The sequence below is a fragment of the Triticum urartu genome, chromosome 1, assembly GCF_003073215.2.
Source record: "Triticum urartu cultivar G1812 chromosome 1, Tu2.1, whole genome shotgun sequence".
In the NCBI taxonomy this organism is placed as follows: Eukaryota; Viridiplantae; Streptophyta; class Magnoliopsida; order Poales; family Poaceae; genus Triticum; species Triticum urartu.
Window position 1 is genome coordinate 240,657,180 of NC_053022.1, and position 72,089 is coordinate 240,729,268.

Below are 72,089 nucleotides of genomic sequence, written 5' to 3' on the forward strand. Positions count from 1 at the left end.
ATGATGTAATGCTTTATTCGTGTAATTGTGTGAAGTGGCGATTGTAAGCCAACTATGTATCTCTTTCCCCTTATGGTATTACATGGGTTGTGTGAAGATTACCTCACTTGCGACATTGCTTTCAATGCGGTTATGCCTCTAAGTCGTGCTTCGACACGTGGGAGATATAGCCGCATCGAGGGCGTTATACATGGGGCCTAGGGGTGGGGACGATTTGCCCCTCTTCGGGAAGCCGGTGCGCAATGTCGTTAGACAAGTATCCGGCCTTCCTCAGTTTTTTTGATGTGTCCCTCCGTAACGGAGGAGACCATCCACTTGCCTCCCACTCCGGACATGGCTGGAGAAGGTTGAGGTGGGGTGTGCGGACTTGGGCGCTGGAGCTCGAGTGCACGGAAATGGATAGGCAAAGGAGGAAGAAGGCGTGGATGAAAAGGTGGATCCTTATCCCCTTATATGGGTGGACGCGACTATGCGTCCCCACCAGCCTGGTAAAACTCGCTTATCTCCCAAGCGCCGTAATCAATGGCGCGGTTGGGTTACCCACGCCCGTGTTGATGAGAATCCCGGAATAAGGGAACACGATCTCTGCTTTGACAAGACATGCCAAGGAAACTGCCTCGCTAAACGCGCTGAGGTGGGACAGTAAAACGATTCGAATAAAGACTTGGCCGTGGTGTGATGTCACGCTACGGAATACGTCAGCAGATTAGATTTGTGTAAATATTATTCTTTCTATGGCAATATGTGGAAACTTATTTTGCAGAGCCGGACACTACCTTTGTGTTCAAAATCTTCTATGAAGTACTTGGAGGAGGAACCCGCCTTGCAATGCCGAAGACAATCTGCGCGCCGGACTCGTCGTCATTGAAGCCTGGTTCAGGGGCTACTGAGGGAGTGCTGGATTAGGGGGTGTCCGAATAGCCGGACTATACCTTCGGCTGGACTCCTGGACCATGAAGATACAAGATTGAAGACTTCATCCCGTGTCCGAAAGGGACTTTCCTTGGCGTGGAAGGCAAGCTTGGCGATACGGATATGTAGATCTCCTACCATTGTAACCGACTCTGTGTAACCCTAGCCCTCTCCGGTGTCTATATAAACCGGAGGGTTTTAGTTCGTAGGACGAAGAACAATCATACCATAGGCTAGCTTCTAGGGTTTAGCCTCTCTGATCTTGTGGTAGATCTACTCTTGTACTACCCATATCATCAATATTAATCAAGCAGGACGTAGGGTTTTACCTCCATCAAGAGGGCCCGAACCTGGGTAAAACATTGTGTCCCTCGTCTCATGTTACCATCCGCCTAAACGCACAGTTCGGGACCCCCTACCCGAGATCCGCCGGTTTTGACACCGACAACTAAGCTTCCGAAGATTCCTTCCATCTGCTGAGCAATCAGGAAAGCAAACCCTCTTTATCATTCTGATATAGCCCATTTCTTTCCCTCTCATGCTTGCATTAGAACTACTACTGCTTTTGTATGACCCTATTCTGATGCATAGCTTGATTTTGTAACTTGCAATTGTTACCTTACCTATTTATCCTAAACTGCTTAGTATAGGTTGGTTAGTGATCCACCAGTGACCCCTCACCCTGTCCCAGTTGCCCCTGCTCGATGACCGATGACTCAATCAACATGATCCACGTCCAGAGCCCGACACATCACATCATACCCCCTTAGTTGTACAACTCGGCAGAGCTACTATCGAGTGCTGAGGGTTCTGCCTCGTATAGCACTACTGATGAGATCTTTGTAGTGTAGCTAATCAGTCGTGGTCTTCGAGGATGATTCCTCCTTCACCACTCCCGATATGACTCTGTCGTGTAGCCCCTCAAGTGTGAACCATCGAGGGTGATTCCTCCAAGTCCATCTCGACGGTTACATCGAGCGGGAATTCATCGAGGGTGATTCCTCGGGTCCCCCCTTGCTGTTTTGGACACACGGTTACTATGACTTTACCACAGAACCATGATGGAGTCAGGTCAGCCTCGCGGGGTACCTGCGAGAGAAATGTGACGAGTGGTGTGAAGTCGGGTTGACCTAGAGGGTATCCACAAGTTTTCTACGCGGCATGGCCGGGCATTCTCAGCCCTTGTTGTAAGTCCGTGAGACGGGGCGACGGGACCACATATCATGGATCATTGATCATTACCGTGCGCTCCCAAGACATTAACGATTTGTATATGTGATCCGAGTAGGCCTCTGGCCTTTTCGCACTGACCACCACACATGAATAAGTATGGGCACTCCGCATCGTATGTACCAGCCGAAAGCTCTTCGGACGTCAGCGACTGAACGATACGCGCCCGGGTGGCCCGCGTAAGCACCTGCCTTGTATAAGGACATTGCCAGGACTGATCCCGCCCATCCACCCAATGTGTAGGAGTGCAAAGGGCGATGGGCCCAAGCCCCCTGCGCTTAGGATGTAGACTGGCGTGCTGGTCTCTCTGTTGAGCCTAGGTAGGGCTGCGGTGTGTTGATCGGCCGAGGCCAGTCATGACCTGATGGTGTGTCCGGCCGGAGTTGATCGAGTGTGTTGGGTAAGTTTGTGCACTCCTACAGGGAAGTATTATCTGTTCGAATAGCCATGTCCACGGTAACAGACGCTCAGAGTTGTATCCTGATCAATACAACTAGAACTGGATCCTGAGGCATGAAATAGAATTGATGGCTCCGGTATTGCTTTCTCGCAGGGAGTCAAAGAAGTGATCTCTGGGCGATGTTAGAACACACTTACAACTATCTCTTCTGATGTTGCAAGATGCTTGAAGATGTTAGTCTTCGATAGGCTAGGCTTTTCCCTTTCTCTTCTGGCATTCTACAGTTGAGTCCACAGATACAATCCATTCATTTGATACAAATGCATACTTAGTTTAGATCTGATGTAAGTTTTGTGAGTACTTTGGATAAGTACTTACGGTTGCTTTGCTACCTCTTTTCCCCTATACCCGATTGTTGCGATCAGATGACGGACCCCAGGAGCCAGATGCTACCGCCGCCGCCGACTACTACTACCCTGAGAGTGCCTACTACTACGCGGAGACCGTTGACGACCATGAGTAGTTAGGGGGCTCCCAGGCAGGAGGCCTTGCCTTTTCGGTCGATGCTACTTTTGTGCTAGCCTTTTTAAGGCAAATTTGTTTAACTTATGTCTGTACTCATATATTGTTGCTTTCGCTGACTCGTTTGTTTCGAGCTTATATATTTGAGCCCTTTGGCTTGTAATATGAGTTTGTATGACTCTAATTTATGTCTAGAGTTGTGTTGTGATATCTTCCCGTGAGTCCCTGATCTTGATCGTACACGTTTACGTGTATGTTTAGTGTACGATTGAATCGAGGGCGTCACACTGATGCACCAGCACAACAGCCTATTGTGCGCCGCGATGTTCTGATCGACTTGGGGCGGCGGGTCATTCGACCAGGGGCGGCAGTGTGACCGACCTTGACCGGGGTGACCTATGGGGTGATCTACAGCAGCGGAAGATGCGGAGTACCGGCGGCAGGAACGGCTAGGCAGAGGGTGCGCCGGCGACTGCCATGGTCGCACACACACAAGAAGGGTAAGGGAGTGGCGGCTAGCTAGGTTGGGGGATAATCGGGAGTGGGTTGGTCGTTCAGGCCGCAGTGGGTCTTGTCGCATAGAGGCGAGCGCCACACACGTGTGATGATACGGGTGACATCCAACAGTCAGGAGCGAGCCGCTCATTCTTCTCAAATACTCCCTATGTTCCTAAATACTTGTCTTTCTAGGCATTTCAATAAGTGACTACATACGAAGCAAAATAAGTGAATCTACACTCTAAATATGTTTACATACATCCGTATGTAGTAGTCATTTGAAATGTCTAGAAAGACAAATATTTAGGAACGGAGGGAGGGAGTAGTATGTACACACTTTTTAGATTTTAGGAAATAAAAATTCATGGCTCCTCAAAGAGAGGGGACAGTCTGATGTGGTCTCCGCACGTGCGTAGGCCCGTGCCCACTGGAATACTCGTAAAGCCAGCCCACTGGATGCGATTTGCTCTTCCCCTCTGCCTCTCCGATTTGCCGTCCCCGGTATCGCTGCCGCTCTGGTCGGAGGCTGTGAGAGAGGGAGATGACGGGACTAGGCGGCGGCGCGGCGGCCCCCGGGGACTACGTCTACTTCAAGTCCGTCGTCCCGCTCCACAAGATCTCTGTAAGCTCCGGCCTTTCCGAACCCCTCCCCGGCCTCGCCGTCAACCAACGCGGGCACTGACTTTAGCGTGGTGCCGTGGTCTCGAGCACGGGCCGTGTAGTGGGTTCCGTTTTGTTCTGAGGTCGTGGATAGTTCTCAGGATCGAAGTGGATAGGTAGGGGAATTTTGGGAAAATCCTGACGGAAGAAGAGAGGAAAATCGATCAAGAGAGATAGCTGCGCTAGAGTTCTAGTTGCGGAAATGTGAAGGCAAGTAATTTAGGGTTTTTCTGTTTATCCCTCTCATATCCAGCTCCGAGTGTATATACTACTCGTGCGGTGAATCAATAGTAGCTCACTTAGAGTTTAAACTGGAGTGTAATTATTACAAAGCCGAGATGAAACTGAACAGGAAAGGTAATTTGTCGGAATTGTTCTCTGCTGTTGCATTTGAGGGATCTGGACCGTCCGAGGAACATAATGTTTGCCCGTTCCTTTGTTACTCTTCTGGAGAATAGACTGACTGTTGAAATGTTCAGACTAGGATATTTGGGTCCTGACACTGCACCTCCTGAGATTAGATTTCAAGGCTAAAATGTAGGAATTACCTTTTGAATGAATGCGCATCCTCCCAGGTATGCACAAGCCATTACATCATTGCAGCATTTTTGTGAAGGATAGCCGGAAGAGCTAATCATAGGCAGTTGAGGGTTTGGGAGTGCATTGGGGCCCAAGTGCTACTTGAGATGACTGACATGAAACAGTTGGTGGATTTGAGTGCTCTCCAGATGTTGCAATTTATAAGACATCTCACCCACTTTCTGAAGGATGTGAAAGGGGCCGTAGTATTTGGACTGCACCGTCAAGGTGGAACGGAGACCAAATGCAGTAATTCTGTATGCTTGAAGTTTAAGGTATACCATCTCTCCCATGTTGAACGTTCTGTCTGCTTCAGGTATGCGAATTTGTTGATTCTGGCCTAAGCATGATCCCGATTTTCCTGCAGTTTTGCCATTGTAGCTCCTGTGTCAATTAGTGCAGCTCTGGCTTTGTCACTGACAGTGCAAGGAATTGCCATTTCAGCAATCTGAGGTGTCTGATACCCATACAGAGCCTTCAAGGGAGAAGTTTTCAAAGATATGTGGTATGATGTGTTGTGCCACCATTCTGCTGCTGGCAGCAGATTACACCAACACTTGGGTTCGTGAAATGTCATGCTACCGAGGTAGCTTTCGAGACATTGATTTACACGTTCAGGTTCAGGCTGTCCGTCAGTTTCTAGGCGATGAGTGGTGGTCAATTTCAGTTCTACATTTAGAGATGTGAAGAAATCCATCCTATCTTGATCAGATACGATCACCTGAGGCAGACCATGTAGCTTATGGATATTATCCATTAAAAGTTTTTGCCACAGTTTGCACAGTGAATGCATGAACCAAAGGCAGGAAGTGTGCATACATTGTCAGTTGACCAACCACCACTAGAATGAAATCTTTGCCCTTGGATTAGGCAATCCCTCTATAAAATCCATGGATATTTGGGATCATGCCTCTAGGAATTCTGAGTGGGTTGAGCGAACCAGGGTAATTAATTGTTTCTCCTCTAGTAACCTGACAATTTGGACACTAAGCAAGGAACTGCTCAATTTCTCCTTCTAACCCATGCCAATACAAGAGCTTCTTAATTCTGTGGCATGTCACTCTTCTGCGAGAATAGAATACCCTCCAATGATGGAAGAATGGGAAGAAGTGAGGATTTGTTTCCCGAGGTTGTTGGAGTTGCCCACATAAATTATTTATCTGAGGATACCAACTTCAGATGAATATTTTGGTTTGCTTGAGGGAGCTACAACCAGTTCCTGTAGTAATTTCAAGCACTTGTCGTCAGTTTTGTATGATTGTTCCACTTCTTTCACTCAAGCCGAGATTACCATTGAGATTTCATTACAACAATCACTTCATTTTCTTGGTCTTTCTTGGATAGCTACCTTGTTTTCTACTCGTTTTTTGTACTTAATAGCATAATCATACCCTAAGAGCTTGAGCATGAGTTTGTGTTGTATTGCCTTTAGTTATCTCTGACTGAACATGAACTTGAGACTTCTATGGTCTGATTTGATGATCAGTTTGTTGCCAGTGAAGTAATGTCTCCACTTTTTCAACCCTTCCAAAATTGCAATGGCCTATTTTCATATGTTGACTGTGCAGTTGCATTTAGACCTAAACTCTTACCGACATAGGCAGGATGTCCCTTTTGCATGAGAACAACTCCTATAGAAGTACCACTTGCATCAACTTGTAGTGTGAAAGGCAGAGAAAAATCAGGTAATGCCAAGACAGGTGCAGTAGTCGTTGTTGTCTTCACTAATCCAAATGCAGCAGTTTGCTCTGCTCCTACTGAAAAGCCTCTTTTTTTGGCATGTCATGGAGAGGCTTGCGGATGTAACTGTAATTTCTGATGAACCTTTTGCAGTAGCTAGTCATCCCCAAGAAACTTGAGTTTACTGAGGGTTGTTGGTTGTTTCCAAGCAATGATTGCAGCTATCTTTGAAGGATCAATAGCTACCGCCTTAGAGGAAATGACGTGTCCCAAATATTCAACAACAGGTTGTGCAAAAACACGCTTTATTTTCTTCACAACCAGTTTGTTCTTTCTCAAAATATTTCCAAAACTTAGTGTGGATGAGTTGCACGCTGTTTTATGCTTTTGCTGTAGACCCGTATGTCATCAAAGAACACCAGTACATGTTCCTTGAGTATCTTTGAGAAAATGTTGTTCATAATGGCTTGGAATGTTGCTGGTGCATTTGTAAGCCCAAAAGGCATTACAAGATACTCATAATGCCCTAGATATGTTCTGAATGCAGTTTTGTGGACATCATCTGGATGCATTCTTATTGGATGGTACCAGGATCTGAGGTCCAATTTGGTTAATATAATGGCCTGCCCCTTGTAGTTCATCTAATAACTCTTCTATCACTGGCACAGGATATTTGTTGTTGCTCTTGCTCTTGTGCTGGAAGTTGTTCTTGTTCCAGTTCCTCTTGCTCATCACCAGAAGGACCTTGCATTTTGAGTGCATTCATGTTCTTTGCAGCCCCTTGCATTTGTGCTCATAGAACCAGTTCTTAGGACAACATCAACATTTCTTTGGTTCTCTACCTTTGTCATTTGGAGCCCTGGGTCAGTTATCTCTTGCAGGTGCTTGCCTTGATCCTTGCTGAAATTGATTTGGTCTGGCCCCCTTTTGAGTGGCAGCAAGAACATGTCTTTTTACTGCTGCCAAATGAGTTTGTTCTAGCTGCCTGGAGGACTCGTATGCACCGAGCAGCGTTAGGTTTATGACATTTGACCATACGTTTCACATTATCCTTGTGGCCACTGATAAATCTCAGCACAAAGAAATATTCAGGTAAATAGGGATTGTCCCTCGTCATTAGTTGCATCCAACTCTCAAACTGATCAATGTAATTATCCGTACTGTTGATTTGCTTTAGATGTTGGAAGTGGTCCATTGAATCATACCAGTTTGCTTCAGGAAATCTGTCACATAGCAAGCTGCAGAATTGATGCCAGCTGAAGTAGTGCAGCTGTATATTGTCCTCTGCCGACCATATTTGAGCTCTTTCTCTAATGTGTGCACTGACCATTTTACTCACTGATCTTGTTGGATGCCTGATAGCCCAATTTTTTTTTCACATTGCTGGATCCTAGTGATTATGTCATCTCCATTGTAAATGGGAATTTCTAGAGGGTGATCAAATAAGGGGCTCAATTGGAGGTTATGGTGTTGAGGGGGTGGGGGTGGAGGATTGGCTGGTGGTATGCTGCTATTGATGTTGTAGCTGAGGAATTTGTGGATAGTAACAATAGAGATGGGGTGGGTCTTGTGGGTGATATACCGGTGTGTTTTGAGGAATATGTGCTACTGGATAGTAGTTTTGAGGTACGTAAGGTTGCTGGTAATTGAGATTGCTGTTGTTTGGCTGTAGATGTGGTGGTAGGCATGCGATGGGAGTGTTGGTTTTGTTGCGGAGTAGTCTGAAATTGTGGGTTTTGAGTTGGAGAATGGACAAAGAAGTTGATGTAGGGTAGAGACCCTAATCGCCCGATCTTTCACGAAAGGAGCGGATCCCGCGGAAATCACGAAGAACACGGGGAAGAACGGAGAGAAAACACAATAAGAAACACGAGAGGAATCACTAAACCGACACGAATAAGTCACACATGGGCTAGATCCTCGAGTACATAAGGAAAGATACACGATCCACGGACAACTAGGGACGATACAAGGGTAGCCGGTCTTCTCCGTGAGGTCTTGGGTTCTTCCCTAAAAGGGGTCTTGAATCCGCTTGGGGGATCTTCTCCGGTGGAGGCTCGAATCTCCGTAGAGAAGACTACCAAGTGGATGAGCAAAGCTCTCTCACAAACATGAGCTAAACATTTGCTAACCCTAAAAATGAGGAGTAGAAGATCTATTTATGGCCCAAGGGGCGAAAGGGTAAGTGGGGGGGGGGGGCGAAACGGGTACACGGGCCTCGGCCCAAGTCACGCACACAGGTGGTGGCCGGATGATCCGGGAGTTGGTCCGGATGATCCGGGCTTTGGGGGTCCGGATGATTCGGGTCGGCGTCCGGATGATCCGGCTGTGTTGGAGCAGCTGGGGGAGGGCCGGATGTCCGGGACCTGGTCTGGACGTCCGGGCGTGTCCGGATGATCCGGGCCTGGGTCCGGATGACCCATCTCCAAGATGACGTCTCGGGTGTCGCTGGGCACATTATCCGGATTGTCCGAATGGCGGTCCGGATCGTCCGGGCTTCTGCTGACTTAGCCCTTTTTCTTCTCCGCCTTCACGTCCATCTTCCTCTTCGGATTCTCCTCGCTCCTTGGCGTCTACATGGCTAACTCCTTGATACCTGAGTATGCACAATGTCTCCGTTTGAGGTAGTAGCCATGTCTTATGGTCATCGAAGTGGAATTGTGAGAGGAGAGATGTCACCTCGGTCTTGAGAGCTCTTGCACGTGATCGAGTCATGGGTCCACTAGGCACTTGATGAGATGATGGTATGTCCATGGGGATGACCTTGGGATGCTCAGTATCATCTCCCCTCCTTTGGGAAAGATCCGACCTCGGATCGAAATCCTCATCACCATGGTACGGGGAGAGATCTTTGACGTTGAAGATGTCGCTCACGGAGTATTTGTCACGTGGGATGTCGATCTTGTATGCGTTGTTGTTGTAGCGTGTAAGCACCTTGAATGGTCCATCCGCTCGTGGTAGAAGCTTGGACTTGCGTTCGTTGGGGAAGCGTTCCTTGCGAAGGTGTAGCCACACAAGATCTTCAATGTTAAATATCATGTGATGCTTGTTGACATTGAGCTTGGTCGCGAGTCGTTGTACTTGGAGCTCAGTGGTGTGCCTTGTATCTTCATGCATCTTCTTGAGGTGGTTGACTCGGGCACTCGTGTCCATGTTTGTGCGCTCGTGTAGTGGTAGAGGTAGAATGTCCAATGAGGACAACGGGTTGAAGCCGTAGACAACCTCGAAGGGGGACTTGCCGGTAGTCGAATGTCTTGCGCGGTTGTAGGCGTACTCGGCGATGGGTAAGCACTCTTCCCACTCCTTGATATTCTTCTTGATTAGCACGCGAAGAAGGGTGGAGAGCGTACGGTTTGTCACCTCGTTTGGCTGTTGGTTTGTGGATGATATGCCGTGGAGAATAGTAGCTTGATGCCGAGCTTGGCGCATAAGGTCTTTCAAAAGTAACTCAAGAACTTGACGTCGCGGTCCGAGACGATAGTCTTTGGCACACCATGTAGACGCAATATTTCCCTACAAAAGAGATTAGCAACCTGTGAAGCATCGTCTATCTTGTTACAAGGAATAAAATGTGCCATTTTTGAGAAACGGTCCACATCGACAAATATGGAATCTTTCCTATTACGAGTCCTAGGCAAACCAAGTACAAAGTCCATGCTAATGTCTTTCCATGGTTGGTATGGAATTGGTAGAGGCATATAGAGGCCATGAGATTGAGCTTTGGACTTAACTGGTGAAACGATTGATGTCCCGAAACATCTTGGGTCAAAAGTAGTTCTTCGAAAGCGTGGCGAACGTCTTGTCGTGTCCGAAATGTCCCATCAAGCCTCTTTCATGAGATTCCTGCAAAAGCAACAAACGAAGAAAGAACTTGGGGATGCAAAGTTTGTTAGCTCTCATAAGATAGCCATCTTTGATGTAATAGCGTTCCCAAGATGTATTCGACAAACACTTGGCATAAGGAGTAGCAAAAGTTGCATCATGCTCATACAAGTCTTTGATATGCTCGAAGCCAATGACATCTAACTCAAGTTGTGTAATAAGCATGCATATGCAGGAAAGAGCATCCGCTACGATGTTTTCTTTACCCTTGATGTACTTAATGATATAAGGAAAAGACTCAATAAATTCACTCTTTACCCTTGATGTACTTAATGACATAAGGAAAAGACTCAATAAATTCACTCCATTTAGCATGACGCTTGTTCAACTTGGTTTGACCCTTAAGATACTTGAGCGTCTCATGATCGGTATGAATGATAAACTCATGGGGACGAAGGTAATGTTCCCATTCACGCAAAACACGGACTAAAGCATATAGCTCTTTGTCATAGATGGGGTAATTGAGTTGCGCTCCGGAAAGTTTCTCACTAAAGTAAGCTATGGGGCGCTTCTCTTGCGTTAACACACCCCCTATGCCATTACCACTAGCATCGCAATGAATCTCAAAAGGTTTATCAAAGTTGGGTAAGGCAAGCACGGGAGCATGAGTAAGCAAGTTCTTCAGCTCATTGAAAGCGGTATCTTGGGATGGTTCCCAAACAAAAGGCGCATTCTTCTTGCTCAAAGCATGCAAAGGCGAAGCAATGGTGCTAAAATCCTTCACAAAGCGACGATAAAAACCCGCAAGGCCAAGGAAACTACGCACTTGATGCAAGTTTGTTGGTTGCGGCCAAGTCTTAATAGCATTGATCTTGGACTCATCAACATGAACACCCTTAGAAGAAACAACAAAACCCAAGAAAACGAGCTTATCAACACCAAAAAGGCATTTCTCCATATTAGCATAGAGGCGCTCTTTTCTAAGAGTTTGCAAAATGGTGCGGACATGGATGACATGCTCTTTGATAGATGTGCTAAACACAAGAATGTCATCAAAGTAAACCACGACAAATATACCAATGTAAGGGCAAAAGACATGATTCATAAGGCGCATAAAAGTGCCCGGTGCTTCCCAAGAGACCCATAGGCATGACTAACCACTCATACAAACCAAACTTGGTTTTGAATGCGGTTTTCCATTCATCACTTTCTTGTATGTGGATTTGATAGTAACCACTCTTAAGATCAATTTTGAAAAATATAGTGGCACCACTAAGTTCATCTAGCATATCATCTAGGCGTGGAATAGGATATCTATAGCGAACGGTGATAGCATTGATAGGTCTACAATCGGAGCACATGCGAAAGCTACCGTCACGTTTTGGCAGAAGAATGACCGGTACGGCACAAGGGCTCAAACTTTCACGCACATGTCCATGGTCTATGAGATGCTTTACTTGCCTTTGTATTTCTTTGGTTTCTTCGGGGTTGACGCGGTACGGAGCTTTGTTCGGAAGCGGTGCTCCGGGGATGAGGTCAATGCAGTGCTCAATGCCTCAGAGTGGAGGTAGTCCCGGAGGTAGCTCATCGGGGAAAACATCTTGGAATTCCTGCAATAAAGAAAATAACACCAAGGGTAGATTGTGAGAGGTGTTAGTTTGTGGTGCCTTGTCCTTGCACAATAGGACATAGTGTAGGACACTCGATGGGTTCTTACACGCTTCCCTCATCTCACGTTTGGTGGCAAAGAGAACTAAGTTTTTCTTGTCGCTCATCGTGGAGGCGTTCAATTTGGGCTTGTGGCGCTCTCCTCTCTCTTTTGGGTTGTTCGCTCTCTCGCTATTCTCTTCACGATGGGTGTTTTGCTTGTCGGCGAGCACTTGGCTTGGAGACATAGGATGTAGCACAAACTCCTTTCCTTTCATCTTGAAGCTATAGTGGTTTGTACGCCCATTGTGGACGACTCCTCTATTGAATTGCCATGGCTGTCCAAGGAGAAAATGACAAACGGACATTGGAACGACGTCGCACTTCAAGGTGTCTTCGTAGGCGCCGATTTTGAAGGAGACTTGTACTCGGTGCTTGACTTGGATAGTGCCGGAGTCACTAAGCCATTGCACTTTGTATGGATGTGGATGCTTCGTCTTGGGCAATTGGAGCTTGGAGCAAAGTTCTTCACTTGCGAGATTATGACAACTTCCTCCATCGATGATGAGCTTGATGGATCGTCCATTAATGCCGGCCTTTGTGTGGAATATGTTGCATCTTTGGTCTTCTTCTTGGTGATGTTGGAGGGTCAAGACTTTGGAGACAACAAGTGCGGGACTTGAGTCTTCATCGCAAAAGACTTGTCCTTCTTCATTGTTCACTTGGCGGTGCATGGCGACTTGCTCAAGGGCTTCCATTTCGCCTTCACTCATGGAGTCTTAAGTGCCATCGTCGTTGAAAATCATGGTTCGCTTGTTGGTGCACTCATAGGACTTGTGGCCTCGGCCTCCGCAAGTGAAACACTTGAAGGAACTCGTCTTGACGGGCTCATCGGTTGGGGTTGATGATGATGAAGCTCTCGGCTTGAAGTTGCTCGTAGTAGGATGGCTTGTATTTGACGAAGCTTTCTTGGAAGTTGATTTGTCGATGTTGGTAGAAGAAGGCTTTGTAGTCGGTGTTGGAGTCGTTGAAGCTTGGTTGTTGGTGAAGCTATAGGACTTGGATGAGAACTTGGCATACTTGAAATCATCTTGCACTTGGCGTTCCGCTTTGGTAGCTTGGTGCACTAGCTCGATGAGATTTGTGTATGGTTGGAAGTCGGCGATCTTCTTGATGGGATGATTGAGTCCATTCAAGAAGCGTGCCATTGTTTGCTCATCATCTTCCGTGACATTGACTCTTATCATTACAATCTCCATCTCCTTGTAGTATTCTTAAACGCTCTTGGTTCCTTACTTCAGTTGTTGGTGTTTCTTAAAAAGGTCGCGGTTGTAGTAGGTAGGTACGAAGCGTGCTCTCATGACATCCTTCATTTGCGTCTAAGTAGTGATGGGTGGTTCACCCCTTGCCGCGCGGCGCTCAATGACTTGTTCCCATCAAATGAGTACATAGTCTTGGAACTCAAGGGATGCCATTGCGATCTTCTTCTCTTCTTCATAATTGTGCAAACGGAAAATCTTGTCAACTTTCAATGCCCATGAAAGGTACTCTTCGGGATCGTTGCTTCCGTTGAACTTGGGCATGGTGAACTTAAGCTTGCCGTAGCGTTGCTCTTCATTGTGTTGGGGTCGGGGATGATGACGCCCATGTTGTAGATGATTGTTCAACTCGTGGTGCTCTTGGCGCGGAGGGTTGTCAACCTCGTGTTGCTCTTGTCGTGGAGGATTCCCATTGTCTTCATGCTCTCGATGAACTTGATGGTCTTGGCAAGCTTGTGGATGAGCTTCTCGAGCTCGAGGAGGAACTTGACGGTGCACGCGAGCTTGATAAATCCTCTCGCGGACTTCTTCGCGAAGTGCTTCGGCATGGTCACAAGCTTGTCGGCCTCGGTCGGCTATGGCTCGACTTGAATCGCGTAGAGCTCGTTGTGCCTCAAGTGCTTGAGCGTCACGGAGTTGTTGTTCTTAACGTTGTGCCTCGGCATCTTGTGCATTTTGGTGTAGACGTGCATGTTCTTCCTCTTCATGTTGGCGTTGTCGTTGCCGTTCTCGTGCTAGCGCAAAGGCTTCTTGGGTTTGACGTCGTCGGTGCTCTTGCGAGTCGGTGTCGCGTAGAGGATTGAGGCTTGCTTGATGCTCGTTGCGCGCGGCACGTCGAAGAGTGTTCGATGACGGTGTACTTGAGCCGGAGAGGGTAAAGTCGGAGTGGCGACTTGAACGGCTCCTTGAAGTGGAAGAAGAGCGGTTGAGCAACAAAGCGCGAATCTCGTCCATCCTTGCGTCATTCTCTTGCTTGTGATCGTCGAGCTTGTGGTTGAAGTAGTCCCTTGTACGTTGCTCGGAGAGTCGCAAGTCGGTGGCGAGGTTGTCGATGCGGTCACTCATGGCTTGTTGTTCTTGATGCAAAGCACGTTGTGCACCAAAGAGGTGGCTTTTGGTGACGAAGGAGTTCATGTCATCGTCTTGCTCCGTGAAGAGTGAGTTGGTAGATGTACTTGGCCTATCCATCATTCCAAGACAAATGTGAGTGGTAGAAAGAGAATAACGAATACCAAATGTACCTTGACCGAAGTTGAAAGTGGATCGATGATCACTCCAATGTAGGACAAGGGAATAGCCCAATTGGTATGAATTCTTGTCGGTTTCTCACACCTACACAAGTAAAAGCTTATGGTGGAGCTTGGTTAGGATGGTGGCACAATTTTTGATGTGAATGTAAACAAGATTCAATAATGTTGGAGAAGATTCACGACTTGTAAATGCAACAAGTAGACCAATAGCAAGATGTGGTACACGGAAACACAATACACGGAAAGATAAATGGGGTCGTGCAACTAAGGGTGAGTCAAAATGTGGAATCCACGAAAATGCTCTTGTTGCACAATACTAGAGAGACGCTAGCACGATTGCACAATAGGCGGATACGAACTTGTGCACAACCTACTAAGAAAAAATGCAACACTTCTCCCAAGTATGATGTTCCGGAGATATGATCCAAGATGATCGAGTATGACAATCTTAATGTTGTGTGATGCTATGGTTCTTGCTTATAAGCTCTTTGCTTATCTTTTCTTTTTGCTTAAAAGCTTGTTTGGCTCTTTGATGTTTGAGCTCTTTTCTCATGCGATGCTTCACGAACCAAGATAGCAATTGTGTATGCGATGACAACTTTGTGACACAAGAGATGATTCCAAGATATGCAACACGATAATAGTATGTATGCTATGGGATGTATGATCACTAATGTGCACAAGTCACGTTGCCGGCAATACTCAAATGCTAGTCTCGATGGGTAAGCTATGCAAAAGTAAGGCTATGGGGTTATCAATCCAAATTGAGAAGAGTATGATGATATCACAATACCAAGATGATACCAATGGGAAATTGATACCACAAGGGTGTAGTCGTTCGTAGTAGTCCTTGGTGAAAATGAGCGGTGGTGATGTTGATGTCGAACCGTCCCTAGGTAACCGAAACACGAAAGGAAACGGTGAGCCACAACTCAAATTCTCAAAACCAAGCGCGACCAAAAGCGTCGGAGTAGGTATCGGTCAAGTGGTGGTGTGGGTTGGGGTATTGGAAGGGTGTGCGTAGGGGTTTGCGGAAGTTAGGAGGTGGTGGTCGAAGTGGGTATGCGGAGGCATAGGCGGCGGTGGTTAAAAACTGCAGGAAATGCAGTTTGGTCAGAGAAGGCCGGATGATCCGGGCCAGGAGCCAGATGATTCGGGCGGATCCGGATGATCCGGGCGACCAGCCGGATGATCCGGGCGGGTCAACTCGCTCGGGAATGGCTCAGGATGAACTCAAAAACGGCCACAAATTCGGGGATTTCGCGGATTTTGGAGGGATTTCGAGGTGGAGATGGTGGGGAAGGCTAGATCCACTTGCAACACAACAAACTCACGGATCAAAACCAACAAAACATCATCAAAACTCACAAATCACAAGAAAAAATTTTAGGCTATTTTTGTGGGTATTTTCGGATTAGGACGAAAACAACAAAATCAAGCTAGAAAACGAAGAGGGGAGGCTCCGAAATCATGATCAACCTTGCTCATGATACCAAGATGATGTAGGGTAGAGACCCTAATCGCTCGATCTTTTACGAAAGGAGCGGATCCCGCAAAAATCACGAAAAACACGGGAAAGAACGGAGAGAAAACACAATAAGAAACACGAGAGGAATCACTAAACCGACACGAATAAGTCACACATGGGCTAGGAGGTCTTGGGTTCTTCCCTAAAAGGGGTCTTGAATCTACTTGGGGGATCTTCTCCGGTGGAGGCTCGAATCTCCGTAGAGAAGACTACCAAGTGGATGAGCAAAGCTCTCTCACAAACATGAGCTAAACATTTACTAACCCTAAAAATGAGGAGTAGAAGGTCTATTTATGGCCCAAGGGGCGAAAGGGTAAGTGGGGGGGAGGGGGGCGAAACGGGTGCACGGGCCTCGGCCCAAGTCACGCACACAGGCGGTGGCCGGATGATCCGGGAGTTGGTCCGGATGATCCGGGCTTCGGGGGTCCGGATGATCCGGGTCGGCGTCCGGATGATCCGGCTGTGTTGGAGCAGCCGCGGGAGGGCCGGATGTCCGGGACCTGGTCCGGACGTCCGGGCGTGTCCGGATGATCCGGGCCTCGGTCTGGATGACCCATCTCCAAGATGACGTCTCGGGTGTCGCTGGGCACATTATCCGGATCGTCCGGGCCGGGGTCCGGATCATCCGGGCTGAGGCCGGATCGTCCGGACGGCGGTCTGGATCGTCCGGGCTTCTGCTGACTTAGCCCTTTTTCTTCTCCGCCTTCACGTCCATCTTCCTCTTCGGATTCTCCTCGCTCCTTGGCGTCTCCATGGCTAACTCCTAGATACCTGAGTATGCACAATGTCTCCATTTGAGGTAGTAGCCATGTCTCATGGTCATCAAAGTGGAATTGTGAGAGGAGAGATGTCACCTTGGTCTCGAGAGCTCTTGCACGTGATCGAGTCATGGGTCTACCAGGCACTTGATGAGACGATGGTAGGTCCATGGAGATGACCTTGGGATGCCCCGTATCAGAAGTTCTGCTGTTTTGTAGGAGTGAAGTAAAGAAAATTATGGTTGTGGCATTTAGGCTATTCTGTGGGGTGCGTGGAAGCTTGCTATCCATGTGCCAGAGCCATGAGTTGATCGCGAGATCTTATGGGTTTCACCTCTAGCCTACCCCAACTTGTTTGAGACTAAAGGTGTTGTTATTGTTGCTGCTGTTGTTGTTGTTGTTGTTGTTGTAGAACTGTAATTGGTTTCATGAATGGCCATCAGATATTCGCTAGGCCCTTAAGACATGTGATGACCGAACCGACCGTGAACCTCAAAAGTTCATGCATTGAATTCAACTCACGAGTGGATTGCAGTCAGTCGATGGCTACTTGCTAAAATTAATGCTCATCACCACCTCTATTAGCTTAGAGATCTCACCGTGCAAAGAGAGCAATGAGTCTTGTTGATCCTTTTGCCCATGGAGGCACACCATCTCGTGGGGCCAATGATCACGCACTGCTTCCTCAACGCATGCGGCTCTTTCCTGCTTCTAGCCACCGCCAGAGTAGTCGCTTCCTCTTCCATCACCTCGAAGAGCTCCTTTCATCACTGTCGTCGTAACTCACTTTGAATCGTGGGATTTTGCATTGTTCCACCAACCCTTCTTCGTTGCTTTGCTGAATCGTCCTCGGTCTGTCAAATCCGCGGCGGTAGGGTTCTAGCAGGTAGCGGTGTTCATACCTTGCTCGCGAATTTGAGCCAATAATGGGTGAGAGGCTCTAATACCCTTGTCAAGATCGAAAGAAGAGATGGAAATCGATCGGGATAGATAGCTATGCTAGGGTTCTAGTTGTGAAAATGTAAAGGCAAGTAATTTAGTTTTTTTTTGCTTATCCCTCTCATAGCCATTATATACTACTTGTGTGGTGAATCACTGGTAGCCATGTAGAAACAAGGTTTGTTCGTTAGGATGCCTCAGCTGAATGCATCACTGCACTTCCACTTGACACCTATTTAAACGACTCGTCTCGCCGCTACCTTATCCTATTTCCATACTGCTGTCGCTCCATCCCGTATGGGTAGAGAACCCGTCGCTGTCTCGGCTGTGATACCGGAGGCTCTAGGGAAGTCAGAGGAGAGAGCACTCATCTTTGGGTGGGTTTACTACTTACTAGTAATCGTGTACGTGCAAATGCACGTATCTAAGTAAAATTGATCATTATTCAATTTGCATGCAGGTACAAATCTGAACAAATAATTTTAAGAACATAACTAACATATATATCTTTTATTTGAAATTGCTGCTTCACCCCAGAAAGAAAAAAGCAAACAAAATTCCAATTATCATCTACATGCAAGCCACATATTGACCAACGCAAATACTGCAAAAACATACTCTCTCCGTTCCAAAATATTTGTCTTTTTAGTGATTTCAAATGGCTACCACATACGAATGTATATATACATATTTTAGAGTGTAGATCACTCATTTTGCTCCGTATGTAGTCACTTGTTGAAATCTCTAGAAAGACAAATATTTAGGAACGGAGGGAGTATTTCAAATGCAAGAAACTTATAATCTTTGTACACAATTTTATCTGAGCTAAGCGAAATCACAGAAGTACTCTCTTGCACATAATTTTATAATTTATACAGCTAATTGTATAATTTCCAGATTTTAGGAAAATAAGAACTTCTGCTACTATAGACTTATAGAGATCTTATTCGAAGATGACACCATTCAAATATATTAAAACAGATTTTTCTTTACGGGAATACATTCACAAAACAACAAACATCAATAAGAAACTCTTTATATTAATATTTCAAATGACTTACATAATTTTCAATATATATCAAAAAACTTGAAACAGGTCTATGCCTATATGATTGGCTTGCAATTCCATGCGTGACTCTATTCTATTGTTTGATGCTCTAACTCTTCACATCTTCTATATAACAAGACATACTTTGTACTACTCTTCACATCTTCTCATTAACGACAAATACATGATTATCATCGCAACTACCAGTCAAGAGAAATGAATGGAAAATGGAAAAGTACCTGTCAGCATCTCCCTTACTCCCAATATTATGCTTCCTCTCTCTGTTTCCTTCCCTTCTCTGGATTCTTTTCATCAAACTAACAGCATGAAGGAGAAAATCAATCAAGCATACCAGTCAAGAGAAACAAAATATAAAAACATGAATAAACCTTATCTCACTTCAATGCAAATCTGGGATACTTGTGGGCACCGAGCCGCTGATTATCCTGCTACTCGTTGGACTGCTCAATGCAAATTACCCAGAAGGTTCAGCTTTGGTGGTCCTGCAAGCAAATATCTTGTCTGGATATAATAATAGCAGGGACAAACTTAAAAACTTTATTAGATGCCCCTGATGCACCGTAAGGCCTTCCAGTGGTAGGTTGAACAGCCCAACAGTATAGACCTGTAAATCAGGTACCAACATGAAAATATAGAGGAAGATTCCATACATTCTTGTAGGTGAAGAAAAAACCCTAGTTAGTAGTTGCTGCAAGTCTGCAAGTACATATGTATTGTAAGATTCTACATACAATATGATATATCAGTCCAGTAAAAGTGGTGACAAGTCTATACATATTGCAGCATTGTATACATAGTAAGATATGGGGTGAAGATAACATATCATTACAAAACTCAGTCCCCAAAAGTGAGGTCAACCTTCTGCATATTTGCACGGGAAACACAATATAGTCAGACATATGGAAAATGTATTTACATGCCAAAATCATACAATTAGATGGCATATATTTAGACATTTGTTCAGACTGTCTTATTTTTTATAAAAAGTAGTACAGATATGCTAATGCTGCTATCGTTCTTCTTATGTAAGCAAACGCCTTCTAATGGATGGCATGGAAACTTGTTTTCTAAAATGCATTCAGAAGGATAAAAGTTTCCTCTTCTTATGTAAGCAAACGCCTTCTAATGGATGGCATGGGAACTTGTTTTCTAAAATGCCCTCAGAAGGATAAAAGTTTCGCATGGAAACTTATTTTATAAAATGCCTCTAGAAGAATACATGAACTATACAGATGAGAAAATCCCTGTTGTTTAAATTGAAATTTTATTAATGACGTTGAAGTTGGGATAGAAAATATTTATGTTACCCATTCGTCTAGCAAATAACAAAAAAAATGACCATATATATACTTGCATCAAAATCAATTTTAGGGTCTTGCACAATTACTTCTCGAACCCAGTGCTGGTACGGATGCTTGGCTAGGAGGTATGTAAAAGTCCTAAATGAAAATAAATATACACTCCTACTTGTTTTATCTAATTCAATCATGCATATCGGTGAATAGTAAAAAAACATATTGGTTCAGGAATAGGAGTTAATCTGAAGCATGTGTGTTGTTCTGAACTTATCTCTGGCTGCTCTCTCCTCCTCCTCCCGGTTGCTCTGTTGATATCCTCTTTCAGAAGCACATTCAGTAGAAGGAACAAAATTGAGTTTGAAGGAGAACCGTATTTTTAGAAGAAAAAAACAGTGGAAATTTAGTACAGGTCAAATCCAGTAGCTTCAGAAAAATATGCAATTGATACACATCATTTTGGGCCATGCTTAAGAACAATACCAATACCAATTTAAGATTGCTTATTCTGCCACCGAATTTACGTAAGCCAAATTGGCAATGAATGTCAGATTGCACGTACATTAGGGAATAGGTGAAAGCATCTTACAAGGAATACCTGTACCTGTAGTGCGTTATGGAGTTGTACACGTCAACTGGAGATTAATTTGCGAAGGGCCATACAGAGAACGAATGCCCAAGAAACAAGCACAAAGGCAGATTTTCTCAGAGATGAGTGCAACCTCCGATGCACAAGGATCGACCAAAGGACGTGAATCAACGGCCGCTCCTGCATGGGTCCACGTCCCTAGCGACGGCACCTCCTGACCTCCTACGTGGGCATTCGTTTCCGGCGGCACATGCCCGACAGTAGCACCCTTGGCAGCCGAGGCTTCGCGTCGAGAGTTGGGTTGGGGCAGGTGCCGTGCGTAGGGCAGCGGAGGCGCGTGGTAGTGCAGTGCCGGCGGCTTGCGCGTTGAGGGCCACCAGCGGCGGCGGTGGCGGCAGGTCCCGCGCGCCTTGCCGCGTCGCCGGCCGAAGAGCGCCCTCGCCTAGGGTCAGGCCGGCGGTGGAGCGGTCGGCGGCCCCAGCGAGATGAGGCAGTGAGTGCGGCGGCGGCGGCGATGCATACTGCAGCGATCTTGGGGAGTACAGACGGCGTGGCAGTTGGGGCGAATTGTGGACGCAGAGGTGATGCGGAGAAGAGGTAGTGCGGGCGATCGTGTTGTATGAGGATGTGGGGGTGCGGGAATTAGTTGTCGATGGGTTGATTAGTGGCTTGTTGCGTTAAACATCTGGACATTTTAGTCCCTTGGATCTGATAGATAGACGGTCGTCCTTATTTGGATCTGCCCCTCTCTTCCTTTTATAGTGGTATAGTAGATATGCTTTTAGCAGTTATCCTCTCCGCACTCGGCTACCCGACTTAACTGGAGCGTAGTTTTTACAAAATGTGAGATTAGTTAAGAGTTATATTATGTTGCATGTATAGCTTGGGTATTTTTCCCATTGTATGAGGGGTTTCCTGCATATATATACTTGCCCTCCCAAGGAAATACAAGTTGCATATTTCCTGACATGGTATTAAAGCCCTAGGTTATTTTTTCTTCCACGCGCAACTCGTGCTCCAGTCCAATCTCACACTTGCACTGCCGCCCCCCTCTTGGTTGGCAGTCACTGCCTCCTCTTGGGCTGTTGTCATCCTCTCGGCTGGCCGTCGCTGCCTCCTCTCCCTTTATCCCAATTTCTCTCCCTCTATCGTGCTCGCTTCTGCATTGCAGGTCTCCAGATCACCACACACCACCTCTTGTCTCAGGTCAGGCCATGGCGCTGCTCTCCAGGCTCTCCCTCGTTGCAGCCCACTGCCTCTGTTGATGGGCTCCCTTGTCATCGTGCTCCCCATCCGACTGCTAGCTTCGTCTGGGGCCCTCCTCTAGGACCAGCCGCCGTTGCTCCCAAATCGGCCGCCGTCGCGCTCCCTGGCCACTGCCTTTCAGACCGCCCGCCGTCCATCTACTGCCGACTCTGCTACCCCATTTGGTGCCTCTCTCTTGTTGTCTCGTCTCTGCTCAGCCTTCCGCAGCCTGCTGTTGCAACGTTGTTCTTTCTCTTGGGCTTGTGTGCTCGGGAGCGTGGCCTCCAGGTTGGCTGGCTGCGTGCACTTGGGCTGACCTGTGCGATGGGGCTGGAGTGCTTTTCTTGAAGCCATCTACGAGCTGATTAGTTTGTAAAAAAAGAAGTAAGAAAAGTAAAGAGGGGAAAACAATATCATCAGACATGGTGTCTCTCGCTCGCCCTCTAGTGATTTCCAATGGTGTTTCTGGTGTTCCCAACACTTAGTCCATCTCGCAATGTGCCTTTCCTCGGTCTTTGGTGCTCGTTTGTTTGTGACGTCATCCCTTTTGGCGCCTTACGCAGACTGTGGTGGCTGCTCTACAACGAGTCCTCTCGCAACCTCCGTGGATGCTGATTGTCGCTCTACACTAATTCCCCCGCGACTTTCATCGGCAGTATTGGTGCACATTGCTACACCGACTCTGTCTCGCACGCACGTCCTCCCTTGGTGCTTGCGTGCCTGCGACCTTGTCTCCTCTACTGGCTTCTGCGGATCGACGTTGGGTGTGCTACACCGCCTCCTCTAGCGACTAGCGACTTCCACGGGTGGCAGTGCCTGCTCCTCTCCTGGTGCTGCTACATCGACTACTTGAGCTGCGTCCTTCACTGAGCAGGAGACTGCGCGCCTTCGCAAACTGCTTATTGCCTCCGGTTCAACATTTCCCGGTGCATCTACGTTGACCTCTTCAGTTGAGCCCCTGACTGAGCAGGGGATTACATGACTTTGGTGCTTGCTAGCTGCGTGATGAAACACAAACAAGTGAGACGCAAATTTGCGCATGTAAAGGTCTCAATCTTTCACGGTACTTGACGAAACGAAGACGCAGCAAAGTAGATGAAGATGTAGCCGAACAAATACTATGGATCGAGCGAGATGCAAGAAACCAAAGTAACAAAATCAGCACAAGATAGATCAAAAATCAATCTCGTAGCGACTCTTGCTGTGCTCTTGCGACGCATCATCAAAAGATTAACATTGTAGCTTTCCTGTACTTTCCTAACTCTCAAAAAAAGACCTCCCCCAGCACTACTAACCTGACAGGAATTTCACCATTCAAATTTGTGTTAGCAGATTTAGCATACGGTGCAATTCCCAGGATTCCTTTGCCATCTTTCTTCTCTTGAGCAAACAACACTATGTCATGGAGACATTCTTGAGTCCGTGTCGTGGCTGAAGAAGCTCTAGTTGCCACATCATCGCCTCCCTCTTTAAACAAAGCTGTCCTTGGTTTCTTGGTTGCTCTGGGGACATTCTTTGGAACTGAAATAATAGCATCCACCTTGATATCATTGGCAAACATCAGTTATAGCACATGTCGTTTCCCGTTAAATGAGCAAGTGTTGGACCTCCCATGATGTGTGGCACCACGATCATGTTGCCACGTCCTTGCCAACAGTAAGTGGCATGCATCCAATTGGCAAAACATCACATATCACCCTATCAATATAGTTGCCAACCAAAAATTTGATGCACACCTTGTGAGCAACATTTAACTTTTCAGTATTATACAGCCACTCGACTAAGTGGGGTTGTGGGTGTTTCCACACACGTAATCCTAAATAACCCACCAACCCCTTGCTGACCTCATTGGTGTAGCTTCCACCATCGATGATCAACTTACAATTGGTGTCGCTGATTTTGCACTCAGACTGAAAAATATTCCAGCGTTGCCCCTTGTCCTCGATACGGTCTTCTTGCACTCGCTGCACCATCAGGGACGTATATGATTCAGCAGCTTCAAAACTCATGGCCTCTTTTTCAAGATCTTCAGACTTCTCACTAGATCTGTCATCAACTTTCTCTTCATCACTAGCTGATGTATCCATCTTTTGTGAGTAATACTCTCTTCTCATTAGGACATTCACGCTTTATATGTCCCCGGCCTACACACTTGAAGCACTCTACATCACTAGTGCGTACGGTGGACTATGCACTCGAATCAGCTCTCAATGCTCCTATTTTTGGAACACCCTTACAAAGAGGCTGAGTCCCGAGCTATGACCTTTTTGACGGCAAAGGTTACTGTGTTTACTTCAAGAGTTTGGTGTGTACATGTGCGTGCTATCAGTATTGCGCGTGACCCTGTGAAGCATGAGCTTACCAAGCATATTGGTGTTGATGCTTCTTTTGTGCGCGCTGGTGTGGAGGACTAAGTATTTGCTCTCATTATGTGCCTTCCGAGTTACAATTGGTGGATTTCTTTACGAAGGCCCATACTAGAGCGCAACATGGATTTTATCTTTCCAAACTCATTGTCATGGATCCACCCTGTGTTTGAAGGGGTGGGGTGTGGGGGGGGTGTGATAGAGTTATATTATGTTGCATGTATAGCTTGGGTATTTTTCCCATTGTATGAGGGGTTTCCTGCATATATATACTTGCCCTCCCAAGGAAATACAAGTTGCATATTTGCTAACAAAATTAATTCATTGGCTGTGGCTACCTATCCATTTAACTGGCGCGCACGTGATCATACAAATAGACACATATATGGCCTCGACACAAGCTAGGGAAGTATTGGAAGCTTCGTTCGGTACACACGTTCAACATAAATCTTTGTTCTGGTTAACAAGTCCCCTATCCAGTACAAAGTCAAATGTATGTTTTACAATCTTATCAATTCAGTTTTAAATCTGATTAGTAAATACACTGCGTGATTCATGCCTTTTGGAAGAAAGAAGGGAAAGTATTGCTCAATTTTTTTTTAAAACTTGTTTCTACATTTCTTATGGTTGGCGAGATTCTAAATTATTTCTTTCTATTGGATTTTGTAGATTGGATCAAAATTGTGGAGATATTATGATTTTGGCCCCAAGGCTGTGCCACCCCTTATCTGCATCCCAGGAATTGCTGGGACGGCTGATGTATACTATAAGCAGATAATGTCCCTCTCTATGAAGGTGCTTACAATGAGAATGAATGAGTCCCATTCCATTGCCAGTTCAGCACACATCTTTTCTGATTTTGCTAGCTGTCTTGAGTGTTCATATGTACCTGCAAATGTATACACAATGTGATATGCAACCCTTATGCTGACATACAGTGGCGGAGCAAGGATTGAAGCAAACCCTGGGCCATTTTTTTTTTCTGGCAACATGGATAAACTTTGACACTTATAACTACACCAAAAATACCTCATACATTCCCAAAAATATCCAAGGCGAGAATAAGCAAAATAAAGCTCAACTGTTTAGTAAATCAATAATTTAAACTCAATGCACTGGTGAAAAGGATCTCCTCATCTTCTATATATACAACATGAAATGAAATTGACATAAAAATGCACCGATTTGAATTCAACAAAATGTGGGCAAGAGGCCTTGATTTCTTTCTGCTACATTAGTATTTTATGAGATTTTCATGCTTTGCATGATGTCCAAATTGTGGTGGCACTGTTAAGTGTATCCAATTTGAATAGCCATCTCTCTCTTCTTGGAATTTTATTAGAGGTCAACAATTGCAGAATCCTCCTTTAGTTCTGCTTGGCACATGTATAATTGTTAGATACATATATCGGACCAACCTAAGATTTTTGTCTTCATTTTTTTCAGGGTTATCGAGTAATATCTATTGATGTTCCCCAAGTTTGGAATCACCATGAATGGATTCATTCCTTTGAAAAGTTTTTGGACTCCATGAATATCCATCATGTAAGGAAATATTATAATACTTTCCTTTTTTACGAGGCTGTTAGCCTAGTAATGTGTTGTTCTCTTTCATTTCCAGCCTTGCTTAAAATTGCGAACCCATATTTCCTAGGATCTAATGCATCTTCACTTCATGTGTGTGTTCCTGCTGCACCTATAATCCTGAATTACCCCCTCCATTCCTAAATATAAGTCTTTTTAGAGATTTCAAATGGACTACCACATACGGATGTATATAGACATATTTTAGAGTGTAGATTCACTCATTTTGCTCCGTATGTAGTCACTTGTTGAAATCTCTAGAAAGACCTATATTTAGGAACGGAGGGAGTATTTTTGTAGTGTTGTTTAAGTTTTTATTGGTACATAAAAATAAATATAAGCACGGTATCATGGGGTATCGACATGTGAACTTAAATTAGTTCTGCTCCTACTTGTTCTTGAAATACACGTGGTTCTGATTATTAGAAGTTGGTACAGTTTGTACTTACTAGTTTTCTATGATTCCCTTAAGAGACGGCTGTAGCATGGTTTTCTAACTTAATTGCCCGTTCTGTGCAAATTAACAGCACATGTCGTATTTTATTCGCTTAATCCCTGAGGGACTCTTGCGAAGTACTTCCTCCGTTCCAAATTATTTGAAATTCTAGCTTTGTACCATGTCAAACGTTTTTAAGTTTTAACCAAGTCTGTATAATTGGACAATCTAATGGGCACACACATGCACATTTGTTGCGCCTTCCAATAGGGCATGAATCTGCCACCACATGTTGACTTCATCTACATTAATTGCTAAATTGGATTTTTTAAAATGGCTTGTCTCACACCGATTAGCGATTCCAGTGGTGAAGTACTCCCCACTTCTGCCAAGATGTCCTGGTTGACGTCGCTCTCTGCATCTCTGTATTGCACTTTAAAATTTATTAAAAGTCAAAGCAGAGAATATTTGCTGATGTCATGTTTTGGATGCATACGATACCATGCTTGTATGAGAGAAAGAGAGAGGTTGGATGGCCCCATGGAAAGACTAAGATGCAGCGTCTGCTACATAGTCGCGTCCATATAAAAGATATGAACATCCAACACAACACCAAATTAGTTACATTGGATTAATGATAAAATATATTTCCATACTGTATGTAGATATTAGCACATTTTTTATGGACTTGGTAAATATAGAGAAGTTTGAGTTAGGTGAAAGCTAACTCAAATACTCCCTCCATCCCAAAAAGCTTGTCTTTGATTTGTCTGGATGCGGATGTATCTAGAGACGTTCTAGTGTTAGATACATCTGTATCTAGATAAATCTAAGACAAGCTTTTTGGGACGGAGGTAATAGTTAGTAATGGATGGAGTGGTACTGATTTATATTCAACCATTTTATGAAGCAGGTTCATATCTGTGGTACATCTCTTGGTGGATTTCTTGCACAAATATTTACTCAATACCGCCCAAGGAGAGTAAAGTCCTTGGTGCTATCAAATACCTTTCTTGAGACACACAAGTTTGCTGCTGCTATGCCATGGTCTCCACTGTATGTAGTCTGTTTTAAGAACTTTTTTGTAAGATCACATGATTGCTTTATTATAACCTAGTGATATGCCCATGTGAAAGTGTTTTATTGTGTTTACATGCCTACACACTTTATAAAGTCTTAGTCACATGCAGATTTCCAAGTTACATTGATCCCTATATTTTTGAAGTTTTCAAAAATGTACTTGCAGATTTCAAAACAACAACAAAGCCTTTCTGTCCCAAAGTAGTTGGGGTAGGGTAGAGTTGAAATACATCAGATCTCAAATCCAAGTCATGGTTTTGGCAGCTGGATAACTAACTTTCACGTACCCTGGCCTATGGCTAGTTCTTTGGTGATACTCCAGTCCTTCAGAGCTCTCTCACGGAGCCCTCTCATGTCAAGTTTGGTCTACCCTGACCTCTCTTTACATTATCAGCACACTTTAACTGTCTGCTATGCACTAACGCTTCTGGAAGTCTGCGTTCTATATTCCCAAACCACCTCAGACGATATTGGACAAGCTTCTCTTCAGTCGGTACTACCCCAAGTCTATCTCGCATATCATCATTTTGAGCCTGATCCTTTCTTGTGTGGCCACATATCCATCTCAACATGCGCATCTCTACTAGACCTAACTGTTGGACATGTCGCCTTTTAGTTGACCAACATTCAGCGCCATACAACATTGCATGTCGAATCGCCATCCTATAGAATCTTCCTTTTAGCTTTTGTGGCACTCTCTTCTCACAGAGCGTTAGAAGCTTGGCACCATTTCATCCATTCAGCTTTGATTCGATGACTCGCATCTTCATCGATATCACCATCCCTCTGCAACATTGACCCCAAATATCAAAAGGTGTCCTTCTGAGGTACCACATGTTTGTCAAGTCTGACCTCCTCCTCGTACCTAGTAGTACTGAAACCACAGTTCATTTACTTAGTTTTAGTTCTACTAAGAGCTAAAACTGTTTGATTCCAAAGCCTGTCTCCATAGCTCTAACTTTCTGTTAACCCTCGTTCGACTATCCTCGACTAGTAACACATCATCTGCAAAATGCATAAGGAGCATGGAGAGCTCTCACTCCAGCAAGACAACCTAGCAGCGGGCGCCCCCGACCAGACATCAGCCGCCATAGCCATAGAAAGAAGAGAGGTGAGATTCAACAACTTGGGAGAGTGAGTTGTTTTGGAGAGAGGCGTCCACGGGAGCGCGCAGGAACCCGACGATGGGTGGAGCTTGGCGTGGCTGCGCGCGTGGAGTGGAGCAGCCGACGTGGCGTTGCGTGGACGTGACGTCGATGGTGGCGTTCGGCCCCGTGGGCGCATGCCATGGAGGGCTTGGCAGGCCGCGGGCGGGAGTGCGCCATCAGCATCCTGGCGGCCATCTAAAGCGGGGTTAGATCCGCTGACAGTGAAATGTATTTTTCTGGGCTATGCTTTTGGTCAGTAGGGGTATAAATGTGGTGTCCCTCTGAGAAACATAGATTTGGAAGATGGTCAAGAGGGGGAGAAGGTCGTCTCATACTCATGGTGATTCTGAGGGACTAACACTGATGATGATGATGCAAGTGTTGAAGTGTATATGTGGGTTGCCTAGCCCTTTCCATCAGTTCGGACGTTTGGTTGCGTTGGCTAGTGCATGAAGCTTAACATGGTATCAGAGCCCAAGGTCTTGAGTTCAAGTTCTGGCTGTCGCAGTTTATCCAAAAATTGTTGCTGCCCCCCTTTGTCCACATCTAGGCCTCTTGAGCCATACCTTTGAGTCTTATCCACGTGTTGACTTTCCGCGTCACACGTGAGAGGGGGTGTTGAAGTGTATATGTGGATTGCCTAGCCCTTTCCATCAGTTCGGACTTTTGGTTGTGTTGGCTAGTGCATGAAGCTTAACAACAAGCTCATCAGACACAATGGAACTGCCTATTGCGCTGCGAAAGGGGGCGCGCAAAGCAGTAAAGAAGGCTTTACCACTGGATGCTCTTTATGATCATGAAATTGGCAATTTTGTGCCTTGTGAGGCTTTATCTCCTTCCTACAGAGCGTTTTGTCTCTTTCTACAAACAGTGACAATCCCAAAGGATTGGAAGGCTGCAAAGCAAGATCCGAAGTGGCATGAAATGATGATAGAGGAGTTGGAAACACTGAAGAAAAACAAAACGTTGGCACTAACCACATTGCCGGCAGAAAAGAACATACTGAGTTGTAAGTGGATCTATACCATGAAGCAAAATCCTGAGAGAAAGGTGTAACGGTATAAGGCCAGATTGGTTGCCAGATTGCTCCTGTTGCAAAGATGAACATAGTAAGGATGCTGGTTTCGTGTGCTGCAAACTTTGGGTGGAAATTGCACAAATTAGATGTCAGAATGCCTTTTACATGGTGACTTGCAGGAAGAGGTATACATGGGGGAAGGTACGCAGGATGAATAAGTCTTTGTATAGACTGAAGCAACCGTCAAGGGCATAGTTTAATAGGTTCAAACTTGTTGTCTGTGGCTTGGGTATGGTCAATGTAATGTGACCACGTGGTGTTTTGCAGTCACTCTGATCAAAATATCACCATTCTTGCAGTTTATGTGGATTACATTATCATCACTGGAGATGATAAGAAGGAAATAGAGATTGAAGGGGTGTCTGAGCAAGGAGTTTGAGGTAAAGGATATGGGCAACTTAAAATACTTTCTTGGTTGGCATTGAAGTGGCCCGAACAGCGAAGGGAATATCTTTGTGCCAGCGGAAATACACCTTGGATCTCTTGACATTACGTATGCCGTGGGTGTGGTGAGCAGATACATTCATGAACAATGGAGTGGGCATCTCGATACTGTGCACAGAATCCTGAGATACTTGAAAGGCACTCCGGGTAAAGGGTTGTGGTTTGCGGAGAGTGGACATCTTGAGGTGGATGGCTAGAGTGACTCTTGATTTGGCAGTTGTCAAGATGATAGAATATCAACTTCTGGCTATTGTGTTTTGTGGGAGGAAATTTGGTGTCATGGAGAAGCAATAAACAGACAGTTGTGTCTAGATTAACACCAAAAGCCAAGTATAGAGCCTATCTCAAGGGCTGAGAGAGATTCTCTGGGTGAAGCACCTACTAAGCGAGTTGAAACTTCAGAGGAAGGGACTCTAGGGCTTGGTGTGACAATCAGTTATCTATAAGCATTGGTAATAACCTAGTTCAACATGATAGGACAAACTTCATTAAGGAGAAACTTGATGTTGGGATCATCAGCCTTGTTCATATCAGCTTTAGGCAGCGGATTGCAGATTGCTTGACAAAGGGACTGGGAACAAAGAACTATAAATTGGCTTGTACAAGATGTGGTTTGATAGATATCTACCATCCATCTTGAGGGGGATTGTTGAACCGGTATGGGCCAGGGTCCATCTCCACTTAGGGCATTTCTAACCGATCCCAAATAAGGCCGTAAGGGAGGATAAATTCAGTTATCCTCCCTTACAGCGCACCTAGCCTTCCCCTAACCGGTATAGTGGAGTAAAAATTATCCCCCACTGCCCAAAATCCCCCAATTTCCCTGAATATGCTCACTCCCGCCGGGGCCGAGTAAAACTGGCGGCCTCTCTTTCTCCCACCCTTGTTCCCGCCGCCGCAGCCACCATGCCCCGCCGCCGCCCCCGATGACCCTCCGGCCGGAATGGATAGCTCGGACCCTTCCCTTGCCCCCTGGCCACCGCCGCTGGCTTGTCGCCGATGGAAGCCACCCATGCGCCGCCGTCTGCCCCGAAGAAAAGCTTAGGGATAAAAAAACCCACTGGGTTCAAGCTCCGCCTCCAACCGCAGCAATGGTGGCCGGGGTGGCGGCCGCTTCTCCCGCAACGGACCGCTGCCCTCCCACCTCTACCGCCGGAGCAAAAAGAGCAAGAAAACCAACGACGGCGACGTCGGCTCTCGTCGAGGCGGCTGCGAAGAAGGCCACAACGGTGGCCCGTCCAAGGCTAGCGCCTTGTGCAGCTACTCCGGCTGCCCCTACGGCTACTGCTCCGGTGCGAGCGGCGGCCGCAGCTAGCACTAAGGGTCGCGGCCGCCAAGTGCTTGATGAAATGCCGACAAGGTAAAAAGAAAATGCTCTTTCGCATTTCGGCTGATCGGTGATTGTTGGTAGCCGATGGTGATCTAGTTTCTTTTTTCGTTGTCGTAGTGTGGAGATGAATACAGTCGAGTTCTTAGCATCTTTGGAGTCCTCGGCCACCATTGGACTTGATGAGGTCAACTATGACTCCGTTTGGTATCATTCGGAGGCGGCCCAAGAAATGGAGCAAGAGGGGGTGGTGGTGCATGCCATTGGTTGGCTCGATCCACAACATATACGTGCTATGTTTGTGGTGATTTTGGATCAAGCATTGTGTTTGACGTGATGCCTTTTGGGTGAACTTTGAATGTTTTTATTTGAAATTCGTGACGATGAAACTATATGTTATGACGGTTATGTTATGCATGTTTTAATTTTAATATCCTCATGATATATTATTGTATAGTGTTTGAAGTTGATGCGGCTAGGACACAAAATCTACACAATTTTCTTTTTACTCTCACTAACTATAGGGGATCGGCTAGGTGTGGCCAATGTCCACTAACTTTACTCCGCCGGATCCTCCCTTAACTTTTAGGGGATCGGTTAGAAATGCCCTTAGGCCCTGTGGTCTCTCCAGCATAAGGAGCAAGGAGAGCTGTCTCTCTAGCAAGACAACCTAGCAGTGGGCGCCCTTGACCAGACGTCAGCGGGCATAGCCATAGAAAGAAGAGTGACGAGATTGAACTTGGTGTTGTATTATCTACTCTGACTACCTTAGGCTGGGATAATTGCAGGATTTGGTATTAGTAGTGAGTATGTTTGGTGTCCTGTTGTGAACGAACATGTTTAAAACACTAGACAAACAGTCAGCACTTGGAAGTACTGTTTCGTCCAGATCGTGAGTTTCGGTATGATGACAATTTTACAGTGTATCTGAAGAACAACTTATTGTACTGATACTTTGTTTTTACAGTACATAAAAATGACTAAAATCTTGAAGTCTGAAACTTGGGAGTGTGCAGTGACTTGGTGGCCTATTTCTTAGGACTTAAGTTTACTCCATGGCGGTCTTGATGTTATGCATATTGAGGAAAATATAAGTGAGCAGATTTACTTGGGGATACTTCTATGACTTGAGGGCAAGTCAAAGTACAATTTACAAGCATAGCTAGACCTGCAGGAAGTTAACATCAGCCTGTACCTGCATCCATGAAAGAGCTTGTGATGCATATTATTTGCCTTCCACTTTCTGTACAATGTCAAGAAAAAGGCAAGCTGCAGTTTTTCAAAAATCAAAAAATGTTTCAGTTGACAATTTGGTAACAACTTTAAGATGTAAACACTAACACTGGTAAAGAGAGAATTTCAGGCCTTGTCTTGACTATCATATTTTAATCTAACAAATTCTTATTGTTGCTTTATGAGATCTATTTCTTGATATCCTTTTTTTGTGGCCACATGCAGTAACTCCTTGGCCTGAACAATATTTAGTAAAACTAATCGTCGAGGAGGAATAATATACATTCATCTAACTTTTCGTGAAGCAATTATAAACCTTGCATAGCTTTCACCTAAGATTGACAATATTATACCAGTTTCTGCCTAAGATGACTAAATAAGTTATTGGGTGAATCAAGTATATTGAATTATGTAAACAAGTTTTTTTTGTATATAGTTAAAACTAAAACACATTTTTCTAGTTCAGAGCAAATTCAACTCCATTGTATGGATTATTCCAGTTGAGAAATACATAATGGCTGTTTGTAACGCGTCATATGTGGGACCATCCCGTATTCACGAAGGCGCTGCACCTCACGATCTTCGGAGCTTCGCACCTCATCGCTGCCACCCCCGTTCATCTTTGTGGTCGTTGTGATGAGAACTTCTAGTGTTGTCGCTGATTGGCAAAGATGCTACCCTTGGTCATCAATGGTGTGCTTCCATACGTCGTCCCTTGCTTCTTCTCTGGTCGTCGTGGGTTGGTCCAGTGGTGGAGTTGCCAGATCCTCTGCCCCTGCCCCTTGTTGGCGTGGTACCGTCCCCCTATCGCCATCTCCACCCCATGCCTCCTTTTGGTTGTATTTTTGTCGGATCCAGCGAAGCGCCAGATCTGGTGCTCCCACATTCCCACTTGTCTGATTGTTGTTGGTGGCAGACCTTGGCTATATGCCGCATTTCATGACGTTGCTCCACGTGAGCCTCTCTTGTCTTGCAAACCGTGTTCGTCGTGTGTGTTCTTCATATTGGTGTTGGTTGGCACGGAGAGCTTCATGCACTTGGTCTGCTTGTTCTTGATGGCGAGCTTCTTCTTGGCGATGAGCATTGCGTTATTCTTCTCGGTGGTGGCTCTCTTCACTGGCACCTTTTTTTCGAGCTTATATTTCACATTGCTCATGGTCAAGGATGCGGTCTTGGGACCATTGGCACGGTGAGGTTGGGGATCCCGATGTTGCTCTTGTTCTTCATTGTGGCGGTGGCGTCGAGATCAGTGTGAACTTGAGTATTACGGTAGCTCGGAAGCATTTGTACTTGAATGTCGTCTTGAAGATGAAGAAGATGTAGAGGACTTGCGATTGTGGAACATTTTCTTGATTTTGTCTATTTATGCATCCAACTTGGGGGTTGAGGTAGTCCTTGTTGCGAGTTTCCGCTTCACGCAACTCGGCATGCAAGTCGGAGGTGAGGTTGTTAATCAGCTCATGCCAAGGTAATTTCCTTTTTGAATGGCAGTTCCAAAAAACGTACTTCAATGTCAAAAAAGCGTATTCAAGCCCTTGTCTGTGGTCCACTTGGAGCTTGTGGGTTCATTTTGATGTCCGTAGGGTGCTCCGCACCAAGGTTGAGTGATATTGGGTCGTGGCGGTGCATTCGTCTTCCATGATTTGGCCTTTTATTTTCCATCCGACTGGCTTTGGGGCACCTGCCTGCCTCTCCTTTGCTCCTCCGCCCCTGGTCATGTGTCGTCCTCGCTGTGGTGCGATGTGTGCTCCTCCCCAGTTCTTGCTGGTCCACCCATTGGTCCTCCTGTGACCTGGGTGGCGGCCAATCTATTGGCGTTGGGACGTCACGCTTACACTTGGGAGAATGGTGTTGGCTCATGGTTGTTGGCGGACCTGTCCCTGTGACGCTTGTGCTTTAGTCGCGTTTGTCATCGTCTTTGTAAGGGCATGTCCAGCCGTTCGCCCCCTCCCCCCCAAGGGATTGAAATAGCGCCGCTTGGGGGCTAACCGACGCTATTTTCGCTGTGGGGGCTCGGGTCCCCAACCGCCGCCCCAAGTTGGCCCCCAGACGCCGTTTTTCAAATTCAAATTGGGCCCAAATGTGAACAAAATAACTTGACTTTGGATGAAATTTAGGCGGTTTCATTCATATTTGTACAAATTTAAAGACACACATAAAAAAACTTTAAAAAAACTACGCCGCCGCCGGCGCCCCAAGCCTACTTCATGCCGAGGAGCTTGTAGAAGGCGGTGTCGTCGCCGTCGTCCTGCACGCCGCCATCCTTGCTACAGCCCTGCCCTGGATCTTTGCTGCGGACGGGGTTGGCCGACGTCGAGGACGATGACGCTGCCCTCCTCGCGGTCGCGGCGCTGCGCTGCGCGGCGATCTCCTCCAGAGCACGGCGCTGGTGCTCCATCTCCCGCACGTAGTTGTCGCGCGCCCATTTTAGGCTGGTTTCGAGGTCGGCGGCCATCTCCACGTGCTCTTGCTTGATGAGCACGGGCGGCGTCGCCGGCTCCTTCGGCCTGACCAGGCGAAGATGGCCGCGGGGAGGTGAAGGTTGGCGGCGGCCCTCGTTTATGATGGGGCTGCCGCTGCGGCTGCGCCGGCATCTCCTGGGGCTCGGGCTTGATGGCGGCGAGCCGCGTCGTGCCGGAGGAGCGGGAGCCGGAGGAAGAGGACGCCCCCGCCATGCACCTCGGCAACCAGGAGTTGCCGCTCCGGCACGAGAACGATGACACCGGGTACTCCAACGGCGGCTCGTTGCCGCCCTCGATGTGCTCGAGGTTGGCGTGGAGCGTGCGCCCGAGGATGCCCTACCACTGACGACGGCCGTCGGAGTTGTGGCGCCCCCTTGGTGCCGGAGCGCCGTTGGTGGACGCGAGCTAGTCGGCGTGGCGGTGCTGGAAGTATGCCGTCCACAGAGAGTGGTTGTCGGGGGCGTACTTCGGCTGCTGTCGCGCTTCCTCCGGCATGGATGCCCGGATTCGCGCGATCTCGCCGCGGCGTTCCGCGTCGGAGGACGGCGGGGGCACGGGGACGCCTCTGGCGCTGAGCCTCCAAGAGCCCGACACGCGCATGTCGGTGTCGGGTAGTTGGCCTCATGGAGAAGGCGCGCCTCCCACTCATGCAGATGGCGGCGGCGGAAGCTGTTGGCCGTTGCTCCATCGCCGGGGAACCTCTCCGCCATCGGTCTGGCTTGACTATGAAGGAGAAAGGGCGGGAGAAGGGCGGAGAAGGAAAGAAGGTGGTCGGCGGCGAGAGAGAGATGGCTGTGGCGAGGCGAGTGTGCGGCCAACGGCGATGAAGGCGGTTTTTATAGCGGCGAGGGGGCGGCAGCAGTGCGGACGCGTGGCGGGAAGGGGCGGGACGCGCGGTGATGTAGGCTGGAACCCTAGATGGCTGATCTTTCACGAAAGGAGCGGATCCCGCGATGAACACGAAGAACACGAGGGGAAAATCACAAGGGGAACACAAGAGAACACTCAAACCAACAAGTATGATCACACATGCGCTAGATCCATGAACACAAAGGGAGATACATGATCCACGATCAACAAGGGACGATACACGGTAACCGGTTCTTCTCCAAAGGAGGTCTTGAATCCAAGGGGATCTTCATAGAGGGGCCGCGGTCTCTCTCGAGAAGTAGATCCGATGTGGATGAGCGAGGTTCTATCTCTAATATGAGCTATCACAACGCTAACCCTAGCTAGGAGGAGGTCTATTTATAGTCTTAGTGCAAATGGGGACGAAGTGAGGGGATACATGGGCCTCGGGCCTGAATCCTGCTCGCAGACAGGTACCGGACGTCCGCTGGGGACCGGTCGTCCGGTGGCTCACGGGCGGCCGGACGTCCGGTAGTCGCCGATCGTCCGCTCGTTCTGGCTCGGATGCTGAAGTAGCGGATTTCCGGAAGTGGCCGGTCGTCGGGTGGCGTCGGACTTCCGCTCGTTTGGCTCGGGTGCGGGGTTGCCAGTCGTCCGGTCCGGGCCGGACGTTCGCTCGCTGTAGCTCGGCTGGGGCTTCAGGCGCCGGACGTCCGGTCCCGACCGGTCGTCCGGTGGCTGGGGCTTCTTCCGCAGCTTTTCTTGTCCTTCACGGTTGGTGTTCTCGCCGTCTTGTCCATTGGGTGTAGTCGCTCCGTGGCTCTTCTCCAAGTCCCTGATCGCACATAGTGTTTTCGCTTGAGGTAGTAGCCATGTCTCATGTATAGGAAATGATAGTTCGAAGAGGAGCGAGTTCACCTTATCTTCGATAGCCTTTGCTCTGCCCTTGTCATTGGTCCAAGTGGCGTCGTGGGAGACGTAGGTAGGTCCATGGGGATGATCTTGGGATGCTCCGCATCATCTCCCCTTCCTTGGGAAAGATCCGACCTCAGATCGAATTCTTCATCACCATGGTAGGGCGAAAGATCCTTGACATTGAAGATGTTGCTCACGTTGTACTTGTTGCGCGGGAGGTCGATCTTGTAAGCGTTGTTGTTGTAGCGTGCAAGCACCTTGAAGGGTCCATCCGCTCATGGTAGGAGTTTGGACTCGCGTTCAGTAGGGAAGCGGTCCTTACGAAGGTGTAGCCACACAAGATCACCAATGTTGAATACCATGGGTTGCTTGTTGATGTTGAGCTTGGTCGCAAGTCGTTGTACTTGGCGCTCAATGGTGTGTCTTGTATCTTCGTGCACCTTCTTGAGATGGTTCACACGTGCACTTGCGTCCATATTGATGCGCTCTTGTAGTGATAGAGGAAGAATGTCCAATGATGACAATGGGTTGAATCCGTAGACGACCTCGAAAGGGGACTTGCGCGGTTGTAGGCGAACTCGGCGATAGGTAGACACTCTTCCCACTCCTTGATGTTCTTCTTGATTAGCACGCGAAGTAGAGTGAAGAGTATGCGGTTGGTCACCTTCGTTTGGCGATCGGTTTGTGGATGGTACGTCATGGAGAAGAGTAGCTTGATTCCGAGCTTGGCGCATAGGGTCTTCCAAAAGTAGCTTAGGAACTTGACGTAGCGGTCCGAGACAATCGTCTTTGGCACTCCATGTAAACGCAATATTTCCCTACAAAAGAGATGGACAACATGTGAAGCATTGTCTATCTTGTTGCAAAGAATGAAATGTGCCATCTTAGAGAATCGGTCCACAACAACAAATACCGAATCCTTTCCATTTCTAGTTCTAAGCAATTCAAGTACAAAATCCATGCTAATATCTTTCCATGGTTGATATGGAATTGGGAGAGGCATATAAAAGCCATGGGATTGAGCTTTAGACTTAGTTTTGCGACATGTAGAGCATCGGTTGGTGAAGCGGTTGATGTCGCGAAACATCTTGGGCCAATAGTAGTTCTTGGAGAGTTTAGCGGAAGTCTTAGTCGCGTCCAAAATGTCCCATTAGTCCTCCATGACATTCCTATAAAAATAACAAACAAAGAGAAGACTCGGGGATGCAAAGTTTGTTAGCTCTCATAAGATATCCATCTTTGATGTAATAACGTTTCCAAGAGGTATGCGTCAAACACTTGGCATAAGGAATAGCAAAAGTCGGATCATGTGCATACAAGTCTTTTATGTGCTCAAAGCCAATGACATCCAATTCAAGTGAGTAACAAGCATGCATATGCGGGAAATAGCGTCCGCCACAACATTTTCCTTACCTTTGATGTACTTGATGACATAAGAAAAAGACTCAATGAATTCACTCCATTTAGCATGACGCTTGTTCAACTTGGTTTGACCCTTAAGGTATTTAAGCGTTTCATGATCGGTATGAATGATAAACTCATGAGGGTGAAAATAATGTTTCCATTAATGCAAAACTCGCACTAAAGCATATAACTCTTTGTCATAGATGGGGTAATTGAGTTGCGCTCCGGAAAGTTTCTCATTAAAGTAAGCTATGGGGCGCTTCTCTTGCGTTAACACACCTCCTATGCCATTACCACTAGCATCACAATGAATCTCAAAGGGTTTGTCAAAATTGGGTAAAGCAAGCACGGGAGCATGAGTAAGCAAATTCTTAAGCTCATTGAAAGCGGTATCTTGGGATGGTCCCCAAACAAAAGGCGCATTTTTCTTGCTCAAAGCATGCAAAGGTGAAGCAATGGTGCTAAAGTCCTTCACTTCAACCAAGGAAGCTACGCACTTGATGCAAGTTGGTTGGTTGTGGCCAAGTTTTGATAGCATTGATCTTAGAGTCATCAACATGAACACCCTTAGAGGACACAACAAAACCCAAGAAAACGAGCTTATCAACGCCAAAAAGGCATTTTTCCATGTTAGCATAGAGACGCTCTTTTCGAAAAGTTTGCAAAATGGTTCGAACATGGGTGACATGATCTTTGAGAGATTTGCTAAAAACAAGGATATCGTCGAAGTAGACCACAACAAACTCACCAATGTAAGGGTGAAACATATGATTCATAAGACACATGAAAGTACCCGGTGCTCCCGATAAACCCATAGGCATAACTAACCACTCATACAAACCAAACTTTGTTTTGAAAGCGGTCTTCCATTCATCACCCTCTTGTATGCGGATTTGATAGTAACCACTTTTAAGATCAATTTTGGAAAAGATAGTGGCACTACTAAGTTCATCAAGCATATCATCAAGGCGTGGAATGGGGTACCTATATCGAACGGTGATAGCATTGATAGGTCTACAATCGGAACACATGCGAAAGCTACCGTCTCGTTTTGGCACAAGAATGACCGGAACGACACAAGGACTCAAACTTTCGCGCACATGTCCAATGGTCTATGAGATGTTTTACTTGCCTTTGTATTTCTTTGGTTTCTTCGGGGTTGACACGGTAGGGAGCTTTGTTCGGAAGTGGTGCTCCAGGGATGAGGTCGATGCGGTGCTCGATGCCTCGTAGTGGAGGTAGTCCCGCAGGTAGCTCGTCGGGGAAAACATCTTGGAATTCCTGCAAAAGAGAAGACAACACTAAAGGTAGAGTGTGAGAGGTGTTAGCTTTTGGTGTGTTGTCCTTGCACAAGAGGACATAGTGTAGGACACTAGATGGGTTCTCACACACTCCTCTTATCTCACTTTTGGTGGCAAATAGAACTAAGTTCTTTTTTTCGCTCATCGTGGAGGCGCTCAATTTGGGCTTGTGGCGCTCACTCTCTTTTTGGTGGTTCGCGCTCTCACTATTCTCTCCATGATGGGTGGCTTGCTTGTCGGCGATCACTTGGCTTGGAGACATAGGACGAAGTACGTACTCCTTTCCTTTCATCTTGAAGATATAGTGGTTCGTTCGGTCGTTGTGGATGACACCTCTATCAAATTGCCATGGTCGACCAAGAAGAAGGTGGCAAACGGTCATTGGAACGACATCACACTCCAAAGTGTCTTCGTAAGCTCCGATTTTGAAGGAGACTTGCACTCTATGCTCGACTTGAATAGTGCCGGAGTCGCTTAGCCATTGAACTTTGTAGGGATGAGGGTGCTTCGTCTTGGGCAATTGGAGCTTGGAGCAAAGTTCTTCACTTGCTAAGTTATGGCAACTCCCTCAATCGATGATGACCTTGACGGACCTTCCATTGATGCCGGCCTTGGTATGAAATATGTGGCATCTTTGGTCTTCTTCTTGGTGATGTGGAAGGGTCAAGACCTTGGAGACAACGAGAGCGGGACTTGAATCTTCATCACAAAAGACTTGTTCCTCTTCATCGTTCACTTGCCGGTGCATGGCGACTTGCTCAAGTGCTTCCATTTCTCCTTCATTCATGGAGTCGTATGTACCATCGTCGTTGAGGATCATGGTCCGCTTGATAGTACATTCAAAGGACTTGTGGCCTCGGCCTCCGCATGTGAAGCATTTGAAGGAACTTGTCTTGACGGTCTCATCGGTTGGGGTAGATGATGATGAAGCTCTTGGCTTGAAGTTGCTCGTTGTAGGAGGATGACTTGAGGTTGTCGAAGCTTTCTTGTAACTCGACTTGTCGACGTTGCTTGTCGAAGGCTTGGTTGATGTAGAAGGTGTTGGAGTCGTTAAAGCTTGGGTGTTGGAGAAACCATAGGACTTGGATGAGAACTTGGCATACTTGAAGTCATCTTGCACTTGACGTTCCGCTTTGGTAGCTTGATGCACTAGCTCGATGAGGTTTGAGTATGGTTGAAAGTCGGCGATCTTCTTGATGGGATGATTGAGTCCATTCAAGAAACGTGCCATAGTTTGCTCATCATCTTCCGTGACATTGGCTCGTATCATTGCAATCTCCATGTCCTTGTAGTACTCTTCAACGCTCTTGGTTCCTTGCTTGAGTAGTTGGAGTTTCTTGAAGAGGTCGCTGTTGTAGTAGGTAGGCATGAAGCGTGCTCTCATAACATCCTTCATTTGCGCGCAAGTAGTGATGGGTGGTTCATCTTTTGCCTCTCGGCGCTCATTGACTTGTTCCCACCAAATGAGGACATAGTCTTGGAACTCAAGGGATGCCATCGCGATCTTCTCTTCTTCATAGTTGTGCAAGCGGAATATTTTGTCGACCTTCAATGCCCATGAAAGGTACTCTTCGGGATCATTGCTTCCATTGAACTTGGGCATGGTGAACTTAAGCTTGCCATAGCGTTGCTCTTCATTGTGTTCGGGTCGGGGATGATGACGTCCTTGACGAGGAGGATCGTCTCTCCCAACTTGCTCTTGCCGTGGAGGATTTCCATTGTCTTCTTGCTCTTGTTGAACTTGATGTTCTTGGCGAGCTTGTGGAGGAACTTGTCGAGCTTGACGATGCACACGAGCTTGATATATTCGTTCGTGAACTTCTTCGCGAAGCGCTTCTTCATGTTCACGAGCTTGTCGGCCTCAGTTGGCTACGACTCAACTTGATTCTCGGAGGGCTTGTTGCGCCTCAAGTGCTTGAGCTTCTCGCAATTGTTGCTCTTGACGTTGTGCCTCGACATCTTGTGCTTCTTGGTGTAGACATCGCTCTTCCTCTTTGTGTTGGCGTTGCCGTTGCCGTTCTCGTGCTTGCGCAAAGGTAACTTGGTTTTGATGATGTCGTTGTTCTTGAGAGTTGTTGTCGTGTAGAGGGTTGCGGTTGGCTTGACGTTCTTGGCGCGCGACACGACGAAGAGTGTTCGATGTCGGTGTACTTGAGCCGGAGATGGTGTAGTCGGAGTGTCGACTTGAGCGGCTCCGTCTTGATGAGGACGAAGTGGAAGAAGAGCGGTTGAGCAACAAAGCATGAATCTCGGTCATTCTTGCATCGTTCTCTTGCTTGTGGTCGTCGAGCTTGTGGTCGAAGTAATCTCTTGTGCGTTGCTCGGAGAGTCGCAAGTCGGTGGTGAGGTTGTCGATGCGTTCACTCATTGCTTGTTGCTCTTGATGCAAAGCACGTCGTGCACCAAAGAGTTGGCTCTTTGTGACGTAGGAGTTCATGTCGTCGTCTTGTCCGATGAAGAGTGGGTTGGTAGAAGTACTTGGCCTATCCATCATTCCAAGGGAAATATGTGAGTGGTAGAAAGAGAAGAACTTATACCAAATGTACCTTGACCGATGTTGAAGGTGGATCAAAGATCACTCCAATGTGGAACAAGGAAATAGCACAATTGGTACCAATTCTTGTCGGTTTCTCACACCTACACAAGTAAAAGCTTATGGTGGAGCTTGGTTAGGATGGTGGCACAAAATTTGATGCAATTGTTAGTGAGCTTCAATAATGTTGGAAAAGATTCGCAAGTTTGCAATGCAACAAGTAGACCAAGCAAAATATGGTACACGGAAACACACATGCAAAGAGATGAAATGGGGTCGTGCAACCAAGGATGAGCCAAAATGTGGAATCCACGAAAATGCTCTTGTTGCACAACACTAGAGAGACGCTAGCACGATTGCACAATAGGCGGATACGAAGACTTGTGCATAACCTATTAAGCAAAAATGCAACGACTTCTATCCCAAGTATGCTCTATGTATGGTATTCCGATGATATGATCCAAGATGATCTAGTATGACAATCTTAATGTTGTATGATGTTATGGTTCTTGCTTAAAAGCTCTTTGCTTATCTTTCCCTTTTGCTTAAAAGCTTGTTTGGCTCTTTGTGTTTGAGCTCTTTTCTCATGCAATGCTTCACGAACCAAGATAGCAAGTGAGTATGCGATGACACTTGGTGACACAAGAGTTAATGTGCACAAGTCACGTTGCCGGCAATACTCAAAGGCTAGTCTCGATGGGTAAGCGACGCAAAAGGTAAGGCTATGATGGCTATCAATGGAATGGCAAGAATGATGTATCACTATACCAAGATGAGTTTACCGCTTCTTGCTTACGGTATGGTGTCAAAATGGTGGAGTGGTTATTGTCGATGACGCGTCCGTGGCGAAGATGAGTGGCGGTGATGTTGATGTCGAACCGTACCTAAATAGCCGAAACACAATAGGACACGGAACTGCAACTCAAATTCTCAAAGCACAATGTGGCAAAAACGTATCGGAGTGCGAAACGAGTAAGCAATGGTGGTTGTGGAAAATGGTGGTGGTATGGGGATGTGTATGCGAAAGTGGGGCGGTTGAGGGAGTCCTGGACTAAGGGGTCCTCCGGCGTCCGGCCTGTTAGCCATGGGACGGACTGATGGGCTGTGAAGATGCGAAGACCAAAGACTGTACCCGTGCCCGGATGGGATTCTCCTTGGCGTGAAAGGCAAGCTTGGCGACCGGATATTGTAACCGACCTTGTGTAACCCTAGATCCTCCCGGTGTCTATATAAACCGGAGGACTTAGTCCGGAGGGAGAATTCATTATCATAGCCATACCAGCTAGACCTCTAGGGTTTAGCCATTACGATCTCGAGGTAGATCAACTCTTGTAATACTCATATTCATCAATATCAATCAAGCAGGACGTAGGGTATTACCTCCATAGAGAGGGCCCGAACCTGGGTAAACATCGTGTCCCTTGTCTCCTGTTACCATCGACCTTAGACGCACAGTTCGGGATCCCCTACCCGAGATCCGCCGGTTTTGACACCGACAGCGGTGGCTGCAATTTTCGGGGGGGGGGGGGTTCAGTTTCGTCAGGTTTTTGCGGACGTCCCGTGCGTGGGCGAAAATCGGCCACGGGATGAACAACTAGGGTTCTTCAAGGAGAGGTCAAAATTCGCCGAATCCGGGCGATTTAGTGGATGGAAAAGGTGGAGATGAAGGGGAGAGCTAGATCCACTTAAGGCAAAGCAAATCCACGGATCGAATCCAACAAAATTTCATCACACCAACAAATCACAAAAAAAAATTTGGGGCTATTTTTGTGGGGAATTTTCGAATTAGGGGCAAAATCAACAAAAACAAAGGTAGAAACACAACAGGGAGGCTCCGAAATCGTGATCAACGTGGCTCATGATACCAAGATGATGTAGGGTGGAACCCTAGATGGCTGATCTTTCACGAAAGGAGCGGATCCCGTGATGAACACGAAGAACACGAGGGGAAACACGAGGGGAAAATCACAAGGGGAACACAAGAGAACACTCAAACCAACAAGTATGATCACACATGCGCTAGATCCATGAACACAAAGGGAGATACATGATCCACGATCAACAAGGGACAATATACGGTAACCGGTTCTTCTCCAAAGGAGGTCTTGATGGGGCCACCCAAAAGGGGGTCTTGAATCCAAGGGGATCTTCTCCGTAGAGGGGCCGTGGTCTCTCTCAAAGAGTAGATCCGATGTGGATGAGCGAGGCTCTATCTCTAATATGAGCTATCACAATGCTAACCCTAGTTAGGAGGAGGAGGAGGTCTATTTATAGTCTTAGTGCAAATGGGGACGAAGTGAGGGGATACATGGGCCTCAGGCCCGATTCCTGTGCGCAGACAGGTATCAGACGCCTGCTGGGGACCGGTCGTCCGGTGGCTCATGGGCGGCCGGACGTCCGGTAGTCGCCGGTCGTCCGCTCGTTCTGACTCGGATGCTGAAGTAGCGGATTTCCGGAAGTGGCCGGTCGTCCGGTCGCCGGATGTCCGGTGACGTCGGACTTCCGCTCGTTTGGCTCGGGTGCGGGGTTGCCGGTCGTCCGGTCCGGGCCGGACGTCCGCTCGCTTAGCTCGGCTGGGGCTTCAGCGCCGAATGTCCGGTCCCGACCGGTCGTCCGGTGGCTGGGGCTTCTTCCGCAGCTCTTCTTGTCCTTCACGGTTGGTGTTCTCGTCGTCTTGTCCATTGGGTGTAGTCGCTCCGTGGCTCTCCTCCAAGTCCTTGATCACACAGTGTTTCCGCTTGAGGTAGTAGCCATGTCTCATGTATAGGAAATGATAGTTCGGAGAGGAGCGAGTTCACCTTATCTTCGATAGCCTTTGCTCGTGCCCTTGTCATTGGTCCAAGTGGTGTCGTGGGAGACGTAGGTAGATCCATGAGGATGATCTTGGGATGCTCCGCATCACGCGGCACCTCGCCTTCATTGCATCGCCCGTGATCAATTGAAGGCTGACCAGTGGCAGCCTTGGCATTGATTCGCGCGGGAGCCGAGGCGATGGGATGAGGACGAAGATGCTAGTCGCTGACTTGGCAGGCCCATGGGGTGGGAATCTGGCGCGGGAAGTTTTGGCGCCATTTTCCTTTCCCCTAGTCGGCCCCCAGCACGCTGGGTTGGGCATGGGTCCGCCGGCGCCAGTTTTGCCCTAACCGGTGAAATTTGGGCTCCTGGGGGCGCGACTGGGCCGTTTTTTCGAGCCGGCGATAAATGGAGGGCCTGCTGGAGGGGTGGGGTGGGGGGGGGGGGGCATTGGAGATGCTCTAATCTTGTATGGGTCGTGATTGCTGGCTGTTTCAGACACAGTTTAGGCTGGGCTTGTCGGTCTTCTAGTGCGGATCGCCGATTCTTAGGTTGGCAATCCTTGGGTCGTTTGGTTCTATTGTTGGGGCATGCCTCTATGGCGATGTATGGGTCGTGCCTATCTTGCCGTTCTATCTTAAATGAAATTACATGCAGCTCTCCTGCATGTTTTGAAAAGAAAATAAAATCTCAAAGCATTTCTTCAATGCAACATTAGCTAATATTTTATGTTTGTATTTTGCCTATAAATCATTACTGCAGATAATAATCATTTATTCTGTCTCAACTACTTTGTGATATTGCAGTGTCAGTTGGACCCCTTCTTTTTTGCTGAAGAGGTATCTCTTAACAGGAATTCGAGATGGTCCACATGAACCATTCATTGCAGATTCTGTGGATTTTGTAGTGGGTCAGGTTGTATCACGTTCAAACACTTAGGCATGTTATAAATATAAGTAACGTAATGGATCTTGATGCTCTTCTAATTTTCCTAGTTTATGATTTGGTAAGATCGAACTTCTGCATGCCAGGTAGAGACATTATCAAGAGAAGACCTTTCGTCAAGGTTGATATTAAATGTCAATGTTGCATCAGTTGGGTCATTATCGCTACCTGATTCATTCATCACAATAATGGATGTAAGCACCTAACTCAGTTATAACATGACAGATTAGTGTATGTAAGTTTTCCTAAATTATTTTTACTTCAATCCAACGATTGCCTATGAGAGTTTTTGCTGTGGTCTTTGGTTAATTTAAGATTGATAAATCAGTTCCTAACCTCTCTGACTCTTATGCTTAGAAAACCATGTTAATCTTTTTTTCGAGAAAACGCACAAGACTTGTGTTTCATTGCATTGAAAAGAGAGAGTTTGTGTTTACCATCCTCCTAGGAGGTAGGTTACGGAGTACACGGAAGTAACTAATGGGCACTGGTCGTCATTCGTAATGAGGGAGTGGGTAGACGGCAGATTGTCGTCGAAATGCACTTGTTCCTGGGCTTCCAGATCACCCATGGCATGAGGGCGATGGAGGCCAAGCCTTTGAGAAGGGGCTTGGGGGTGTCTTGCCTTGCTTGCTGCCACCAATCCTTCAGCGAGGCTTCATTCGTTGGGCACTGGTCGTCATTCGTAACCAAGCCAATATCTCATGCCAGTCCTGTCGAGAGAAGAGGCATTCGAGCAATAGCTGACGGATTGTCTCCATAGTTTTATCGCAGAGGGGGCACCGGGGAGGATGCCGTAGGCCACGCCGCGTGAGGCAGTTGGCCGTCCAGCAGCGATCCTGGCTCGCCAACCAGCGGAAGAACTTCACTTTGGGGGGTGCCCAAGATTTCCAGATCAGCCTCCATGCATCGCAGGACACAGCCAAAGGAGGCGTGATAGCAGGATTGCGCAGTGTAGACGCCGCTCGAGGTCCACTTCCAGATTAGGCGATTGGGTTCCTCAATGAGCGTGAGGCCCTTGAGCTTTTGCCAAAGCAAGAGGTACTGCCCGATCTCGTGCACGCTAAGGATACCCTAAATGTCACGGGCCCAGCCATGGTCATGGAGGCCCTCAGCCACGGTCCTGTGCTTTCTGCGCCGCTTGGGGATGCACGCGTATAGGAGTGGGGCAATTTCGCTGATCGAACGCCCATCAATCCAGCGGTCTTCCCAGAATTTGGCAGTGAGCCCATCACCAATCATCATGTAGGTTGACGCAAAGAATATGACCTATTCCTCCGCGGAGAACTGCATGTCAAGAGCAGACCAGTCGCGGGTGTTGTTAGTGCGAGAGAACCAAAGCCAACGCAGCCTAAGGGAGAGTCTAGTGCGCTCCAGGTCCTGGACCCCCAGGTCGCCCGGGACAGGGGGCGACATACGCGGCGCCAATTAACGTGGTAGTGGCCGAAACGGCGGCGCGTCCAACCCAGAGAAAACCTCGCTGTATCTTTTTGAGCTGTCTGAGAGTCTTCTTAGGCGGGGTGAACACCAGGAGCTGGTGTATCGGTATCGCGCCCATGACGGATTTGACAAGGGCGAGACGGTCATGCGGTTCATCAGGTGGGCTTTCCAGGAGGGGAGGCAGCCAGCAGTGTGATCCACTAATGGCTGGAGTTGCGCGGCAGTAGGGCATCACAACGTAAGTGGGATCCCAAGATAGGAGAAGGGCATCTCGACTATGGGGCACCCAAGTGTCTCGACCACAGGTGCAGCTTCCTCGGGATCACAGTGCAGCAGAGTCGCTGAGCTCTTGGCGTAGTTGATTCGCATGCCAGAGGCTCTCCTGAAGATTTCCAGAATACCCTTGACATCAGCTGGGTTGGCTGGCGATGGTTGGCAAAAGAGGACCACGTCGGCGGCGTATAGCGAGATTGCCTGTATTGGCCGTTGAGGGTGGAGTCGCTGTAGTATGCCGTCGTCGATGGCGCGCTTGATCAGCCACCCGAGGATGTCCACAACCAAGGAGAAAAGTTGCGGCGAGAGGGGGTCACCCTGGCGCAATCCACAGCGCTGCCAGATCGAGGGCCCTGGCTCGCCGTTCAGCAGGACCCTGGTATTGCCCGAGGAGAGCAGGATCGCAAGCCACTCGAGGAATCTCTCGCCAAAGCCATACTGGCGAAGGGCCATGAGAGCGAGTCAAATGCGCGGGTCAGATCGAGCTTTAGCAGCCCAACTGATGCAGGAGGCGTGCTGTTTGCTTCACGAGCACGAAGTTGTCGTGAAGACAGCGGCCGGGGATGAACGCGCTCTTGTTTCGACTCACCAAATTGTCAAGCTTGGGCGTGAGGCGAAGGGAGAGAACCTTTGCGAAGATCTTCACGACCAAGTGAGACTAATTGGACGATAGCCGCCCAATGTACTGGTGTCGGCGCGCTTAGGCAGCAACATTAGCAGGGCCTGGTTCAGGCGGTGAAAGCCACGACTGTGCATGTCGTAGAGCTGCTGGAACACTGCAACGAAGTTGCTCTTGACGATACTCCAGCACGCGTGGAGGAACTCTGCGGTAAATCTGTCGGGCAGGGCATCTTGCGCGCGGGCAGGTGCTTCATAGCGCTCCAGATCTCATCCTCGCTAAACGGCGCGTCCAAATCGATCAGGTTGCTGGGCTCAATGAGCTCGAAGTTGATGGTGTGGTCGCGATCAACAACAGTCCCGAGGAGGTCGTCGTAGTGCTGGAAAGCAGCCTCGGCCATGTTGGTGTGGTCGAGGAGCACGCGGTTGCCAGTGACAAGGCTGTGGACTGTGTTCTTTTGACGGCGGTAGGAACATTGCCGGTGGAAGAAGCTTGTACGTCGAGACGCGAGTGCGCTGCCTGGCAATGGAGCACTCCAGCAAGGCGAGGCAGAGGTGCACAATCTTAAGCTGCTTGCGCAACCAGTCCTCCTGCGGCGTGAGGACGCGATCCTCCTGGGCGCGGTCAAATCGTGATATGAGCTCCTGAGTGATTGCAAGTTTCTGCTTGACGGTGCCGACCGAGCGCGAGCTCCAGCTGGTCAGGCCACGGGCAGTGGCTTGCAAGTGGAGGACGAGGCACTTGATGGGGTCATCGTCGTGGACAGAGGTCCAAGCAGCATGCACCATCTCCTGGAAGCCGTCAAGGCGTAACCAGAAGTCGTCAAACCGGAAACGCTGGCGAGCGATGGGCTTCAAGGCGCAATCCAGGAGTAAGGGGCAATGGTCCGACACTACCGACGCAAGGCATCGTAGGTGGCATTCCTTGTGCAATTCCTCCCAATCCGAAGTGCACATCACCTTGTCGAGGTGGACAAGGGTGGGCGGCGATTGCTCGTTTGACCATGTATAGCGCCGGCCATTGAGGTAAACCTCTTTGAGTGCTAGGTCGTTGATTGGGCGCTGGAACCTGCCCATCACGCGGTGATTGAGATTGCCGTTATTCTTGTCCTCATCGCGATATATGAGGTTGAAGTCATCGCAAATCATCCAAGGCCAAGCACAATCGAGGCGAATGTCACGGAGCTCTTAGAGGAAAGCAATTTTGTTGACGTCCTCCCGCGGTCCATAAACCACGGACATCCACCATGGAGTGCCTGCACCTTGGCGGTAATCGCGTTCGTGGTGAACTGGGAACTGGGGGTCTGTGATAGATACGGCCCTGCCCCGCCAAGCGAGTAGAATGCCGCCACGCGTGCCGATCGCAGGCAGATACACATACTCTTCAAACTCCGAACCGAGTCTCTAAAACCACCGACGAGCAAATCAACTCCATTTTCATTTCCTGGAGGCACACAATAGCGGCCCCGGTAGTGTCAAGGAGAGATCGCATACTCAAATGGAAGGCACGGGAGTTGAGGCCGCGCACGTTCCATACAACGATCTTGAGGCCATGATCCATATAACTAGATCGATGGGGGAAGGGGGGAACTTGATGCCTAAGTTGCTGTAGTGTCGACGAGGGGCGCGAGGGGTAGGCATGGCACCAAGGTCATGCGGGATCTCTCGATCAACTAGAGCAGCGATGGCCGAAATGACGGCGAGGGGGAGGGGTGTCGCGAAGACACCATCATATGCTTTCATCTCGGCGGGGGTGATTTCTGGCCCGTGCCAATGATGCCCAATGTGCGCCGCAGTGGTGGAGCGCCCATGGCGAGGGGAGAAGTTGAGGGGTTGCCTCCGTGGACGCCTACCAGGGGGAGGCAGGGCTGCGTTCAGGTGCTTGGTGGCAGCCTGTAGGAAGTCACCCAACGTCCAATCGCGGGGGGTGCAGCAGCGCGAGGCCTGGTGCGGCACAGCGTAACCAGCGGTCACGCAAAATGCATGTTAATCTTTTGTACCATATAATAATCTATGCATTTGAAACCCTCAATTCACAAGGACTTCCAAGATTGATTCTTTCTCCTATCTGTTAGTTTTGACACTCCAGCATCCCTTGTACGGTAACTATGTTCAGTGAACATCTATGCACAGACGAACGACTACTCTGCTGTTCCTCAGCAGTTGAAGGACCAAGTGAATGAAAGGTACCCAAGTGCAAAGCGTGCAGTACTGAGGACTGGTGGGGATTTTCCCTTCCTGTCACGTCCAGATGAGGTCAATTTGTACCTTCAGGTATTATTGATTATCTTCCTTCTCCATTTGTTTGTTAATGTGGAACTTTGAAGAACAAATTGCAAAACACTGGCAGCTACACTTAAGGCGAGTTGGAGTAGAACCAAGACCAGATCTAGTCCAGGGTTTCACACGGGATGGTAGCTCCGGGAGCTCAAATGACCACGAAGATGGAAACAGTTTTGATGACCATCCCAGAGATGATGGGGACCGTAGTTCAGGTAGTGATGGCCGTAAGACGGAGCACTCTGAATCAGGGCCACCTAATTCAGATGGACTGGTACCAACAAGCATAGTGCTAGGTATGGTCAGTTCAGCTCTGCATGTTTCCCTATGTGCGTGCTCATGATGCATCATTACCATACATCCGTTTTGTATATTTCTTCAAGCCGGTTGTTTAATGTATGAAGTTATGCCTTTTGCCGGAGTATAGAACTCGTCTTCTAGAATATCAGCAGACCCGTGAGTGGCGCGACTGCATTGGAACAACTGATGGAATTCATTCATGTATTTTGTGTAATATAGGAATTTCTTCTTTATTCTGTGCTTGTAGGCTCGTACATTGATGAATTATAGATGCCCGAGACATGTGATTGTGGTTGCTTGTTTTTCTTTGAACCAAATAAATTGCATAACCTCGATAATTTTGTAGTGTCTTGCCAATTTTAATCTCTATTAGAAGAGTTGGACGCACACGTAGCTGGTGTTGGAATTTTTCATAAAAAAAAATGTTATTTGCTTTGGCGTGCGGGGAAGACGGAGTGTGTTTTCCTTTTTTATAATGCCGTGTTTTGGTGGACCTTCCTTGCGATGTGATGCTTGAGATGTAATGTGTAGGGAAACTATTTGGAGGTGTTTGGTTGACAAACGCAAAGGGAAATAGGTGACACTGGAACCAGAAGTGTAACGGCACATTCATTGTTTCGTTTGCATCCTGCTTGAAACGTTATCAGTTTACTTACTCTGGCCCCAGCACTGTAATGTGAATACATCACAGGCGCTTTGGAGAATTCCATGTACAGGACATCAAAACAGCTTCTACGCAAGCAATTTACAAGTGCTTCACCAGCACAACGTCAAATTCATGAAGCACACATAAGAAGTATGTGCTCAATATGGTCACTGAGGTTGAAAAAACGCCGGGGGGATTTGAGACCGACAAGCTATGCCCCATGGCTGGGCGAGCTAGCCACCACGCCAAATCTGCTATCTTGTTACAAACAAAAAATGTTTCTGAATTTCAAAAGTTGTTCCCCAATTTCAAGAAATGTTCGCCTATCTAAACAAACTTGTTGACGAGTTCCAAAAAACTTTATTGGCCCATTGTTATTGGGAATTTTATCAAACTACACAAACTTTTCTTTTACATTGTATAAACATTTGAAATTTTCACACACATTATTTGTAAACTACGCAAACTTTTTTCTTTACATTGTACAAACATTTTGGAAAATTTCACATACATTATTTCGAAATATGTGAGTATTTCCTTTTAATGTTACACTTATTTTTAGAATGGGAATAAACATTTTCTGAATGTTGTTGGGAATTTTATCAAACTATGCAAACTATGCACAGTGTATTCGTCCAAGCATGTGTGTGCTATATGTGTGGAGATGCACTTCTTATATATGTAGTATTTTCTATAAGAAATCTATTTAGGTTTTTAGAAAAGAAATCAATTTAGGTATACATAGTCTATTTAAGTATACATAGTCAAATTGGTAAATATGTTTCGAATTTAAAATTTGTTCACCTAATTGAAAAAAAGTTCACCATAATTTTCAAGTTGCGAACATTTTCTAAATTCATGAGCTTTTTTACAAATTCGTGAATCTTTTTGAATTCAAGAACATTTTTTCAAGTTGCATACATGTTTTTTGGAACTCGTCAACAAGTTTCTTTTGCATAGGTGAATATTTCTTCGGAAATAACTTTTGAAATTCAAGAACATTTATTGTTTGTGACAAACATTTTTTAAATTCATGAATATCTTGTTGAATCAGTGAACATTTAAAAAAATCGGAAATCTTTTTTTAATTCCCAAACATTGTTTTGAATATTTTTTAAAAAATTCATGGACATTTTTTGTAGACATGAACTTTTATTTTTTCAATCATGAACATTCTTTGAATCGATGAATGCTTTTTTGAAAAAATTGATGAACATTTTATAAATTTACGATTTTTTTAAAGACAACGATATGCATCTAGTAGACAATGCATCCCATATTAAACAAACTCACGGACTTGGCCTGGTGGCTAGCTCGCATAGCGATGACCATATTAAGCACGTATTTTATTGTACCGGGACCATATTGAAGCACTTTACAACTACCAGGATCAAGTTAGAGCATCTTTAGCAAACCTCGCATCTCGCCCCAACCCGCAAAATAACCGCCAAAATGCGGGTCGGGGCAGGAAAACCTACCCGATCAGACCCTGCATCCCGTCCCGGTCTGCAAATTTTTTTGAGGGGCGCGGCGAAATCTCGGGCCCAACCTGCGAATACGCGGATTTTCCCCTCGCTGCTGCGGTGCCCTGCATATAAGCGGAAGCGGTTGGTGGAGTGACATTTCAGCCCGCGCTTTCCCCACCAACCACCTCCCCTCTTCCCCTCGCCTAGCCGCCGCCCAAGATTCCGGCGACAGTAGTCGGCGGGAGCACGCCGGAAGGCTGCCACACGCACGAGGCCTCCCCTCTCCCTCCCTGTGTCGGCGGGCCGTCGAATTTGCGGATCTGTGGCCCTTCATCGCAGGCTGTCGGATTTGGCTTTTCCGGCCGCCGGGCACTGCGCCAAGCGATGGAATGGTCGGGGAGCATCTCCCGCAGCCCGGGCAAGGGCGCATCGCCGCATGCAGGTACGGGTTCGTCCTCCCGCCGTCGCTGACGGTTTGCGGGCATGGATTCGTCCGGCCGCCCACCGGGCTCGGCGCTCGCGCAGCGGCTCTGTGGCTCGCCGATGCCGCTCATACAGTGCGACGACTGCACACGGACATGCTGCGGCTAACTTCGGGCATGCCGAAGCACCCCGGATGGGTGTTCTTCAAATGCGAAAACGACGGGGTACGTGCACTTGCGGTAGCTCATCACTACTAGGGAAAACCCTAGTAGTAGCGCTTGAAATATGCATAGCAGTAGCGCTGGATCCAGCGCTACCACTAAGGCGCTACAGCTAACTAGTAGCAGTAGCGCTGGAAAGGGAGCGCTACTGCTACTTGTAAGTAGCAGTAGCGCTTGTTCTAAAAGGCGCTGCTGCTAAATTTTCCTATATTTTTAAAAATACAGCTTATTTTCATTGTGTGGTTTTATATACAGTACTTTCGTCATATGATTTTATGACCATGATTACTTATTATATATAACAGTGAGTGAAATGAACGTGGAGTAGATTCAAGTGGAGGCAACATGTGGTGCATGTCGAAAGCACTACTCTAATCCAAACTTGATCTAGTTTGATTAGTAGTACTTTTGATGTGCATCACATGTTGGCTTCACTTCACCAGGTTCATTTCACCCACTGTTATATATAATGCGAAAACTACGACCAGAGACCCTTCGACGAAACTGTGTGCGATGCCATAATCGCAAACGATGGTGTAAAAAACCCGTCAAAAAAGGTGCAAAACGTTTGCGATGGAGGATGCATCAAACACGGTTCAGATTTTAGTTGCGTGTGTGATGCAGGGCATACGGTTCAGATCAATTAACTGTTTGCGATGAGGAGGAACAAAAGAAACGGACAGCCAGATGAAGGTGTGTGCGATGAACAACATATGGTTCACTCGGATGAACTATTTGTGATTAGGCAACACAATGGAAATGGTTAGCCAGATCAAAGGTGTGTGCGATATACGACATGCAGTTCACTCAGATGAACTATTTGCGTTGAGACATGAGAACAGAAACGGTTCAAATGAACAAGATGTGTGTGATACGCGGCAAACAGGTCTGTAATTAGAAATGTGTGTGAATACCGATAATAACACAAACGGTTGCTGTTAATAAGACGTGTGTGTTGTGCGATAGGATTGCATACAAAACAACACACACACACACACACTTATAAGGACATGCTTGCATAACCAAATTAAACATCTACTTACATAGGTGGCTACTTGATGAGGACATCAATATCATTGTTACACCCACAACCCCTACTGTTACATATACTAGACCAATTACTAGAGCTCGCGCACACCAATTAAATTATCAGGTACTTCCGTTTCTTGGTAATGATTCTAATGTTCATGAGAATACGAGGCTGCCTAAATTAGATACATTTGTTTTGCTTAAAAATGAAGGGTCTGGCATGGATAAGAGGGATGAACACTGGAGCAAGACCAAGCATCGAGATGATGGCATGCGCAAGGGGAACAAGAACAGAGTTGCAAGTGATGATTTTAGGACTTTGAAGCCACCATAAGGAGGGCATGAAGCCTTGGACGAAATATACAAGATACCACTTCATAAATTTCGTCCAGAGGCTATTCTAGATGCTGCGTCACCTTATTATTGGGCCAGGCCCATGTAATTTCGAAATACTTAAGTATAGGCTGTTTTTAGAGTCTGTATGTGTGGGAAAACAAGAGTTAGGGTTGGTTTCGGACCCCTCCTCCAAGGGCCATGAAATTCCCCCCTCTTCCTCCATATATACAGCCCTTAGGGCGTCGTTTAGACTTTGGGGTTTTGTTTAGATTAAAGTTTGCCATAGCTGCAACTTCACGTACTTCGTTTGTGTTCAACGACCAGACAAAGGCGTCACAGAACCCCACATTGATCAATAAAGCTTTCCTCTTATATTCACAATATCCAGATTGCAATCTTAGTTTCTTGCTTGTTCTTCGTTTGCCTGCAGGAAACAGTCCTTCATGGTCTGGTTGATCGTGCTTCGGCGTGGTCAATAACCTCTTGGAGTTAGTTTAGCGATTGCTAAGGCGCGACATCCTCGCACGTTCGTAGTCGGATCGTCAAAGTCGACTTCCTCCAAAATGATAGCCACCATCTCATCAAAAGATGGGACACCTTTGCCTCTATCACTACTACAACCATGGCATTTTGTGACGCCCCCGATTCAACCGTACACTAATCATACACGCAAATGTGTACGATCAAGATCAAGGACTCACGGGAAGATATCACAACACAACTCTAGACACAAATTTAAAACAATACAAGCTTTATATTACAAGCCAGAGGCCTCGAGGGCTCGAATACATAAGCTCGAGAAACACAAGAGTCAGCGGAAGCAACAATATCTGAGTACGAACATAAGTTAAACAAGTTTGCCTTGAGAAGGCTAGCACAAAAGCAACACCGATCGAAAAGGCAAGGCCTCCTGCCTGGGAGCCTCCTAACTACTCCAGATCATCAGCGGCCGTCACGTAGTAGTAGGCACCCTCGGGGTAGCAGTAGCCATCAGTGGTGTCGTATGGCTCCTGGGATCCGTCAACTGGTCGCAACAATCGGGTATGGGGGAAAAAGAGGTAGCAAGGCAACCGTGAGTACTCATCCAAAGTACTCGCAAGACTTACATCAGATCTAAACTAAGTATGCATCTGTATCAAAGGAATGGGTTGTATCTGTGGACTAAACTGCAGAATGCCAGAAAAGAAGGGGAAAGCCTAGCCTATCGAAGACTAGCATCTTCAAGCATCTTGCAGCATATAGAAGAGTACAGATCAACATAATGTAAAGTAGTAATAGTGTTATCAACCTCGCCCAGAGATCCTTTCTCGACTCCCTGCGAGGAAGCAATCCCAGAGCCATACTATCCATTTCTTATACACAATTCATTTCTCATCACAAGTATCCAGTTCTAGTTGTATCGATCGGGATACAACTCCAAGTGTCCGTTACCGTAGGACAGGCTATCGATAGATGTTTTCTTCCCTGCAGGGGTGCACCAACTTACCCATCATGCTCGATTAACTCTGGCCGGACACACTTTCCTGGGTCATGCCCAGCCTCGGCCAAACAATACGCTGCAACCTGACCTAGGCTTAATAGAGAGATCAGCACGCCGGACTAAACCTATGCCCCAGGGGTCATGGTCCATCGCCCCGGGAACTCCTGCACGTTGCATGGGCGACCGGTGAGAAGACCTAATTACCTCCTTCAAAAAGGCAGGTGCTTACACAGTCCAACCCGGTGCACGCCGCTCAGTCACTGACGTCTATTAAGCTTCGGCTGATGTATACGACGCAGAACACCCATACTATGCCCACGTGATGGTTAGTGCCATCAGGCCAGAGGCCCCTCGGATCAAATATCCAAATCGTAGTGGGTTATGAACGCGCGGTAACAAGCAGAGACTCACGAAAGATGTGACCCCATCACCCCGTCTCGAGGACTTGCGGCAAGGGCTAAGAATGCCCGGCCACGCCTCGTAAGTATCTCGCGGGCACCTTCCAGGTCAACCCGACTCCACATCACTCGCTATGAAGCTCGCGCGGGTACCCCTCAGGGACGACCCGTCTTTAGTAACATGGTTTAGTATAAAGTCATAGTAACCATAGTAACTGTCTGTCTAACACCAAGGGGAAAACCCGAGGAATCACCCCCGGTGAATTCCACTCAATGTTATCATCAAGGTAAACGTAAAAGGATCCACCCTCGAGGTTCACACTTGAGGGGTTGCATGACGGAGCCGTAACAGAAGTGGTTAAGGAGGAAATCACCCTTGATGACCTCGACTGTATAGCTACACTACAGAGATCTCATCAGGAGTGATGTTAGAGGTTCCACCCTCGGCACTCGATGGTAACTCTGCAGAGCCGTACAACTAGGGGGGTGATGTGCGGTGTCGGGGCCTAGACGTCAATCACGTTGATCGAGTCATCGAACATAAAGCAGGGCAACTGGGACAAGGTGGGGTTCACTGATGGATCACTAACCAACCTATACTAAGTAGTTTAGGATAAGCAGGTAAGGTATGAAAGCAGGTAACAAAAACAGGCTATGCATCAGAGTAGGATCATACATAAAGCAGTAGCAGTTCTAATGCAAGCATGAGAGGGAAAGAAATGGGCAATATCGGAATGCTCAAGGGGGGTTTGCTTGCCTGGAAGCTCTGCTGTAAGGAAGAAGTGTCGTCGACGTAGTCGATCACAGGGGCGGCATCGGTCTCGGGGTCTACCAGAGGGAAGAGGGGGAAGAAATAGTAAATACATAGCAAGCAAGTGCATAACAGGACAACAAGTCGATAGGCAGAGCTAGGGTTGTCCTAACATAGTACTACACGTTGTAGACGGAGGGGATAAACATCCGAGGATGAATCCCCGGCGTTAGACGAATTCTAGACAGATGAAAGAGAGGGAACGGTTCCATGTTCAGCATGCTAGGGGCATGTGACAGGTGAATGGACCATGCATTCGGATTCGTGGGATTTTTCTGAGCAACTTTCATATAGAAAACATTTTCATCGGAATTACGGTTTAATTTCTACGAATTTTCAAAGTTTTAAACATTTTCTGGAATTAATTAAATTAACAGAAAAGAAAATATGACGTTAGCAGAGTGTCATCATGACATCAGCAGGTCAACAGACCCACTGACTGGTCAAACTGACCAGTGGGTCCTACATGTCATAGACAGAGGGCTAACAGTGGGTTATTTTAATTAAATGTGGTTAATTAGCAGCTGGGCCCCACGTGTCAGTGACTATTTAGCTAAATTAATTAGTTTTAATTATTAAAACATTCTAATTAGAGGATTAAGTGGTGGGTCCCGCACGTCAGTGGCTGGGGCCTGCCCAGTCAGCACAGTTGACCAGGTCAACTGGTCAACTGGGGCCAGGGGGCCCACGGGCAGTGACCCAGAGGCGGGCCCTGCCGGTGCCAGGTCAGCGCTCGCGCCGGAGCAATGTCGGTGAGGCCATCTGCGGTGGCTAAATGTCGGAGACGGCCGGGATTCGCCCACAGGGGGCCAACACGGGCGCGGGCGGGCGCGTTCGAACAGCGAGAGCCCGCCGCGTCGCGTGGTGAGGCCGGCCGGAGCTGGAGCTCCCGGAAACGGCGCTGGCAAGCGGCGGAGGCGGCGACGTCCATGGGCGCTCGATGAAAATGGAGCTATGACGCGCTATCGAGCAAACAAAGAGGCGGGGGAGTATCTACGCGGCGTGGAGAGTGCAACGGGCTTGAGCCCGTGACCAAAAGGTCACCGGAAGCACGCCGGCGACGAGCGGAGGCGGCGATGTGTTCAGGCGCAAGTAGAGCGGTGGCTACAAGAGCTCAAGAGGCCAGGGGAGTGAGGGGAGAGGATGAGGGGCTCACCGCGCGGCGCAAGAAAGGCCCGTGGGAGGTTTAGGAGTTGCCGTTCCGTGGATCGACGCCAGCAAGCTCCTGTGATCCAAAATGGAAGACGAGGCCGGGGCAGCATTCGGGGGCGCCCGGCGTCCTGCGGCTCGTCGGGGAGGCGTAGTCGAGGGAGGCGGAGCGGACGGACAGGGCCGGGGGCCTCGGGGCCGCCGGTGGCCGCGGTGGAGCGTGGTGCTCGGCGGCGACGGAGCTCGGTGGTGATGGATCTGAAGGGAGAGAGGAGAGGAGGAGCGGACGAGGGAAGTGAGCGGGCGAGTGGGGTGGCAGAGAAAGTGGAAGGGGAGCCCAAGGCATCGAGGGGATCCTCATCCCCCTCGTCGACGGCGAGGTGGTTCGGCGGTGACGCGCGGGCGCGCGCTCTCGGTCGGTTGAACAGGGGGATGGGAGAGCGACCGGGGAGGTTGGTGGGCCGGCCTGTTGGGATGAGCCGAAGCCCAAGGGGAGGCCAGGGGCTTTCTCTCTCTTCCCTCTGCTTTCCTTTTTCTTTTTCTTTTGTTTTTTAAGCTTTTTCTGTTTTAGCTATTTTAGGACACATAGGCATTTTGCAAAAATGTTGGTTCACCACCAATATTACCAGGAGAATATTTTACACGTGATGAACATTCTAGTTTTTATGTTTGAGCATTTTTGAAATTCACACACAATTTGAGATTGAATTCAACTGGAATTTGAAATGGAATATTGATTAAAGTGGCTAAGCACTGTTATAGCAAAATGATTAGCTTGATCTCTGGGATTACTGTAGCATCATTACACCGGGGTGTTACAACTCTCTTCCTCTAAAAGAAATTCTCATCCCGAGAATTAAGAGGTAGAAGGGAACAGATCGGGGTATTCAACACGGAGGTTATCCTCGCGTTCCCAAGTGGCTTCATCTTTAGAATGATTTGACCATTGCACTTTGAGGAACTTGGTAACCTTCTGGCGTGTTCGGCGTTCAGCTTCTTCAAGAATGCAGATCGGATGCTCCTTGTATGTGAGATCATCTTGTACTTCAATCAGTTCCGGATCCACTTCACGTTCCGGATCCTTGAAGCATCGACGAAGTTGCGACACGTGGAAGACATCATGGACGTGAGAGAACTGAGGTGGCAACTCCAATTGATAAGCCACCAGCCCACGACGGCAGAGAATACAGAAAGGACCAATGTAGCACGGAGCTAGCTTGCCCTTGACTCCGAACCGATGAGTGCCTCTCAAAGGAGTGACACATAGATAAGCTTGTTCACCAGGTTGATAAGTTGAACCCCAGTGTTTCCGGTCATAGTTGCTCTTCTGGCAGGACTGGTCCACCTTGAGATTATCCCGGAAAATGCGAACCTGGTCTTCATCTTGTTGAATAATGTCTGGACCAATGAGCGTCCGTTCCCCAGTTTCTGACCAATTCAGAGGGGTTCGGCACTTACGTCCATAAAGCACTTCAAAGGGTGCCATCTTCAAGCTGGCTTGATAGCTGTTGTTATAAGAGAACTCCGCATAAGGGAGAGATTCTTCCCACTTCTTACCGAAAGAAATAACACAAGCTCGAAGCATGTCTTCAAGAATTTGATTGACTCGCTCGACTTGGCCTTGGGATTGGGGATGATAAGCAGTGCTCCAGGTAATATGAGTTCCCATTGCCTCTTGGAAACTATCCCAGAACTTCGAAGTGAATATACTGCCACAGTCTGAACTGATCTCCTTCAGAATGCCGTGGAGTGACACAATTCAGGATATATACAAGTTTGCTAATTGACTAGCAGTGATAGTCTCCTTGACTGGCAGAAAGTGAGCAACCTTCGAGAATTGGCCAATGACGACAAAGATAGCATCGTTACCTTTCTGAGACTTGGGAAGGCCAGTGACGAAGTCCATCTGAATCTTATCCCATTTCCATTCAGGAATAGGGAGAGGTTGCAGAAGTCCAACCGGTTTCTGATATTCTGCTTTGACGCGACGACAAACGTCACATTCTTTGATATATCGAGCAATATCTTGCTTCATCTTGGACCACCAGTATTTCTGACAAATGTCTAAGTACATCTTGGTACTTCCCGGATGAATAGAGAGAGGGGTGTCATGCGCTTCTTTCATCACCTTCTCTGTCATAAGCTCGAATCGGGGTACCACAATGCGATCTCTGAAGTATAAGTTTCCATCTTCACCAAGTGAAAAATCTCTTGATTTCTCTAAGGCAAGATCCTTTTTCATCAGATCAACATGAGCATCTTTGGCTTGAGCAGACTTAATTGCTTTTAGAAGAGTTGGTTCCAAGACAAGGTTATTTAGAGAACCCTGTGGAACTAGTAGAAGGTTCAGCTTGCATAGCTCTTCATAAAGGCGGGGTTGAGCTTTGTAGACCATGTGGTTATTGCAATAAGACTTACGGCTTAGGGCATCGACCATTACATTAGCCTTACCAAGGGTATAGGATATGCCATAGTTGTAGTCAGCAATAGCTTCCATCCATCGCTGCTGATGGAGGTTCAGATCTGGCTGAGTAAACAGGTACTTCAGACTCTGATGATCGGTGAAAATCTCACAACGATTACCGAGAAGGTACTGTCGCCATAGCTTCAATTCATAGATAACCGCAGCAAGCTCAAGGTCATGAACTGGGTAGTTCTCTTCATGAGGACGCACTTGACGAGAGGCATAAGCAATCACTCTGCGCTCTTGCATTAGGACATGACCTAATCCTTGACGTGAAGCGTCGCAATAGATGACGAAGTCCTTGTGAGAATCAGGGGGAGCAAGCACTGGGGTAGATGTCAGCTTGTCTTTGAGTGCCTGGAAACTTTCCTGACATTTGTCTATCCAATCGAACTTAACACCCTTGTGAAGCAAATTGGCCAGTGGCTTGGCGATCTTGGAGAAGTTCTCGACAAAGCGGCGGCAATAGCTGGCTAGACCGAGAAAGCTTCTGACTTGCTTGACAGTCTTCGGAGAGGTCTAGTCAAGAATAGCCTGCACTCGCTCTGGGTTGACGACAATACCATCCTTGGAGATGACATGCCCAAGGTAGGTTACTTCAGGAAGCCAGAATTCGCACTTGGAATACTTGGCATAAAGTTGATGTTCTCGAAGCTTCTCTGGAACAAGTCGAAGATGTTCAGCATGTTCTCCTTTGTTCTTCGAATATACTAGGATATCATCCAGATAGACTACGACGAACTTGTCGAGGTAATCCATGAATATGTAGTTCACCAGACGAGAGAAAGTGGCTGGAGCATTGGTCAAGCCAAAAGACATGACGGTGTACTCGTAAGAACCATAACGAGTGATGAATGCGGTCTTTGGAATATCCTCTGCACGAACACGGATCTGGTGGTAACCCAACCTAAAGTCGAGTTTAGAGAATATTGATGAACCAGCAAGTTGATCATACAGATCATTGATCCGAGGAAGGGGATATTTGTTCTGAATTGTAGCTTGGTTGATAGGACGATAGTCTTGGACCAAACGGTTCGTTCCATCCTTCTTCTTCACAAAGAGAGAAGGTGCTCCCCAAGCAGAGGAACTTGGACGAATGAAACCACTGCGAAGAGATTTGTCGATTTCCTCCTTAAGTTCAAGGAGTTCATGAGGTGGCATCTTGTAGGGTCGTTTGGCGATAAGAACGGTGCCTGGTTTCAAATCGATGATGAACTCGACAGCCCGGGCAGGGGGTATTCCTGGAAGTTCTTCTGGAAAGACATCTAGGAAGTCGCGAACAACTGGAATATTTTCAATTCCCTCAAGAGGTGCCGCGTTCTACACATTCAAAGCATAAAGTCATGCTTCAGCGTTTTGAAAAATCTGAGCATGGTAGCTTACTATCTCATCGGAAGGATGTAGGAGATGAACGACTTTGGTGGCACAAACGATAGAGGCAGTATGTGCTTTCAACCATTCCATTCCCAGAAAGAGGTCAATGTTAGAAGACTCCAGAATAATGGGAGAAACATGAAATTCCAACCCTTCAATTTCAACGGGGACGTCGCGACCAATCATGGTAGTTCGACACTGACCCGCAGGGGTGTGTACCACTATCGGAGTGTTCATGGGCTCGCATCGCATGTCGTGTGCATATGCAAAATTTTTCTGACATGAATGAATGCGATGCTCCTGAATCAAATAAAGCAGATGCTGGTACTGAATTAACAAGGAGAGTACCCATCACAGTAGTAGGCTGGTCTTGAGCTTCATTCAGATCAATGTTGTTAGCCTGCCCACGACCATAAGGTCGGGCATTGTTGTTGCGGGGTTGATCGTTACCACGACCAGCAGCAGGAAGAGCCAGTTGATTCTGATTCTCAGGACAGTTACTGGAGCGGTGACCCGGAAGGCCACACTTGAAGCACATACCATCATTGGGATTGGGAGCAGAATCTTGGGGTGGTACAGGCTGAAGGGGCTGCCTCTGCGGTGGAGGGGGAAGACGAGGTGCAGCATAAGACTGTCTTGGTGCAGGTGCAGCTGGATGATAAATGCTGTGGGGAATCCATATCCGACGCTTCTGCGCTGACGGGTCCGAAGATAGGCCAGCGTCATGGTGGCGCCTAAGGGATCCCTAGTGTTCCTGAAGACCAGTCTCAACCTGATTAGCCTTGTTCACCAAGGTGGCGAAGTCGGCAAAGTCATGAGCGAGCAGTGCTAGCGTAATATCAGGGTGAAGTCCTTCACGGAACTTTTCTTGCCTACGAGCATCAGTTGCAATGTCTTCTTCAGCATAACGAGACAAGTCCAGAAATTCCCGTTGATAAGCATCTATAGTATTGTTGCCTTGGGTGAGGTTGCGGAAATCTCGCTTCTTCCTGTCCATGACTCCTTGAGGAATGAAGCGGGCACGGAAAATAGCTTGGAAATCCGGCCAAGTGATGACCGTTCCAGTAGGTAGGGTACGCCTGTGGTTGTCCCACCATTGAGCAGCGGGACCCTTCAGAAAGAAATATGCAAAGGTGACATAGTTAGCAGGGGCCACACTTGCAGACTCCATTTCATATGTGATGTCGTGGAGCCAGTCCTCAGCATCAAGGGGTTGAGTTGAGCTGCGGTAGATAGTTGGGTTGAGGCGCAAGAAGTCCTGCAGAGTTACTAGGGTTGGTTGTTGATTAATTTTCGAACGAGGAAACTGAGCCATCATTCCTTCCATGAACTGGCGGTTTAGCTCAAATTGTTGCATCATTCCAGCAAAGAATTCGGGCGGTGGTGGATCGTTGGCACCACGACAACGACCAGCGGGTCTAACCATCCTGCTAACATGTAACAGGGGGTAGTTCATCATTGAGCATTTGCAAAGACAAGGATCATTCATGAGGTAACATGCATAATGAAAGAGGTACGATGGATACCACTGCGTAGTCAACATGACCGTGTGTGTACTATTCAGAATACTATTCTAAGGAAAAACTATGGCTTATCCAGCTTTGGGGTGAATGTGGTCACGGGATCCTAATGTTAGAGTTAGTAAAACCATTTAAACCCGAATAGAAGAGAGATCAGAGTCCCAGAGTATAGATGAGGATAAAAGATCCTAATACCACCCATATGACAACGTGGGCCCGTAAGACACACAACCATGTTAGTAAAAGTTTTTGTAGTGACTAGACTCAACTTCGGCCAAGGAGTTGGAAAGGGGGCTACCTACAGGAAGTCGGCTCTGATACCAACTTGTGACGCCCCCGATCCAATCGTACACTAATCATACACGCAAATGTGTATGATCAAGATCAAAGACTCACGAGAAGATATCACAACACAACTCTAGACACAAATTTAAAATAATACAAGCTTTATATTACAAGCCAGGGGCCTCGAGGGCTCGAATACATAAGCTCAAAAAACACAAGAGTCAGCAGAAGCAACAATATATGAGTACAGACATAAGTTAAACAAGTTTGCCTTAAGAAGGCTAGCACAAAAGCAACATCGGTTGAAAAGGCAAGACTTCTTGCCTGGGAGCCTCCTAACTACTCCAGATCGTCAGCGGCCGTCACGTAGTAGTAGGCACCCTTGGGGTAGCAGTAGTCATCAGTGGTGTTGTCTAGCTCCTGGAATCCGTCAACTGGTCGCAACAATCGGGTATGGGGGAAAAAGAGGTAGCAAAGCAACCGTGAGTACTCATCCAAAGTACTCGCAAGACTTACATCAGATCTAAACTAAGTATGCATCTGTATCAAAGGAATGAGTTGTATCTGTGGACTAAACTGCAGAATGCCAGAAAAGAAGGGGAAAGCCTAGCCTATCAAAGACTAGCATCTTCAAGCATCTTCAAGCATCTTGCAGCATATAGAAGAGTACAGATCGACATAATGTAAAGTAGTAATAGTGTTATCAACCTCGGCCAGAGATCCTTTCTCGACTCCCTGCGAGAAAGCAATCCCAGAGCCATACTATCCATTTCTTATACACAATTCATTTCTCATCACAAGTATCCAGTTCTAGTTGTATTGATCGGGATACAACTCCAAGTGTCTGTTACCGTAGGACAGGCTATTGATAAATGTTTTCTTCCCTGCATGGGTGCACCAACTTACCCATCATGCTCGATTAACTCTGGCCGGACACACTTTCCTGGGTCATGCCCGGCCTCGGCCAAACAATACACCATAACCCGACCTAGGCTTAATAGAGAGGTCAGCACGCCGGACTAAACCTATGCCCCAGGGGTCATGGGCCATCGCCCCAGAAACTCCTGCACGTTGCGTGGGCGACCGGTGAGCAGACCTAGCTACCTCCTTCAAAAGGCAGGTGCTTACGCAGTCCAACCCGGCGCGCGCCGCTCAGTCGCTGACGTCTATTAAGCTTCGGCTGATGTATACGACACAGAACGCCCAGACTATGCCCACATGATGGTTAGTGCTATCAGGCCAGAGGCCCCTCGGATCAAATATCCAAATCGTAGTGGGTTAGGAACGCGCGGTAACAAGCAGAGACTCACGAAAGATGTGACCCCGTCGCCCCGTCTCGAGGACTTGCGGCAAGGGGTAAGAATGCCCTACCACGCCTCGTCAGTATCTCGCGGGCACCTTCCAGGTCAACCCGACTCCACATCACTCGCTATTAAGCTCGCGCGGGTACCCCTCAGGGCCGACCTGTCCTTAGTAACATGGTTTAGTATAAAGTCATAGTAACCATAGTAATTGTGTGTCTAACACCAAGGGGAAAACCCGAGGAATCACCCCAGGTGAATTCCACTCAATGTTATCATCAAGGTGAACGTAAGAGGATCCACCCTCGAGGTTCACAATTGAGGGGTTTCACGACGGAGCCGTAACGGAAGTGGTTAAGGAGGAAATCACCCTCGATGACCTCGACCGTATAGCTACACTACAGAGATCTCATCAGGAGTGATGTAAGAGGTTCCACCCTCGGCACTCGATGGTAACTCTGCAGATCCGTACAACTAGGGGGGTGATGTGCGGTGTCGGGGCCTGGACGTCGATCACGTTGATCGAGTCATCGAACATAAAGCGGGGCAACTGGGACAAGGTGGGGGTCACTGATGGATCACTAACCAACCTATACTAAGCAGTTTAGGATAAGCAGGTAATGTATGAAAGCAAGTAACAAAAACAGGCTATGCATCAGAGTAGGATCATACATAAAGCATTAGCAGTACTAATGCAAGCATGAGAGGGAAAGAAATGGGTGATATCGGAATGCTCAAGGGGGGTTTGCTTGCCTGAAGCTCTACTGTAAGGAAGAAGTGTCGTCAATGTAGTCGATCACAGGGGCGGCATTGGTCTCGGGGTCTACCGGAGGGAAGAGGGGGAAGAAATAGTAAATACATAGCAAGCAAGTGCATAATAGGACAACAAGTCAATAGACAGAGCTAGGGTTGTCCTAACGTAGTACTACACGTTGAAGACGGAGGGGATAAACATACGAGGATGAATCCCCGGCGTTAGACGAATTCCAGACAGATGAAAGAGAGGGGACGGTTCCATGTTCAGTATGCTAGGGGCATGTGACAGGTGAATGGAACACGCATTCGGATTCGTGAGATTTTTCTGAGCAACTTTCATATAGAAGACATTTTCATCGGAATTACGATTTAATTTCTATGAATTTTCAAAGTTTTAAACATTTTCTAGAATTAATTAAATTAACAGAAAAGAAAATATGACGTTAGCAGAGTGTCATCATGACATCAGCAGGTCAACAGACCCACTGACTGGTCAAACTGACCAGTGGGTCCTACATGTCATAGACACAGGGCTAACATTGGGTTATTTTAATTAAACATGGTTAATTAGTAGCTGGGCCCCACGTGTCAGTGACTATTTAGCTCAATTAATTAATTTTAATTAGTAAAACATTCTAATTAGAGGATTAAGAGGTGGGGCCCGCACGTCAGTGGCTGGGGCCTGCCCAGTCAGCACAGTTGACCTGGTCAACTGGTCAACTAGGGCCAGGGGGCCCACGGGCAGTGACCCAGAGGCGGGCCCTACCAGTGCCAGGTGAGCAACGCCGGTGAGGCCATCCGCGGCGGCCGAACGCCGGAGACGGCCAGGATTCGCCCACAGGGGGCCAACACGGGCGCGGGCGGGCGCGTTCGAACGGCGAGAGCCCGCCGCGTCGCTGGTGAGGCCGGCCGGAGCTGGAGCTGCTAGAAACGGCGCCGGCGAGCGGCGGAGGCGGCGGCGTTTACGGGCGCTCGATGAAAATGGAGCTACGGCGCGCTATCGAGCAAACGGAGACGCGGGGGAGTATCTACACGGCGTGGGGAGTGCAACGGGCTTGAGCCTATGACCAAAAGGTCACCGGAAGCACGCTGGCGGCGAGCGGAGGCGGCAACGTGTTCAGGCGCAAGCAGAGCGGCGGCTACGAGAGCTCAAGAGGCCAGGGGAGTGAGGGGAGAGGATGAGGGGCTCACCGCGCGACGCAAGAAAGGCCCGTGGGAGGTTTAGGAGCTGCTGTGCTGTGGATCGACGCCGGTGAGCTTTGTGATCCGAGGTGGAAGACGATGCCGGGGTAGCGTTCGGGGGCGCCCGGCGTCCTGCGGCTCGTCGAGGAGGCATAGTCGAGGGAGGCGGAGCGGACGGACAGGGCCGGTGGCCTCGGGGCCGCCGGTGGCTGCGGCGGAGCGCGGTGCTCGGCGGTGACGGAGCTCGGTGGTGATGGATCTGAAGGGAGAGAGGAGAGGAGGAGCGGACAAGGGAAGTGGGCGGGCGAATGGGGTGGCAGAGCAAGTGGAAGGGGAGCCCGAGGTGTCGAGGGGATCCTCATCCCCCTCGTCGATGGCGAGGTGGTTCGGCGGTGACGCGCGGGCGCGCGCTCTCGGTCGGTTGAACATGGGGAGGGGAGAGCGACCGGGGAGGTAGGTGGGCCGGCCTGTTGGGATGGGCCGAAGCCCAAGGGGAGGCCAGGGGCTTTCTCTCTCTTCCCTCTGCTTTTCTTTTTCTTTTTCTTTTTCTTTTGTTTTTAAGCTTTTTCTGTTTTAGCTATTTTAGGACACATAGGCATTTTGCAAAAATGTTGGTTCACCACCAATATTACCAGGTGAATATTTTACACATGATGAACATTTTAGTTTTCATGTTTGAGCATTTTTGAAATTCACACACAATTTGAGATTGAATTCAACTGGAATTTGAAATGGAATATTGATTAAAGTGGCTAAGCACTGTTATAGCAAAATGATTAGCTTGATCTCTGGGATTACTGTAGCATCATTACAACGGGGTGTTACACATTTGCACACACCAAAGTAAACTATTACATGCATAATTACATAGGTGGCTACTACACACATGACATTTCCACACACCAATAAAGTAAACTATATATTACATGCATGATTAACTAGCATAAACGACCATATGATCATCATCTACTTCTTGTGACGCTTGCTCTGCTTGTGGCTCGATCCGGGCTCGTCGATTTGGGTAACGAGGCACTTCCTCATGTCAACGATCCGCATGTGCATCTCGTAGCATGTGTACACGCTCTTGGCCACAAACCTGAGGTGAGGTTCATACAGTTGCCGCATCTAGGCCCCGTGCCAGGATAGGGGGCTTGTTCTCTGGGCATCCTGCTTCATCTTTTTGTAGTAGGGGTCGATGATGGCCGAGGTGAGTTCGACCAGGGAGTCCTTCGTGCTGCCCCAGACCCTGTAGTGGTCACGGATTTCAACAAGGTTCTTGCAGGCCAAGCCTGTAACACTGAGCGCGTTTACATCGTCTTTGGTTTCCACCATGGCGAACTTGTAGTCGGTGCTGTTGACAAACCTGTTGAAACGGTCGCAAGGATCTGTGGCCATGCAGTAGTGGTAGATGAGTACATGATGGCGCATGCACAACTGGGCGACGACAACTTTCTGATCTATGCCGGGACGACCGGCGGTGTACTGGAGCTCGATGCCGACCACCTTATACTTGTCTCCAGCGAGCAACTTCTAAACGCTGTTGATGTGGTCGTCCACCACGGCCGGATCGATGGTGTACACCACCGAGAGATCCGTTTCCCTCGCATGGGTCTCCACACTATGCTCGCCGAACTCCATTGGAGCACTGCTGGACATCCCCTCTCTATGTGTCGTCGTGGGTGTGCTTGTTGTGTTGTGGGGCTCGATCAAAAGGTTGAAGAGACTAAGGTTATAATGGCCGCGGGAATTAAAGGGGAAGCCGGACGGCCAGGAATATCGGCAGGCCCTGATGGCAGTTCTAATTTGCAGCGCGTAAATCCATCGTGCCACACGTAACTGCATCCCATGGCAACGCGCGCGGTGCAACCGCATGCATATGGGCCCCCCTACGTGATCGTGCGCACGCCCAACCGCTGGTAGAGCATGCGCGGAGTGACGCGAGCAGAGCGCTCCGCGGTCGCCTCAATGGCAAGAAACCATATATATATGCATATAGTAGTTGAACGCGCAAGGAAAAGTTGCCCACAAGCCGAGCGCACCGACGGATGCGAGCAGAGCGGGCCAACAGATGCGACAGTGCGCGCCGCGGCGCCTAATGGCGAGCACAATGCGCTACGGCGCCTAACGGCGAGCAGAGCTTGCCGAGGGACACGGGCAGAGGATGACACAGTGATACATGGCAAATAAGATGAACTGTGCGAGCGATGTCGGAGACATCAAGCACGAATCAGATTAGAGTTGCATGTGCGATACCTGGCATACAGTTTATCCATCCGAGCTGTTTGTGATGTAATAAGCCGTGTGTGTTGCGGGCAAACGCTTGCTGGTATATAACCTTAAATTTAACCAAAAAAGCGTTAATGCATGTTACAAAAATTGTATAGCTGGAAACTATGTTCAAATACGACTCCAACGATATAATCTTTGGCGACATGCATTCGTATTTTATTAGTTAAATCCTACTTATAAACCAGGGCAGGGGTATAGTAGGTAATTAAATCGCAAACGTTTTTTTATTAACTGTATGTGTACATGTCCTCTCGTCCTCCTCTTGCACGTCTTGTCACCCCGCTGCCGCAGACGGCTTACAACGCAAGCTTGCCCAGCGCGGGGGGCATTCTTTTGGCCAAATGGTGGCGCCAATGAATCGTTGGTGAGCCCGTTCCGGTGCAACCCCGCAGGTTCCCGCGCAAGCTTCGCGCTGGACTCGGTGAAATCCCCCAAAATCCCAATGCTTACCGGCCTGCTATAAAAACCCTCACGACCGGTGAGTCCCGCGTCGCATTTTCCCCTCCCTCCCTGTAGCTTATCTTGTCTGCTTCTCCCACAATCGCCAATGGCACCGGTCCGTCGTCGTCGCTCAACCACTCCACCATCATCAGAGGACAGCTCCATCTGGGAGGCTACACCGCGGCGGCGGCGTAGTCCCCGGCGTAGTGTAGTGCGCGTCGCGTCCCTATTGGGTGTGCGCGGAACACCCACCACATGCTCCTCCGCCGCTGCCCGTCGGCAGCTGTTGCTGGCCGCCATTGCCGCCACACCACCATCGAAAGCCAGGGCCATCTCCCGCTCCGTCGCCGCGACCCGAAGGCGGGAGGTGGCCGTCGTGGCTACCACCCCACTGCCGGCCACTGTGGCCATCACCCGCTCTGCCACCGCGGCCCGAAGGCGGGAGGTGGTGGTCGTGCCTGCCACCCCCATCTTCGGCTCCCGTGGCCGCCAGCCCATCGTCGACCGCCGAGATTATCACCCGCTCCGCCGCCGTGGCCCGAAGGTGGGAGGCGAAGGTGGAGGCCCGCACGTGCGTCAGCAACCTTGCGTGCTACATCGAGTTCCTGCGAGAGGAGGAGGAGTGCCTCGCCGAGCAAGCAAAGAGCCTTACCGCAGCCGTGGTCGCAACATACGCCGATGCAGAGGTGAGGAATCAGGAGATCTACGAGCTGTCCGGCGACTTCGAGAGGGATCGTCTGGAGTGGCAGTGGGCGTTTGAGCTAGCGAGCGTCGTTGAACGTGCAATAGCGGCATGCACCATATAGCATTTGTCCAGCTCATCGGTAGGCTCCTCCGCCTCCTCTGCCTATTACTGAGCGGGTGAGCGCGCTCGGCGGAGGAGAGGCTAGCGGAAGTAGCACAAAGCCCCTCCGTGGTAGTAGTAGTATTTAGGGGCTATTTTTTTCAGTTCATTTGACTATAGATGTGTGGTCGTACTGTACAATGTACTTAAAATTAACTAGTATATACAGTTGAACTAGCTATTTCAGTACATGGTTGACAACAATTGGGGAGAAGTTTGGTCGGTTCAGCTGTCGAGTTGAACTGTTTGTATAAATTAAGAACGACTGCTTAATCTATGAATGAAATCTATGCTTAATTACTGAATTTTAGTTGCAAAAATTAGATAGTGCTAATGATTTCTAGCTGCATATTTTGACAAATCGCAGTGTTACAAGGATTGACAAATGGCAACATTACTAGATCAACAAATGTAAATCTTTCCAGTTTGACAAATGGCAACATACCCAATATTGTTTGTACGGTGCACCGGACGGCTCTCGCACGCCTCCCGTTCAGTCAAGGTCAAGCAGCTGTCCGCACGGCACCTCCTACAGCCAATTAAACCAAGACATGTGGCGTCACGTGAATGGTTAATAGAACGCACACGGTTTGAATTATACAAACGTTTGAGATATTAAAGTGGCAGCTATTTTTTCAAAATGCCTTTGCTGGATGTCATTATTCGAGTGCGCCTTCTCTCAAAATGGACACAAAAAATACCACAGCATGTCGGGTCCCATTCCATGATAGCATGCCAAGTTTCATGAATTTTAGACGACTTTTGGATTTACTAGAATTCAAAAACCAGGCATCTCAATGTTTTGCCGGCAATCAATGGTGCCCTAGTGTTTGAAATTCATTCCCATTTCTTGCATGGGACCTAAGCATGCACCCAAGGACACAAATTTGATTTTCAACCAATTTATATGCACTAGAGCATGT

At 47.8% G+C, this 72,089-nt stretch overlaps 1 protein-coding gene across 4 annotated transcripts; it reads left to right on the forward strand.

The window, feature by feature from the left end:
• Positions 1 to 3,984: 3,984 nt before the first annotated feature.
• Positions 3,985 to 50,984, forward strand: LOC125555452 (maspardin). 4 transcript variants are annotated; one of them, XM_048718407.1, is made up of 8 exons: positions 3,985 to 4,184; positions 24,978 to 25,103; positions 25,755 to 25,853; positions 27,239 to 27,384; positions 45,702 to 45,810; positions 45,927 to 46,034; positions 50,305 to 50,445; positions 50,522 to 50,984. In XM_048718407.1, exons 1-8 carry the CDS (start codon positions 4,104 to 4,106, stop codon positions 50,792 to 50,794), a joined length of 1,083 nt encoding a protein of 360 aa, XP_048574364.1. In that variant the 5' UTR covers positions 3,985 to 4,103; the 3' UTR covers positions 50,795 to 50,984. The 4 variants fall into 4 exon arrangements, with proteins under 4 accessions (XP_048574364.1, XP_048574369.1, XP_048574373.1 ...); XM_048718412.1 differs by having other exon boundaries at positions 27,242 to 27,384; XM_048718416.1 differs by lacking the exon at positions 24,978 to 25,103 and having other exon boundaries at positions 4,053 to 4,184.
• Positions 50,985 to 72,089: the final 21,105 nt, after the last annotated feature.

What these genes read in the sequence shown, in the direction of transcription:
- LOC125555452 (XM_048718407.1), top strand. Translation starts at nt 4,104, where the DNA reads ATGACGGGACTAGGCGGCGGCGCGGCGGCCCCCGGGGACTACGTCTAC. An exon ending in TCCCGCTCCACAAGATCTCT is followed by an intron (nt 4,185 to 24,977) that starts GTAAGCTCCGGC and finishes TGGATTTTGTAG; the next exon opens with ATTGGATCAAAATTGTGGAG. An exon ending in TAATGTCCCTCTCTATGAAG is followed by an intron (nt 25,104 to 25,754) that starts GTGCTTACAATG and finishes CATTTTTTTCAG; the next exon opens with GGTTATCGAGTAATATCTAT.